The following is a 72,089-nucleotide window of genomic DNA, read 5'->3' on the forward strand; positions in this document are numbered from 1 at the left end:
TGGAGGCATTTGACTTTAAAAGCCCCCCTGTGTGTCACAATTGTTTGTGCAGCCACTGTGGCCTCGTCCACAAGTAATGCTGATAGGCCTGTGCCAAGTCTAACTTAGCAAACACGGTACCCCCTTGCAGCGACGCCAAGATGTGGCTAACGACTGGCACCGGGTATGCGTGATGATTTGTATCTCACTTTCTTGTATTACCTTTTCTTAAAAATTCTACATAATGCTACCCAAGAGAAAAGATGCTAGGCGGCCCAGAAATTGATGAATCTCTCTCCATTTCTGCTTTAAGTAATTTTTTTGCTTTCAAGTTTCCACTTTCATTTACCTCATTTCCATATCATTTTGAGATTGTTTTGATTGTACGATATTTCTTTTTATGTGCCTGTCTCTTTACTCATGTACATTAGAGAATTTTTACAATGCATTATTGACTTTTATGTACATTTTTGCATTTTTATGTTGTTTCAGTAATATATTCATAGAGGGTTACTTTTCTCTAGGATCTGCAACTTCCTACATATTATTTTGATTGAAAAAGTACACTACAAAGTTCAGAGAAAGGTACAATGAAGGAAAAAAATTGTGTCTCGGTCCATATAGTTAAATGTGAAGGATTAGGTCTGATTGTCTAAAAATTTGAACTCAACATATTTAACATCAAGTCAAAATTGGCATTATCACAGCTTGGAGATTTGGGGAAATACAAGGAATTTGCTTTGATTAAGTGATATTTCTAGAGATTCTCTTTCTGCCTCAAATAACTGTAACAAGAATAATCTCTTCTCTCAAAGGGTTCCATGTAAATATTGAGGCAAAATGAGAAGAAGTGGCAACTTGGTAAAATAGAACGTGTCCTTTTACAAAATGGCTGCCACTATAGGCATGACCAGTCACAAGTCTTTGGCCAAAGGACTAGGGCTAGGGTTGAATATTGGCTAGGGAGAACTGGGGAATGCAAAGGTAGACACTGAACTGAAAGAGCTGGATTCTCCTGCTGCCAAACCAGAAGGACTCCGAAGGATGGGGGAGAGAGTGGCTATACCAACCCCAACCTAAAATAGCCAATAGGAACAGAGGAGATCCCAATCACTAGGAGTTAAGTGACTGCATACCCCAACAAAAAATCCAAAGAAGCATATCAGATTTATTGGATTAAGACAGAAAAGAATATTGTTAAACCAGGACAGCTAAAGATAACTATATTGTTGTTACTTGCAAAGTTGTGTCCGACCCATTGCAACCCCATGGACAACGTTCCTCCAGGCCTTCCTATCCTCTACCATCTTCTGAGGTCCATTTAAGCTCATGCCTACTGCTTCAGTGACTCCATCCAGCCACCTCATTCTCTGTCGTCCCCTTCTTCTATTGCCCTCAACCTTTCCCACCATTAGGCTCTTCTCCAGTGAGTCCTTCATTCTCATTAGGTGGCCAAAGTATTTGAGTTTCAACTTCAGGATCTGGCCTTCTAAAGAGCAGTCAGGGTTGATCTCCTCTAGGACTGACTGGTTTGAATACCTCACAAGAGTCTTCTCCAGCACCATAGTTTAAAGGCTTCAATTCTTTGGCGCTCAGCCTTTCTTATTGGTCCAACTTTCACAGCCATACATTGAAACTGGGAAGACCATAGCCTTGAATATATGCACTTTTGTTGGCAGGGTGATGTCTCTGCTTTGTAGATTTGCCATGGCTTTCCTCCCCAGGAGCAAGCGTCTTTTAATTTCTTGGCTACAGTCCCCGTCTGCGGTGATCTTGGAGCCCAGTAAAATAAAATCTGTCACTACCTCCATTTCTTCCCCATCTATTTGCCAGGAATTGAGAGGGCTGGATGCCATGAACTTGGTTTTCTTAATGTTGAGTTTCAAGCCCATTTTTGCACCCTCCTTCTTCACCCACATCAAGAGGCTCTTTAGTTCCTCTGCATATCTTAGGTTGTTAATATTTCTCCCGGCAATCTTAATTCCAACCTTTGATTCATCTAGCCCTGCCTTTCTCATGATGTGTTCTGCATATAAGTTAAATAGGCAGGGCGACAGTATACAGCCTTGCCAAACTCCTTTCCCAACTTTGAACCAATCAGTGGTTCCCTGTCCAGTTCTCACTGTTGCTTCTTGACCCGCATATAGGTTTCTTAAGAGACAAATAAGATGGTCTGGTACTCCCATCTCTTTAAGAACTTGCCACAATTTGTTGTGATCCACACAATCAAAGGCTTTAGCATAGTCAATGAAAGGTAACTTAAGTCTTCCTTTGACATATACAGAGAACCAGGTGAAAATCAGAAGGTGCAAAAAAAGAAGAAGTTGGTGGAGCATGTTTCAAGTTTCAAGTTTCAAGTTTTATTTAATTTGTATACCGCCCTTCTCCTTGGTAGGGACTCAGGGCAGTTCACAGGGCATATATAAAAAAGACAATACAAAAATTAAAAAAGATTAAACCCATGCCCAGTTAAAAACAGTAATACAAATCTAAAACAACAAATTAAAACCCATAATCCCCCGTCAGGCCAGACCAGCTATTTCAAATAGGTGGGTCTTCAGGCCACGACGGAAAGTTTGGAGGTCTGATGCCGTCCGGAGCTCCACCGGCAGTTGGTTCCATAATGCCGGAGCGCCCACAGAGAAGGCCCTCCCCCTGGGGGCCACCAGTTGGCATTCCCTGACTGGCGGCACCCTGAGGAGGCCCTCTCTGTGGGAACGCACAGGGCGGAGGGGAGTTGATGCTGGCAGCAGGTGGTCCCTGAGATATCCCGGACCCATGCCATGTAAGGACTTAAAGATCGTAACTAAAACCTTGAACCTCACCCGAAAGACAACTGGTAACCAATGCAGCTCGCGGAGCAAAGGTGTAACATGGGAGTACCGGGAAACTCCCAAGACAACTCTCGCGGCCGCATTCTGTACCAGTTGGAGCCTCCGAGTGGTCTTCAAGGGAAGCCCCATACAGTATAGAGAGCATTACAGTAGTCAAGGCGAGAGGTCACGAGCGCATGAGTGACCGTACACAGGGCATCCCGGTTCAGATAGGGCCACAACTGGCGCACCAGGCGAACCTGGGCGAAAGCCCCCCTAGTCATGGCCACTATATGATCTTCCAGGGTAAGCCGTGAATCTAGGAGGACTCCCAAGTTGCGAGCCCTATCCACGGGGGGTAAGAGCTCACCCCCCATAGAAAGAGATGGAACATTTTGAATGTCCCGGGATGCCGGAATGGACAGCCACTCAGTCTTGTCAGGGTTGAGTTGAAGTCTGTTCCTCCCCATCCAGACCCGAACCGCCTCCAGGCAACGGGACATCACAGCGAGGGCATCACTGGGGTGGTTTGGGGTCGAAAAGAAAAGTTGGGTATCATCGGCATATTGATGATACCCAACTCCAAAACCACGAATGATCTCACCCAGCGGTTTCATGTAGATGTTGAACAGGAGAGGCGAGAGAACCGACCCCTGAGGAACTCCACAAACGAGAGACCTAGGGGCCGATCTCTGCCCCCCTGCCAACACCGACTGCGAGCGTCCCAGGAGATATGAGGAGAACCACTGAAGAACTGTGCCTCCCACTCCCAATCCCCTGAGACGCCGCAGCAAGATACCATGGTCGATGGTATCGAAAGCCGCCGAGAGGTCTAATAGGACTAGGACAGAGGAATATCCCCTATCCCAAGCCCTCCAGAGATCATTTACCAGAGCGACCAATGCCGTCTCCGTGCTGTACCCGGGCCTGAAACCCGATTGGTAGGGGTCCAGGTAATCCGCTTCATCCAGGACCAGAGGGAGCTGATGCGCCACCACACTCTCGACAACCTTCGCAAGAAAGCGAAGGTTGGAGACTGGACGAAAGTTGTTCAAAACAGGTGGGTCCAAGGCAGGCTTCTTGAGGAGAGGTCTCACCACCGCCTCCTTCAAGACGGTGGGGAAATAACCCTCACTCAAAGAAGCAGATATAACCGCCTGGAGCCAGCCTCGTGTCCTCTCCCTAGCTGCATAAACCAGCCAGGAAGGGCACGGGTCCAACAAACATGTGGAGGAGCTCAGCCTCCCCATAATCCTGTCCACTTCATCAGGGGTCACAGAATCAAACTCTTCCCAGGTAACATTGACAAGACCGCCCGTGTCCTGATCGCCTGACTCTGCCCAGCTGGAGTCCAAACCGGTCCGAATCCGAGCGATTTTATCCGACAGATGTTGACTAAATTCCTCGGCACAACCCTGCAAGGGATCCTCCCTCACCTCCTGATTAAGAAGTGAGCGAGTCACCCTAAACAAGGCGGCCGGGCAATTATCTGCGGACGCGATGAGGGTGGAGAAGTAATTGCACCTCGCCACCCTCATCGCTGCGAGATAAGACCTAATATAGGTTCTTAACCCCAACCGGTCGGGTTCGGATCGGCTAGACCTCCAGCAGCTCTCTAGGCCCCGTTTCCGACGCTTCATCTCCCGGAGCTCCGCGGAAAACCATGGAGCTCGCTGGGATCTGCGCTGGGTCAGGGGCCGCAAGGGTACAACCCGGTCAAGTGCCTCAGTGGCTGCCCTTTCCCAGGCTTCCACTAAGGCATCCGCCGAGCTGTGAGCAGTGGAGGCAGGTGGGGACCCCAGCGCCGCTTGGAATCTATCAGGATCCATTAAGCGTCTGGGGCGGTACCATCTAATTGGCTCCGTGCCCCCACGGCGGGGGGTGGCAAAACGGAAGACCAGCCGCAGGAGATGATCGGTCCATGACAGGGGCATAATAAATGGAGAGCCCCCACCTAGATCATCCAACCACCGTCTAGATAAAAGAATCAGGTCAAGGGTGTGGCCTCCCTCATGAGTTGGCTCTGAAATTACTTGCGTCAGGTCCATGGCCGCCATGGAAGCCATGAACTCCCAAGCTAGCTCAGATGAACCTCCCAGGGATGGTAGATTGAAGTCTCCCAAAACTATAAGTTTGGGAAACTCAACCACCAAACCCGAGAGGATATCGAGCAGCTCGGGCAGGGCTGCCGCTGTGCGACTAGGCGAAATGTACATCAGCAGCAAGCCCAACTGCGCCCCAGGACCAAATCTCATAAAGAGAGACTCACACCCGACTATCTGAGAAACGGTGGTCTCCCACGGACATAAGGTCTCCCTAATGGTAACTGCCACTCCCCCACCCCTACCATGAGCTCGTGGCCGGTGTAGCACCCGGAAGCCTGGTGGGCAGAGGTCAACCAAAGGGACCCCACCCTCTGGGCCCAACCAAGTCTCCGTGATGCAAGCCAGGTCCGCATGCTCACCCTCAACTAAATCCCTAACGAGGGGAGCTTTATTAACCACGGACCTGGCATTCAGGTACACCAGCCGGAGCTCAGGAGGCTGCACATCCTCGCTCCCGGGATCTCGGGGAAGAAGCAGAGGGTCGGAGCGCCTCACCGCTTGCAAATAGCGGGGACGGCCCTCCCGGTAGCGATACGGCCCCCTGTCTATCCGCCTGCTGCCATTCCCCGTCGTGGGAATTGATAATCCCACGACCCGCTCATGAGCCCCGGCGACAACGCCACCCCGTTCTCCCCCCGTGCTATCAGACCCAAGGCTGGTCTGAACCATGGTAGATCGGCCACCCCCCATAGCCAAACAACCTCTATCTCCCACCCCGCTCCCTAGCCCAATAAAAAATTTGGATAAAAAAATAATCAGAGGCTTTCTAGATTTACATTGACAGCCCCTGCCCCTGCCCAGCCATCTCTCAGAGACCCAAAACTCGGGCCCGTCATCAAGGTTATAAACGTTTAAGGAGGCGGGTCGCACCCAGGAGAGGGGGGCACCCCTGAGGGCGTACAAACGCGTGCTCGTATATTGCCGCATAAGTATAAAAAAGTCCAAACAGTCCAGGATAGGCATCCCATTAGTTGTCCATGGGAGGATTGAACATGACAGAAGTCTGGATCCCCACCCAACTTCACTGCCACTCAGTTGGGTGGCCCCCAAGACAGGCCGCAGCCCGTTCTCTCACAACGGGTTGAGACTCCGTTCCTGGGGGTGGACCAGGTATCCTCTGGGTAGGCAAACCCCATAGAGCTCCCACCTCTATGAGGTTGCAAATGGAGAAGTCCAGCCACTCTCCCACCGTGGCCGATACCCAGGTATGTCGAAAGTCCAAAGGGAGAGGGGAGAGGGTAGGCAGGCAGATGGTAAAAAAGTGTGTCCAAGGCAAGGAGGGTAGGCAGGCCAGAATAAAAATAGTCTGAATCACCGGCGTCACTGCAAGAGCAGTCCAAAGATGATACACGATGCAAGAGCCCCCTGTCGTCCTTGCTCCGGTAAGATAACTCCCGGTCGTCCTCTTCGCCACCCAAGCGGTCCGAAGACGCCGTCGCCATAAGAGGCGGCCTGAAGCAAGGGTATAGGTCAACCATCGTCGCCAAGGTGAGTAATAATAGTCGCCCTCTCCACCGCCAAAACGGCCCGAGGGTGACACCACCGCCAAAGCGGGCCAAGGCGGCTTGGGGCCACATGGAAGTCCTGCCGCCGGTGAAAAGATCAAAAGCCCAAAGGCACCAGAGTCAGCAGCCGGCCCCCGCAAACGGGGCAGCAGACTCAGAAACGCCGGCACAAACAAAAATGGCCCTAAAGCCAGCTGGTGGATTCCCAAGCGTCCGGAGCATATCGTCGTCACCGTCGCTGCCAAACCTGGGCCGCCGCCGCCATCGCCGTCACCGCCGAGCGTGGCCCAAAAAATCGTCGCGCAGGCTGCTACCCGCGCCAAGGCCGACGCCCACGCTGTCGCCGCCATCATCACCGCCGCCGACCGGACAGCCCAACGGGCCTCACGGGCACACTCCTCACCGACGGGCGTCCTCATCAGCCCGAGCCGGCCCGAGAACAACCAAAGTGGCCCGGACGGCCCGAAAGCAGCAGGGAGCGCCACTCCAGGTATGAGCAGCCCAAACGCTCCGGAGAGAGTAAAAAAACGGCGGGAGGAAGCAGCCGGAAGGTAGCAGGGCCAGCAGCCAGCAGCCGGTCGCTCAAACAACACAAATCCAAATAGACCGCTGCCGGCTTCGTCAGCCTCCGTGTTGCCACACTGCCCCTCAGCAAAACCCCAATCCCATCTCAGCAAGCCATAAGGCTTGTGAGGGGCTCCCAGGGGACGCCTATCAGCTGGAGCTCGCGGAGCTCAGCCGAGCGCGTCCTCCATCTTGGGCATGCGTGTTAGTCTCTGTTGATGCTATGAAAAGATGCAAGAAAAATTCTAAGGTGTGGGTCTCCTCTGCTACATACAATTGGCCTTCAGTTATCAGTTTATCACTGCCACAGCTCTCAAATCTTCTTCAAGTCAAACCCAACTCCACTGCAGGGTTGTAGAAATTCTGCAGCATTGCTACAATGCTACCACAACCTTTTCAACAAGCCAACAAGCTGCTTCCCCCAACTTTTCTGGTACATTCATATTATCACTTGATATTCTCATTTGACTACAGAAGTGCTGAAGGACTCTGCCAGCTGAAATTTCTGAACTTTGAAGTTTGCTTTCAAGTTAATGAATTTTAATAGCACATGGGGGAGGGGGGCTAGAAGTGCAATTAAGATTAGGGAGATAGGTAGCAAATTAGTGCTGATGAATAATAAAGGACCATACTTTATTCTGAGAAGTCTCTTTGCAAGATTCCCTTTGATAAGGATTAGTAATCTGGAGAGACTTTGCTCCATTTATCAATGATTTGCTTCCACTGAAATTCTTTGCTGACACAGGCTCTCCATGTTATATTGTAGAAAGTGAGGCAGAAATGTCATTTGGGAGCAATATACTATTGGAAACTTAGAAAGGCAATGGACTGGATATTAGCAGAACTTTTCCTAGATTAAAGGTCGACATTTCAGCAGGATGCCCTGAGTTGCTGAACAATCTGTGGCCCCAGAACTACCCATTAGGGATGACTGCAATGTCACACAGTCAATGCTACCTATATTTTTAAAAGGGAGGGGAGGCTTTAATCCATTTCTGTGAACGCCATGCTCTCATAGTCTAGTGGGCCCTTTTTCATGGCTTCCAGAGCCCATTTAAGTTCTGCCAAAAGTTAATGGTGAGCCCTGCCCACTCCAAAGTATTTGTGTGCAGTCCCTAGACCACAGGTCTGCAACCCGTGGCTCCAGAGCCGCATGCGGCTCTTTCAGCCATCTCCTGCGGCTCCCAGTCCTCTGCCATGCGCAGTCCAAAAAAAAAAGGTGGGACTAAAAAAGTTCAACCAATCAATTCAAATATGCAGGGTAGGTGTATATCTCGCCTTGGCTCCACTCTTCAGTCAAACCCTGTTCTGTGCATGCGCACATGTGCAGACATTTTTTGTGGCTCCCAGTTTTTCCTTTTGTGAGGGAACCGGTTCCGAGTGGCTCTTTCACTGTTTCAGGTTGCTGACCCCTGCCCTAGACCCCCAAAAGGCCCTTTCCCTCCTTTCCAGATGCCTAATATCAATCTTCACTAACTCTCTGTAACAACCCTGGCATGCTTATCTGGTGCCTATTTTATTGCCATAGTCAATCCCTAAATTTTTACACATTGTTGTGCAAAATGTACGTAGTCCTTGACCACAGTTGAACCCAAAATTTATGTTGCTAAGCTTGCCCTATTTTACAACCTTTCTTGCTACTGCTATTAAATGAATCACTGCAGTTTTTTAAGTTAATAACACCATTGTTAAGTGAATCTGGCTTCCCCATTGACTTTGCTTGTCAGAAAGCCACAAAATGTGATCACGTGACCCCGGAAAACTGCAACCACCATAAATACATGCCAGTTGTGAAGCATCTGAATTTTGATCACATGACCCTGGGGATGCTGAAACAGTCATAAGTGTGAAAAACGGTCATAGGTCACTTTTTCCAATGCCATTATAACTTTGAACAGTCACTAAATGAATGGTTGCAAGTCAAGGAGGACCTATAATTAGGGAGAGCTGGAACAGTAACAATTTAATTATTAAAGACATGAGGAGACCTTGAAACTTTCATCATCTCAGCCTAGCCTAGCTAACAAAGCAAGCATATGCCATACCAAAACCATTCCCTCTTTTCCAACATACAGTTCTCTCAAACAGAATGTTTTCCAGGATTTAAAAAAAACAAGTGTAAAGAAAGAAGTTCTAGTTTTCTTTTAGTAATGATTAGTTTAATTTTAAAGAATAGGCATTTCCTCTATTTATTTATTTTTTTACTATTTTCCTGGCTCCTAAATGTAGTCTTTTGAGTGGATATAAACTATTTTTGCAAAATTTGAAACTCTGCAAAGAGACCAGTGCATGCTATGATTACAATGTCATTATTTTGAAATAAGCTATTCATTGATCATAAACAATCTGAGAAGGTTGAATGAGAAATAGAAAGGTTTGGCATTTAGACATGCTGGCACCAAACTATCCTTCTTATCAGGAAAAAGATGAGAAGGCCGAACCTTTTGGGATAACTTAGTCATCTCTATTCTCTTTCTCTTCCAGTGCTGACCTCGCATCTAGCAAATACTGCTGCCTGGGAACGATTAAGATCAGGCAAATTATAAAATAGTCAGTCATATGATATGCCATGATTTAACCACAGTTATGAGATATGCCATGATTTAAAACCCGAAACTACCTAGGATGCCAGTAAACAGAATGATTAAAATAGCATTTGCATAGGATAACAACATAATAATCCATTAAAAATTCAGAAGAATGAAAATTGGCAAGCTTGTCTTAATGAAGGTGCAGAGGTGCAGAGGAGGAGTTAAGGTGTCAGAGCGCTGCATTCTTTCTATTCTAAAGTTCAGGAACGTTGCTAAAGAAAATGGTATGTTCCCGTCCAAGGCTGGCAATAGTTCTGGGCTGCCTTGGGGCCTGCTTGGTAGGCCAATAATATCCTGGACCAGGGACTTTCTGTACAGAATAAGAATCAAACAAGATCATTAAGAAATAAACGAAGGTAGGTTTCTATAACAAAACAACAATGCTAGTATTTACAGCTCAAATCCTGTTTAAATCACTCTGTGGTTTGTTTATTTTTTATAATTACTTGCTACCAAAAGGAAAAAAACCAACCACCCTGAAAAGCACTTTTGAACTGCTACAGCTTGAATCTATCTATCTGGAATCAGTCTGAATTGAAGAAGATCATCTAGGATTATCCTGTTAATTTCACCATTGTTCCAAAACATTGAAATAAGGAGTGTAAGACCTGGTTCCTAACTATTCTGAGTCCCCTATTATTTTGGCCCTCCCTGTCTAAAGCAACGTTTCTCAACCTCAGCAATTTTAAGATGCTTGGACTTCAACCCCACAGAATTCTCCAAGCAGCAACACTGGTTTACAGCATCGTAGGCTTGTCTAGGTAAGGGACGCGGTGGCTCAGTGTGTTAGGACGCTGAGCTTGTCGATCAGAAGGTTGGCAGTTTGGCAGGTCGAATCCCGAGTGCCGCTTAACAGAGTGAGCGCCTGTTACTCATCCCAGCTTCTGCCAACCTAGCGTTTCGAAAGCACGTAAAAATGCAAGTAGAAAAATAGGGACCCCTACGGTGGGAAGGTAACAGCGTTTTGTGCGCCTTTGGCATCTAGTCATGCCTGCCACATGACCACGGAGACGTCCTCGGACAAGCGCTGGCTCTTCGGCTTTAAAACGGAGATGAGCCCCTAGAGTTGGAAATGACTAGCACGCATGTGAGGGGGAACCTTTACCTTTACCTTTTAGGCTTGTCTAAGATTGTCCTTAGCTACCATAATCAAATTCAGGTTGATTAGAACTACAGTCCTTGAATCATAGACTTGGAAACAAGCCACTCAAGCTATCAGGTCCAACTCTTTTCTCAGTGCAAGAATTCAAATTAAATTATACTAACATTATGGTATGACTCATATGATTAAAGATAATGGATTGTATTCATCTACCAAACTAAAATATAATATTACAAAAATCACAGACGTGTGCCTAATTTTCCCAGTGGCTTTATATTTGCTGCCAATGAATATTAGAAAGCAGGATGAATGAGCTTGCTACTGCAGGATGAATACTTCTAAATGAAACATTATACTGGTAGTCCTACATTTACAACCGCAACTGAGACCAAAATTTATGTTGCCAAGTGAGATATTTATTAAGCGAGCTTTACCTCATTTTACAACCTTTCTTGCTACAGTTGTTAAGTCAATCACCGGGTAACATGATTATGAAGTGAATCTGGCTTCCCATTGACTTTGCTTGTCAGAAGGTCACAAAAGGTGAACACATGATGCCAGGACACTGCAACCATCATAAGCACCCGAATTTTGATCACATGACCACAGAGATGTTGCAACAGTTGTAAGTGTGAAACACGGTCATAAGTCACTTCTTCAGTGCCATTGTAACTTTGAACGTTCACTAAACAAATGGTTGTAAGTCAGGGATGACCTGAAATGGACTAGAATGCCCCTATGTTTGAGCTTCTTCTTGATCTTTCAAGACTGAGCACACTTCCTTATTCCAGGTTGCCCAACTTCAGAAAAGATCTCAGATATATTGTCTGCATTTCCTTCATGAAGGACTCTTGGCAAAGGATGGACTGCACCTCACGAAAACAGAAAAAATGTACTCGGAAAAAGACTGGCCCAACTCATCAGGAGGACTTTAAACTAAAATTGAGGGGGAAGAGTGACCAATCTTCAGAATCTCTAGAACCCAAAACCAATCAAAAATCCCAAGAAAACAAATCAAACAATGAGGTGGGCAGAGATGAAAAAAAATAAAAACTCAAACAACATTCAGGAGGTGCCCGAAACATAACCATGCACAGGCACAAAAGCTTAAATGCTTATATACAAATGCTGAAAGCTTGGGGAACAAACTTGGCGAACTAGAAGCAATAGTACACGAGGGAGAGTATGACATAGTTGGTATTACAGAAACCTGGTGGGATGAAACTCATGAATAGAATGGACTGATGGATGGATACAAATTGTTCAAAAGAAATAGGTCTACAAAAAGAGGAGGGGGAGTTGCACTATATGTAAGAGAACACTACATATCTACAGACATGCACATGATCAAAGATAAAATCTCTCCAGAATGCATATGGGTCAATATAAAAGAGGGGGAAAAGTGACATCACCATAGGTGTATATTACAGACTGCCCAACCAATCAGAAGAAATAGATCAGTGGTGGGATTCAAATATGTGAACAACCGGTTCTCTGGGTGGATGCAGCTTCTGGCATCCTGGGCCTGGGCAACAAAAAATTAGCTACCGGTTCTGCCAAACTGGTGTGAACTGGCTGAATCTCACCACTGAAATAGATGAACTCTTTGCCAACAAATGTATGTAGGAAGCAAACCACAATAGTAATGGGAGACTTCAACTATCCAGATATCAACTGGGAGACAAACTCTGCAGTGAGCAGGAAATCAAACAGATTCCTAACCAACTTAACCAACAACTTTGTCATCCAAAAGGTGAAAGAGGGAACTAGACGTAAAGCCATAATAGACTTCATTCTAACTAATAGAGAAGAAGTGATAGAGGGAGTTGAAGTTGCTGGAACCTTGGGCGGAAGTGACCATGTCATACTGGAATTTAATATAACACAAACACTAGCAACAGAAAACAATCCAACCAGTGTCTTGAACTTCAAAAGAACTGACTTTAACAAACTCAGAGAGAACCTAGGAAAGTTCCCATGGATGAAAACCCTAAAGTGGAAAACAACCAAAGAAGCATGGGAAACTCAAAAATGCAATCATAAAAGCTCAGACCAGCACAATACCACTGAAAAAGAAAAACAAGAAATTCAAGAAGAAACCATCATGGCTGCACAAAGATCTCTCTGACAAACTGAAAGACAAAAAGGACAAATAAAAAAATGGGAAAAGGGGCATATAATTAAGGCCAATTATCAGCAGACAGCCAGAACATGTAAAGATGAAGTCAGGAAAGCAAAGGCTCAGAATGAACAAAGACTTGCAACAAAAATCATGGATAATAATAATAATAAAAAGTTTCTTCCAATATATTAACAAGAAAAAAGTCAAGGAAACTTTAGGTCCACTAAAGAGAGAAGATGGAAAGGAAATAACAGGCAACAGGGAGAAAACAGAGCTGCTTAACTCATACTTTACATCAGTCTTCACACAAAAAGAAACCATAGCCCAACATACTGCAAAAGACAAATTAGAAACAAAAATTAAAATAAGCAAGAAAATGGTAAGAGAAGACCTATCTGATCTTGACAAATACAAATCACCAGGGCCTGACAAATTACATCTCAGAATTCTGAAGGAGCTGGCAGATGTTATCTCAGAAGCACTGCACCACATCTTTCAAAAAACCTGGAGCACAGGGGAAGTACCTGAGGATTGGAACTGAGGACTGATGTGGTTCCCATCTTCAAGAAAGGGGAAAAACAGACCCAGGAAACTACAGACCAATCACTTTAACATCAATACCTGGGAAGACCCTAGAAAAGATAATCAATAAACAGATCTGCAAACAACTTGTTGTTAGTTGCGAAGTCGTGTCTGACCCATCGCGACCCTATGGACAATGTTCCTCCAGGCCTTCCTGTCCTCTACCATCTTCTGGAGTCCATTTAAGCTCACGCCTACTGCTTCAGTGACTCCATCCAGCCACCTCATTCTCTGTCGTCCCCTTTTTCTATTGCCCTCAATCTTTCAAACAACTAGAAGCAAACAAAGTTATAACTAGTAGCCAGCACGGGTTTGTTAAAAACAAATCATGCCAAACCAATCTTATTCTTCAACAAACTAAACTAATAGATCAGTGAAATACTGTGGACGTAGTATACTTAGACTTCAGTAAGGCATTTGATAAAGTAGACCACAACCTACTCCTTGGTAAGCTAGAAAAAGGTGGAATGGACAACATCACCACTAGATGGATCTGTAGCTGGCTGGCAAATTGTACTCGAGTAGTCCTCAATGGCACTACATCCACATGGAGAAAAGTAAGCAGTGGAGTACCGTGAGGTTCTGTCCTAGGCCCAGTACTCTTCAATATCTTCATCAATGACTTAGATGAGGGAATTGAAGCGGGACTCTTCAAATTTGCAGGTGACACCAAACTGGCAGGAGTAGCTAACACTCCAGAAGACTAACTAAGGATCCAAAAAGATCTTGACAAACTTGAACAATGGGCCCTGTCCAACAAAATGAGTTTCAGTGTGGAGAAAAGCAAAGTTTTACATTTAGGCAGGAAAAATCAAAGGTACAAGTACAGATTAGATGAGACCTGGCTTAAAAACAGTAACTGTGAGAGGGACCTTGGAGTCCTAGTGGAAGATCACTTGATTATGAGCCACCAATGTGCAGCAGCAGCCAAAAAAATTAATACAATCCTGGGTTGTATAATCAAGATCACATGAGATATTAGTACCGCTTTATAAAACCCTAGTAAGACCTCATCCCCTTTCATGGATTACTGCCTTGTCGTGGCGAAAGGGCTTGCGTTGACAGAAGCTATGAGCTATGCCATGTAGGGCCATCCAAGATGGACAGGTCATAGCAGAGAGTTCTGACAAAACGTGATCCACTGGAGAAGGAAATGGCAACCCACTCCAGTATCTTTGCCATGAAAACCCTATGGACAGTACCAAAAGGCAAAACAATATGACGATGGAAGATGAGCCCCTCAGGTCAGAAGGTGTCCAATATGCTACTGGGGAAGAGCAGAGGGCTAGTACTAGTAGCACCAGAAAGAATGAAGCGACTGGGCCAAAGCCGAAAGGACGCTCAGCTGTGGATGTGTCTGGTGGTGAAAGGAAAGTCTGATGCTGTAAAGATTTTTTTCTCCATAGGAACCTGGAATGTAAGATCCATGAATCAAGGCAAGCTGGATGTGGTCAAACAAGAGATGACAAGACTGAACATTGACATCTTAGGTATCAGCGAACTAAAATGGACAGGAATGGATGAATTTAATTCAGATGACCATCAGGTATACTAATGCGGGCAAGAATCCCTCAGAAGAAATGGAGTAGCCTTCATAGTCAATAAAAGAGTAGGAAAAGCAATACTGGGATACAATCCCACAAATGACAGAATGATCTCAGTTCGAATCCAAGGCAAACCATTCAATGTCACAGTAGTCCAAGTCTATGCCCCAACCACTGGTGCTGAAGAGGATGAAATTGACCAGTTTTATGAAGCCCTACAGCACCTTATAGAACTAACACCAAAAAATGATGTCCTTATCATCATGGGGGATGGGAATGCTAAAGTAGGAAGCCAAAAGATAACCGGAATAACAGGCAAGTTTGGTCTTGGAGTACAAAATGAAGCAGGGCACAGGCTGACAGAATTTTGTCAAGAGAATACGATGGTCATAGCAAACACTCTTTTCCAACAACCCAAGAGACGGCTCTACACATGAACATCACCAGACGGTCAACACAGAAATCAAATCGACTATGTGCTCTGCAGCCAAAGATGGAGAAGCTGTATACAGTCAGTAAAAACTTGCAAAGTTTAGGCTTAAACTGAAGAAAGTAGGGAAAAGCACTAGGCCACTCAGGTATGAATTAAATCATATCCCTGTTGAATATACAGTAGAGGTGATAAATAGATTTAAGGAATTAGATCTGATAGACAGAGTGCCTGAAGAACTATGGACGGAGGTTCGCAACATTGTACAAGAGGTAGCAACTAAAATCATCCCAAAGAAAAAGAAATGCAAGAAAGCAAAATGGCTGTCTGAGGAAGCTTTGCAAATAGCTGAGGAAAGGAGGGAAGTGAAAGGCAAGGGAGAAAACGAAAGATATGCCCAATTGAATGCAGAATTCCAGAGAATAGCTAGAAGAGATAAGAATGCCTTCTTAAATGAACAGTGCAAAGAAATAGAAGAAAACAATAGAATAGGGAGGACCAGAGATCTCTTCAAGAAAATTGGAGAGATGAAGGGAACGTTTCATGCAAAAATGGGCATGATAAAACAGGGCTTTTCAACTTTTTCACCCATTGTACCACTTTTAGGATATGGCAACATCCGAATACCACCAGTCGCCTAGCAAGGTGTCAAAAACTTGATGACCAAAAAAAAGGGGGGGGGGAAGTGATGAAGTACAGGTAGTCCTCAACTTACAACAGTTCACTTAGTGACTGTTCGAAGTTACAATGGCCCTGAAAAAAGTGCCCCAAGCCACAGCTAAGCAAGATACCTGCCTGCCCGCCTGGCGGCACTCTTCCTCCTGTCCGAGGTTTTCATTGTTGTGAGCATTTCTGTTGAGAATTGGCAGCAGGGGTGGGGTGGGGGGTGTTTGGTTTTCATTCCCCCCCCATCTGCTGGGTGGTTGCAGCAGGTTTTGGTCACTTCACATGACCCTGGGACACTGTGACCATCATAAATATGAATCAGTTGCCAAGCATCTGAATGTAAATCACAAGACCCTGGAGATGCTGCAACATTCCAGCTGATCGGCGCTTCTTCTGGGCTCAGCAGAAGCGGCAGGATCAGCGCCATGCTCCAGCTGGATCCTGGCGCTGATTCTGGCATTTCCACTGAGCCCTGACAGCCCTGCAGCTCCAACTGTCTCTTGCTCAGGCTTGTGCTTTGCTGCCATCCGTTCAGCTCATTCCCCTTCTCTGCTACCACTTTTCTAGGATGGTCATGTACCACCTGGCAAGTATTTATTTATTGATTTATTTACTTATTTATTTATTTATTTATTGGGACTGATATGCCGCCCTATCTCCCGAAGGACTCAGGGCAGCTAACAACAATAAAAAATACAATAATACAAAAGTTAAAAAAGAATTAAACTAGCAGCCCCAATAATAAAATTAAAAATTTTAAAAAATCCCTGTCATCAGTCCAGGTCAGCCTGATGGAAAAGGAATGTTTTAAGGCCGCGGCAAAAGGACCGGAAATCCGGGACCATCCGGAGCTCAAGGGGAAGTTGATTCCACAGGGCTGGCGCTCCCACAGAGAAGGCCCTCCCCCTGGGGGTCGCCAGCCGACATTGTCTAGCCAACAGCACCCTGAGGAGGCCCTCCTTGTGTGAGCGCACTGGGCGATGGGAAGTCGTTCCCGGCAGCAGACGGTCCTGCAAATATCCCGGGCCTAGGCCATATAGGGCTTTAAAGGTAAGTACCAGCACCTTAAATCTCTGCACCAGCTGGAACCTCCGGGTGGCCTTTAAGGGCAGCCCCATGTAGAGAGCATTGCAGTAATCTATACCGGAGGTAATGAGTGCATGAGTGACCGTACGTAGGGCATCTCAGTCCAGATAGGGGCGCAATTAGCGCACCAGGCAAACCTGGGCAAATGCCCCCCTGGCCACAACTCCTATATGATCTTCAAAACTGAGTCGTGTATCCAGGAGGACACCTAAGTTGCGCGCCCTATCAACGGGAGGTAACACCTCTCTTCCCATAACCAAAGATGGAACCTCTTGGACTAAATGAGATGCCGGTACATAAAGCCACTCAGTCTTGGCCAGGTTGAGCTGGAGCCTGTTCTTCCCCATCCAGATCCATACCGCTTCCAGGCAACGGGACATCACGTCGAGGGCATCACTGGGTTGGTTCGGGGTGGAGATGAAAAGCTGGGTATCATCAGCATATTGATGATACCTCACCCCGAAACCATGGAAGATCTCACCCAGCGGCTTCATATAGATGTTGAACAGGAGGGGTGAGAGGACTGACCCCTGAGGGTCAGTCTAACTAAGGGGCCTCGGGTTTGACCTCTGCCCTCCTGCCAACACCGTCTGCAAATGGCCCGAGAGGTAGGAGGAGAACCACCGTAAAACGGTGCCTCCCACTCCCAACTCCTCAAGACGTCACAGCAAGATACCATGGTCGATGGTATCAAAAGCCGCTGAGAGATTTAATAGGACCAGGACAGAGGAATAACCCCTATCTCGGGCCTGCCAGAGATCATCCACCAGCGCGACCAATGTCATCTCCATGCTGTACCTAGGCCTGAAACCCGATTGGTATGGGTCCAGATACTCAGTTTCTTCCAGGACCAAAGGGAGCTGCCGTGCCACCACGCTCTCAACAACCTTCTCATGGAAGCGAAGGTTGGAGAAAGGATGAAAGTTATTTAAAATAGCTGGATCCAAGGCAGGTTTCTTGAGGAGGGGCCTCACCACCGCCTCCTTCAAGGTGGCAGGGAAGCACCCCTCACTCAAGGAAGCATTAATAACTGCCAGGAGCCAGCCTCGTGTAACCTCCCGAGCCACATAAACCAGCCAGGAGGGACACAGGTCCAACAAACATGTGGCGGCACTTAATTTCCCCATGATCCTGTCCACTTCATCCGGATTCACAGGATCAAACTCCTCCCAAATGTTATCAGCCAAACCCATCGCTTCCCCCTCGTCAGATACTGCCCAGTCGGAGTCCAGACCAGCCCGAATTTGAGCGATTTTATCCACCAGATACTGACTAAACTCCTTGGCCCATCCCTGCAAGGGGCCCTCCCCTGTCCCCTGATTTAAAAGGGAACTGGTCACCCTAAACAGGGCGGCCGGGCAGTTATCTGCGGACGCAATGAGGATGGCAAAGTGAGCACGCTTCACCACCTCCATTGCCACAAGGTAAGATCTAGAAAAGGATCTTAACTGTGTTCAGTCAGACTCGGACCGACTGGACCTCCAAATGCTCTCTAGGCCCCTCCTCTGGCGCTTCATCTCCTGCAGGTCCATGGAAAACCAAGGGGCCAACTGAGATCTGTGCTGGGTCAGAGGCCGCAAAGGTAGAACGCGGTGGAGAGCCTCCGAAGCAGCCCGTTGCCAGGCATCAACTAAGGTCTCAACCGGGCTGTGGGAAAGGGAGGCAGGAATCAGCCCGAGCGCCGTCTGGAACCTATTCGGGTCCATCAGGTGCCTGGGGCAGAACCACCTGGTCGGTTCTGCCTCCCAGCAGCGGGGGGTGGCATGACAGAGGCCCAGCCGCAGGAGATAATGGTCTGTCCATGAAAGGGATTGTGAGGTTGGAGTGACCCCACCCAGACCATTAAGCCACTGCCCAGAGATAAAAATAAGGTCAGGTGTCTTTCCCCCCTCATGAGTCAGACCCTGAATAATCTGGGTCAGGACCATGGCCATCATGGAAGCCATGAACTCTCGGGCCACCCCTGATGCACCACCCAGGGAAGGCAGGTTAAAATCCCCCAGAACCATGAGTCTGGGAAACTCAATCGCCAGCCCCAAGAGAGCGTTGAGTAGCCCGTGCAGGGCCATTGCCATGCAGCTGGGAGAAAGGTACGTGAGCAACAGGCCCAACTGACCCCCAGGGCCCCATCTCAGGAGGAGGGACTCACATCCGCCTATCTGAGGGGCAGTGGCCTCCCGCAGACAAAGGGCCTCCTTAATAACAACTGCTGCCCCCCCACCCCTACCCTGAGCCCGAGGCTGGTGAAGCACACGGAAACTTGGTGGGCATAACTCAATCAAAGGGGCTCCTCCCTCCAGGCCAATGTACCACAGGTGGTACCTGTACCACTGGTTGAAAAGCCCTGTGATAAAGGACCAAAATGGCAGAGACCTAACAGAGGCAGAAGAGATTAAGAAGAGGTGGCAAAATTACACAGAAGAACTATACAAGAACGAGCTTAATATCCCTGATAACCACGATGAGGTGGTCACTGACCTCGAGCCAGACATCCTAGAATGTGAAGTGAAATGGGCCTTAGGAAAGTTGAGCAACAACAAAGCTAATGGAGGTGGCAGTATTCCAGCTGAGCTATTCAAAATCTTAAAATATGATGCAGTAAAAGTGCTACACACAATTTGCAAGCAAATTTGGAAAACTCAGCAGTGGCCACAGGATTAGAAAAGATCAGTTTACATTCCAATTCCAAAGAAAGGCAGTGCCAAAGAATGTTCAAACTATCGCACCATTGCACTCATTTCCCATGCTAGTAAAGTTATGCTTAAAATCCTACAAGCTAGACTCCAGCAGTATGTGGATCGAGAACTACCAGAAGTACAGGCAGGATTTCGAAGAGGCAGAGGAACTAGAGATCAAATTGCCCTATCAACAAAAGTGCGTATAGTCAAAGCTATGGTCTTCCCAGTTTCAATGTATGGCAGTGAAAGTTGGACCATAAGAAAGGCTGAGTGCCAAAGAATTGAGGCCTTTGAACTATGGTGCTGGAGAAGACTCCTGCGAGTCCCTTGGACTGCAAGGCGATCAAACCGGTCAGTCCTAGAGGAGATCAACCCTGACTGCTCTTTAGAAGGCCAGATCCTGAAGCTGAAACTCAAATACTTTGGCCACCTAATGAGAAGGAAGGACTCACTGGAGAAGAGCCTAATGGTGGGAAAGGTTGAGGGCAATAGAAGAAGGGGACGACAGAGAATGAGATGGCTGGATGGAGTCACTAAAGCAGTAGGCGTGAGCTTAAATGGACTCCAGAAGATGGTAGAGGACAAGAAGGCCTGGAGGAACGTTGTCCATGGGGTTGCGATGGGTCAGACATGATTTCGTAGCTAACAACAACAGCAACAACAAAGACCACATCTGGAATACTGCAGCCAATTTTGGTCACTGTATCACAAAAAAAGATGTTGACAGTTTAGCAAAAATTCAGAGAAGAGCAACTAAGATGAACAAAGGCCTGGAGACTAAAACATACAAAGAACGGCTGCAGGACTTGGGTTTGGCTAGTCTAAAGAAAAGAAGAAATAAAGGAGACACGATAGCAGCATTCCAGTATTTGAGGGACTGCCACAAAGAAGAGAGGGCATCAGAGGGCAGGACAAGAAATAATGGTTGGAAACTGATCAAAGAGAGAAGAAACCTGGAATTAAGGAGAAACTTCCTGACAGTGAGGACAATTAACCAGTGGAACAGCTTGCCTCCAGAAATCGTGGGTGCTCCATCACTGGAGACTTTTAAGAAGAGGTGTCAAACTCAATTTCATTGAGGGCCGCATCAGCATTGCGGTTGCCCTCAAGGGGCCGGGTGGGTATGGCCAGGGTGGGTGTGGCCTACTGGGTGGGCGTGGCTAGAGTGCGTATGGCCTACTGGGTGGGCGTGGCCAGCTCTACATCGTTCGCATCGAGGGTGCCTATGGGGGCCTGGGCAGGAGTGGGACAGATCTGAGGGTCTCTGGCAGAAGGAGGGTCTCTGGGCCAGGGCCAAGGCAGTGGGGGCCGTTCCCTCACTGTTTCCAGGATGGCTTCGCGGGCCACATGAAACCACTTCGCGGGCCGGATCCGGCCCCCGGGCCTTGTGTTTGACATGTCTGAGCTAGACAGTCACTTGTCTGAGATGGTATAGGTTCTCCAGCTTGAGCAGGGGACTGGACTAGAAGATCTCCAAGGTTCCTTCCAATTCTATTCTATTCTATTCTATTCTATTCTATTCTATTCTATTCTATTCTATTCTATTCTATTCTATTCTATTCTATTCTATTCTATTCTATTCTATTCTATTACATCATCCAAGCAGCCCGGTCTTCTCTGTAACCGGGTTTTATTTCCATGGATGCAATTTAATAATACCCAAATCTAAGTAATATTTACTGTCTCCATGTTTTCCTTTATATCCTGAAAATATTAGGTTCCCCCCTCCCTCCACCCAAAAAAGAAAGCTGCAAATCCAAAGGCTGAATATGGAATGTCTCCAAGAAAGGCAGGAACCCCAAGTCAGCCCTATAGCTGCAAGCACAGTTTGAGCCATTTTCAATATTATACTCACAGTGTGGGCTGGCAATATTCGTGGTACTTTTGATATGAAGGACGATCGTATTGGAACTGGCTGGACATCCTTTATTTCATACTCACCTGGGCCCGGACCTTGTTTCTACAATGTAATAAAATGCTCCTTTTTTAAAAGTTCCATATGCAAAAATACTTCCATAACACTGTTATTCTTAGCATGCTGTAGTCTTAAAGACATTACTCTGCTAACATAATCAACAGTTTTACTCAGTGCAAGACAGCTGCTCAATACTTGAAATACATGCAGCAAATTTGATAGCATGGATAGCATTTGCAACATCTCAGTGGGTTATTTTATTTTTACTATTGGAGAATTATGCCAAATAAGATTAATAATCATGAAACTAATACATATCCCCCACCAATGAACAGCTTCTGAAAATCTAATATAGAAACTGAAAATCTAACTTAAGATGCCTAGTACTGATATCCATCCATCAATTATCTAAATATCTAATTCTGTGGTTCTCTAGTCATCCTCCAATATATGTACTTTATTTCAACCACATGATGACCACAAAAGTTAATGTAGAAAGGAAACATTTGGATTTATGAATTTATGATTTTTACAGGACCAACATCAGGGACTAATCAGGTTGGACTCAACAGTTTGCACTTTGCCTATGATCAGTGTATGCTATTCACATAGATTCAAGAACTACATTGTTTTATTTTATTTATATTTATTTTAAATATTTACAGACACATACACACTAAGTATATACATTTCAAATTAAGAAAGAAAAGGAAAAGGACAAACAAACACTTAACAAACATGCATATAAACTAACTAGGGATTGAGATCCCCTGTGCAGTTATACATAATTACATCCCGGTAAATCTTAAATCTTATTTAACGTTGTCTATTTCGACTATTAAATATTATCATAAAGATTACTATGAAGTGTCATATTAACTATTCTAGGTTTGTTCTATTTTTTAACCAATCATACCATCGTTCCCAGTTGGTGTAATACATAGATTCTTGTTTCTGTTTTAACATATAGATATGTTTTGGTCGACATCTGAGATTAAAGAGACCATTATAGAGGTAGAGATAAACACCAATGTATGGGCAGACCACCACCCCTTAATAGTCAAATGGGCAGGACCCCCCCCCCAAAAAAGGACGAGGTGGTCTATGAGACCAGATTTAATGAGAGATGAGGAATTTCTCAAAAGTACAAAAAAGGAGTTAGAAATTTTTTTTATAGAAAACAAAAGAGAGGACACCTCTCTGCAAACTATTTGGGACACAGCTAAGGCAGTAGTGAGAGGGCTCGCTATAAAACATTCGGCCTATAGTTGGAAACAAGAAAGATTAAAAAGAGTTGAGTTATTTTCAAAATTATCAAAAATAGAGGAGGCGCTGCAATTAGATCCCCAAAATTCCCAGCATAAAGAAAAAAAAGATTTGATCAAACATGAGATTCTTTTGATTGATCAAAAAGAGCTGGCAGATAAAATTAAGAGGAGCAGGCAGAGGTACTTTGAACACGCTAATAAACCGGGGAAATGGTTAAGTTACAGATTAAGAAAGGAACAAAAAGCAAAAAGGATAGACTATCTACAAGACCAGGATGGTAACCTGGTGATTAATAAGGAACAAAAACTAAAAATTGCACAAGAATTTTATAGACTACTTTACAGTGAGGAAGAATGTCCACAAGAACTACATTGTTTTATTGCCCAAGATTTGTTTGTTATTAAACTCCTATAACAACTGAATCTGTGTGTATCTAGAAAAATATTGGAACTCTGGAAAATATTGGAACATATGTTCACATAAAGTGAACATTACATGTCTGTTTATCCTGAACTGTCCATTTAAATTGGCACCTCCTTTGCAGGAACTTAGATGGAGATCTTTCTTACTATATGACCCATTCTTAACTGGAGATGCCAAGAACAGAACCTGAGATCATGTATTGTTTATTAGTCTTTTGTACAACAGATAGTTTAGGAAGAGTTGCGAAGCAGCAGTTTTGGGGAATGAAAGATTTAGCTACAACTATATCTTCTCTGTACATGTCTGCTTATTTGCCCCAATATTTGACTGTATGGCTGCCTATGGACAAGGAAACATCAAGGGTGACAATGCCCAGCACCTTACTTTGAGACCTTCTTAGAGCAACGTTTCTCAACTTTGGCAAGTCTAAGATGTGTGGACTTCAGCTCCCTAAATGTCTCAGCCAGCCATTCTGGGGGTTAAATCCACACTTCTTAGAGTTGCCAAGTTTGGATAACACTGCCTTAGAGTAATGCATGTTGATCCCAGATTGTGGGAGAAGCTTCAGAGTCTGTACTCTTGAAGATGGTAGGACAAGAAAAAATATCCATTGGTGCCTTCTCTCATTCCATGTGGAGTTCTGCACAACAGTCTCTCCAGCAAAACACAGTGATGCCAAAATGATAACAGGTACAATTGTGTAATCATGAAAATGGCACAACTATGTATTTGCATCAGGACATCTAATCAACTACATAAGTCATGGCTTTTGCATCATCACTCACATATTGTCATTTCCCCCTTCACCCCACTGCACTGAGAACTGGAATGGTCCAGTTAATTCATGCCTGTTGCCTTCCTGGGCATAGGAAACCCAGAGGAAAAGAGCTGTTTTGTTTAGGAAAAGTAGAAAGAGCTAAAAGCTAAGTAACACTGATTTTGACAGGTTTGCAAGCCCCTGGAGTAATTACAGGATATCAGCTTTTGGTTTGCAAAAAGAAATAATCATATTTTAAATGTAGAAACAACCAACACAGATCTTTTGCTGACTCATTTGCTAACAAAGGCATTTGCACTAATCAATCTATTCTCAACTACCTAGAGACAAAAATGACACCAACTAGTAAAGCAATAATTTATTTATTGTTATAAGACAAGAAAATAAATCTGTCTACAGTTTGGAGATAGGTTAGTAGTTGTCTGTTGCTATTTCTGTGTTCCTATGTTAGCATCTGTCATGTTCCTTTGAGCATAACACTCCTGCTTTTGTACATATTTGAAATAATCTCATCTTCTGTGCAGGTGTGTTCATACCTTTTTCCAATGGGGCAACTCAGTTTTATTTTTTTTATTCGAGATAAAAAACTGGGAGGATTTTCCATGCAAATATTTCTGAAATTTTCAAACAGGCATAACATAGTAGCATTTTTTTTAAAAAAAGTAGCCAATGGGAAGTGAATCATAAGGAATTGTCAAGGATTGTAACCACAGATAATTTAAGAGCTTTTGATAAGCATATAAGTTGCATTTTAGGTAAAAAAAATCACGTAGCTATAATAAAAAGACAAAAGACAAAATAAAATTTTTCAGGACTATAATATTATAATAAAATATGAATAGGCCCATCAAAATATAATACAGATTACCCTCAGTTAACAACAACAATTGGGGTCATAATTTCCAGCACTAAGTGACAAGTCAAAAAGTGCAATGCCGTGTGACTGCATCACTTCGTAACACCAATTCTAGCACTTTCCAGTTGCTCTCATTAAGTGAAGAAAGTCATCAAGCAAGGACATCATGTGGTCACTATTTGTGACCTCCTGCCAGCTTCCTCATTGATTTTGCTTATAGGAAGCTGGCCAAGAAAGTCACAAATGGCAACAGCATGACCATGGAACACTCTGATGGCTGGAATTTTGAAAATTAGTTGTAAGTACCATTCAATTCAGTGCCTTCACAAGTTTGAACAGATGCGAACAAGTAATATTTAAGTAAGGACCACCTACATGTCCGCATAATGCATACATATACAATGTACAACTTTTATTTTTATTCTTCTATCAGTTGTAGAAATATACAGTTTTTGATAATCAACTTTTCCAAAATGGTGGCCCCCAGATGATTTTGACATAAAAGTCTACCACACAATGATTTTAGCATACCTAAAATCTCAAATTTAAAATTAGAAGGAATATGCATTGGCAGAAAGAGCTGAAATACTTCCTGGGGTATATCTGCCAGAGTTTTCCCCTCACTATACAAAATATCTTCACCTACCAGGTATACCTAAAGAAGACCCAAAGCATGTAAAGCCAAAGGATGAGAAAGACTGTTAAAACAGTACTTTGGCTCAAAGAAAAGAGAGACCCACAGATATTCTCTTTATTGTTTTATGTTCTTATATTAATAAATCTAGTGATTCTTTGGATTTTTCCAGTCCACATATAGTGATCCCAACATTCCTGTATTTAAAAAAATACTTTTTTAAAAAGCGCCATTTTGTTTTTCTTCAGAGTCCACCTTGGAACATGTTTCAGGAGAAAAGAATGGGAAATAGTGACTCAATAGAACCTCAGTAAACTTGTATAAATTTCATCTCTAAAAATAAAATAAAATTTAAAAACAGTGGTTAAATGTTGGTTTCCTTTGCATCCTAAACTATCTTCCTGCTATACCTGAGAAAGAAACTACAAACTGAAGTTCATTGCAACGCTGTCTCTTTATGCAGAATCTCCATCCTGTCCATGCCTATCTATCCCAAAACAATGGTCATTTATTTCCAATACAGTGAACAACACACGCAAAATCATCCTTTGAGCATCAATAGCTGAGCAGCCTTAGTTTTCATCTGCAACGAATACCCAGGCTGCAGCTGTTCCAAGACAGGCAAACACTAAGACGTCAGTTCCAGTTCGTTTGTTGCAAAATATTGGATAGCAGCTGTATCAATAACTCATTTAAATAGTAGTTGTTTACATGGAACGGCTCTTCTGTCACAAGAGGCCACCTGGAACAAGGTCATTAATGAGATCCTCAAGGATTTTCAAATGAAAGGTTAACATCTATTTAAAAGCCAAAAAAAATCCTCAGACAATTCATATTATACCTAGTTTGCTGCTGCTCTTACAGAGTAAATTCTGATGAGCTACTGTAAAAAAAAAGATCCTTTAAAAATGTTAACCTGATTTGGAAAAATAGAAGAATTAGGCTCTTGAAGTTAAATTTGCCCTCTTATTTTTCCAAGGCTTATGACCTGGCTGATATCTCAGAATTAGCCATGTATTTGAAAAAATAGAGGCATTTAAATCCTAATCCAAACAACAACAAAAATAGTGCTATGTTGCATTTTTTTAAAAAATATCATACAACCAAGCATAACATTCTTAAAAGGAAAAAAGTGAATAACATCTCTCAGGGAAGAGGCCTACACTATAAAGCCAATGAAAAATCCAATATGCTTCTCCCCAATTGCACCCTTTTGCCTTGATTCACAAATTCAAAATGATATAGGTTTTCTAGCTTGAGCAGGGGGCTGGACTAGAAGGCCTCCAAGGTCCCTTCCAACTCTATTCTATTCTAAAAATAGGGTAATTTCAACCTGACAGTGATCGTTTAGAACTCAGTTGATTTGTGGTATAGTTGATGTAGATGAAGAAGTCGGAGAATGGGTTGAAAAACAACCTGCTTTTCTTACACCTTCTCTCTTGCTGTTGTTTCAGGGTAAAAGAGTATTATGTTCTGCAACCACACAAAGCTGTACCAAACCTATTTATAGGATACAAAATTCGAGGTGGTTTTGCACAAAAGCAGCAACTGACTTTCTAACTTCTTTAATGCAAGCCAGAAAAATTTTGTGATTCCAAACAATCAGATAAATCCAGCTATGAAACTTGGAATTGAAAGCATAAAAGATGCTGTTGTGACACGATGAAGGGGAAAAATTATACACATTTTCCTCAGTTTTCAACGAACAAAAGTTTACAAGTCCTTTAGAAGTACATAGTTTCACTCAATATTGTACAGACGTATTGCCTCACCTCAAGGAGGTGGGTGTTCATGAGAAGGTATTCATGCGTGTTTAAATATGTAGACAGAGCTCATACCCCAAGGAAGTATCCTGATTAAGCAGTAGGATCTTCTCTTGCATCTGACCCCCTACATATATATTTGTGCGTGTGGAGAAGTCCTTCCAATCAAATCTAATAGATATGTCAGAGAAGGGAGGGAAGAGGCATAGGTCCACTGGAGTTGGGAAGCTATAACAAATTTGAATAGCAATAGCACTTAGCACTTAGAGTTATATACCACTTCATAGTGTTTTACAGCCTTCTCTAAGTGGTTTTCAAACTCAGCATATTGCCTCCAATTCTTTTACCGACCTTGGAAGGATGGAAGGCTAAGTCAACCTTGAGCCAGTCAGAATCAAACTCCTGGCAGTGAGCAGTGAGTTAGCCAGCAATGTTGCATTCTAACCACTGCACCATCATGGCTCATAAATAAATAAGTGATAGCCCCTGTGCCCCTGAGTGGGATGGTGAAAAGTGAGGAAAGCGCAATTCCCATCAACAGACTCTAAAGTGAGGCTGTATCTTGTTTATTTACCAAATCCAGGTTTAGTATAAAAGTAGAATTTTTCAAATTTTTGAGGGGGAAAAATGAAAGTTATCAGTTTATATTACACTATAATGGGTATGTTTTGTGGTCCATACCTCTCAGAGATCCTTTACAGCCTAATGGCTCAACTGGTAAAAGATTCTGATTTGGTGGGCTGCCAAAATGAAGATCATAAGTTTAGCTAGGTAGTTTCTCATTTTGCTAAATCAGGGCTGCATAAGCTGTTTATGTGGCACATATGGTAGGTTTTAGATGGTGTGAAATGTATGAATAAAAGGTAAAGGTAAAGGTTCCCCCGCACGTGCGTGCTAGTCGTTTCTGACTCTAGGGGCCGGTGCTCATCTCCGTTTCAAAGCCAAAGAGCCAGCGCTTGTCCGAGGATGTCTCCGTGGTCATGTGGCTGGCATGACTAGACGCCAAAGGCGCACGGAACGCTGTTACCTTCCCACCGTCGTGGTCCCTATTTTTCTACTTGCATTTTTACGTGCTTTCGAACTGCTAGGTTGGCAGAAGCTGGGACGAGTAACAGGTGCTCACTCTGCTACGCGGCACTCGGGATTTGACCCGCCAAACTGCCGATCTTCTGATCGACAACCTCAGTGTCCTAACCCACTGAGCCACATGTGGTATAAAAATCAAACAAACTTCAAGAGTTAGAAAAAGACAAGGATTACACCGGAGGGCACCATGAAACTTTTGAAAGCCTCTTTAAGTTATTGATCATCCCCCCAAATCTCAATATAATATAGTTCCTGTTGGCATATAAAAGATGCAAGCCCTCCTTCCAGTACCATCATTCCAGATACATATTTTTTAAAAAAACAGAAAATCACAAGTGACCTCAAAAATAGCATACCTTAGATAATAAATGCACCCCTGGAGAATTGTGATTCATGAAAGCATAATATTATTAATTATGGACCAGCAGGGGCCAAAATTAATAACAAAGAGGAAGAAAACAATATCATCTGACATTTCCACCCAAAGAAGCTCATTTTCTACATTCCAACAGCCTGTCTGGATTCCTACTCAATAGCTCAGCTCTTCCTTTCCATAGTGCAGATTTGATGGCTAATTTCAGCAAAATATGCCTTTTTTCAGCTCGGCTGTAAAAGGCACGTGGGAATCACTGTCAGAAACTGTCATTTCTGCGCATGAACATGTGTTACGAGCGACGGAACTGTCACATTCTCCCCCCCACCCCCCGTCCTTTGTGGTACAACGCTTTCACTTGATAACACATTTTCACAGAAAAATATGAAGCGGGGAAATACAACATTGCTTTGTAATAGAGGGAAAAAAATCAGACAAATTTAATTACAAAACTGCCTCAGAACAACAGAGATAACATTCTTGCTAGGCATCATAACCAATACTTACAGTAATGTGTTTTTATAAACCTCTTCTCTAAATCCACTCTCACTGATTTGACAATTTGGCCATTAAATCATTAAAATGTCACAATGCATTAAATCAATGGACAATCTAGTCCAGGCTCCTATTATTTGATTCCGGACATCCCCGGGCATATAGGAAACCATCACGAGTACCAAGTGTTGTTTCACAGATGCTTCACAGTATTTTGGAGCAGAAAAAGCCAGCTAGATACAGAACAGGTACTTTTGATTAAATGCCCATCAATCCCAACATATAGCCAAACCTGGGAATTGTAAATGGGTCAGCTTGTCCATCATTGAATTGTAAGCTTCAAGAGGCACCTTGATTCAGAGCTGTTGGCAACACCCATGAATACTGCCTTTCTCATTCTACTCTTTAAGTCAGAGAACCACCGTCATCGTGCTACTTAAAAGCAGCAAGTTCCACAAAGAAATTAAGATCTGGGTGAAGGAAAGGAGTGTTTCTTTTCCAGCAATGAAGGACCTATTTCCTAACGTTCCTACTCTTGTAACAGAAAACAATTGCCCAAGTCTTCACATTAGAAATCAATTGAAGTTTCTTCTGCTCACTTTGAAGTTTTTGGAATTTCAATTATATTGTTACTTTATTAAATTCTATCTATTACCATTATTATTACCCTGATTATTTTTTCTTCTTTTTACGATCCTTTAATCCCTTTATTTGGAGTGGACTTGGAGCAACTGAATGAAGCTGAGTGTTTACTGGCCGGATCCTGTTGCCTGCATGGAGTTCACAGCAGATATTTTCTCTTTGCACCCTGATAAACATCTGCTGTTGCCTAGATTAGAACTCTCAACCTTCTGAGTGGGAGGTGAGCGTCTTCACCTCTAGGCCACCATACTGCTCTGCTCCTTGTTATTAATTTCTCTATAATATCATCGCCTACGCTGATTTTTATGTTGTTTTTCATATCTTTTTTTTCTGATTCATGCACCAACAAAGAACACATTATCAATCTCTGCCCCCACTTCCTACCTAGCACAGCCTAATCACTATGCTCAGGTTATTTGATATTTTTGTGAAGCTACCCTTGTGTAGTGTGTTTCCTCCTAGTAGGTCTGGAAGCTGCAGATGATGCAGAATGCTAAGTGGAGTGCTTAGCCATGCGCATATTTGAACTGAGCTGACATAATTAACCCAGCTGCCAACTGGCTATTGACAGTTGAAGATCCATCAGATCCACTTTTCTATTTCTCTGGGATTTTCAGAGATCTTGCTAGCTACGGTATGCTGCATTTCAAACATGGTTGGTATTCCGGGATTACTCAAGAATAAGGTGCCCCTTGGCCTCCAGAATGCTGTTATGTATGAATATTTGCTTTTTACCTCCACTTTTCTAATATGGGTCTTCTATTAAATGTAACCATTTTCTGAATACTTTCATTGCTGTATTTTTTAAAACAATTCTAAGCACATGGATTACATTCAGATGTTTTTAAACATTAGGTTATGAAGCAAAAAGATGTGGGGAAAAAAACAGCATCTTTCTAAATTCATTTACCACAGAATTTGGAAACTGAAGTGAACTTTGATCAGATTACAAAATGTAAAACACCATTAAGCACATTTTTCTTCCTATCATAAATACCGGGAAGAAGGCTTGAGAGACTCATTCAGCCACCACAGTTATGTAGTTCAAGGTCTTCTATGTAATTCTGACTGTGCTAAATTGACAGCTTTTCAAGAATATTATTGATAGGTCTTTTGAAGAGATTCATATGGTCTATGCTCCTATCTGTTCCTTCAGGATCAAGTCATTTATCAAGATTATGGTAGGGTGACTCATAGGCTCTCCATCTGATACACTTACTTAATATTGATGACAAGTTCTCACTACTTCCTCATTGCTTTGGCTCCTGAATCTGAGTATTATTAACTGGGGAACAGATGCATCAATAACGTCAGCTTGCTTGTTCCTCCAATCCATATTTGGACAATTGCAATCAACACATCTGTCAAGTATGAAAGACATGATCCTAGATACCTTATAATGAAAATGTTCAAGCTCTCATGAAGGCTGGAGTTTCCTACATGGATTCTCCTGCTCAAGAACTTATATTACTCAGTCGGAAATATGTGCTTTTGTAATATGGTGACTGGTCCATGGAAACACTGGCTGTCCAGTGCAAGGACCGAGATGATTTTATACAGATGTCAGTTGGAAGCGCAGTAAGACTTACCAGGGAAGGTGAAAACCCTGGCTTTATAACTTCTTACATGCATAATAGATTTTTACTATTATCTTGCAAAATAAAACTTTTGGATTGGCCAGGATTTGCATAAACATAGTGCTACCAATCTGATTAGTAAACTAGTAGTGATGGTACAGTGTTAGAACACTTATGAGTTTAATGGTTTCAATATGACTTTAGCATATAAGTTTAGCATATATTTAACATGGATGATGTTACCTAGTTTGGTAATAAAACATCTGCAAGAAAACAACCAAGCTCAGAGAGCATCAAAGTTCAACCCTGAGCTATAAAAAATTCTCTTCTATGCATATATGGACTAAAAAAATCCAGATGATCATTAGATGGCAACTAAGAAATACAAAAAATACAAGTTTCCTGCCATCTAATAGTTGTTAACAATTTTGCAGCCCCAACATGTTGACTATAGCATAAATAGTAACTTTTTGACAAGAGCACAACTTATTTCTAGATAAAGACAAAATCATGTTTTTGGAGCAATTACTTCAATTGAAAAGAGTAATCCATACAGTCAAAAAGGAAAATGTTCTTATTTCTTTATTTTGTTATTTAAGAAAGTAGAATTCTACTGGGCAAGTGTAGCAATTACAATATTCCATCACTTATTTTTCAAGTGGAGAAGTGGCTACTGGGTTATCACTTAGAAATCTCTGCATGTAGACATGTAGATATGATTACAATGAATAATTTGAATAAGTGAGCAGGTTACTGGGTCCATGGACCAAATCCATGCCTGTGTGGAGCCTCTGTGCACATGGAAGTCATAGAATGCCAGGGTTTACTGAGCAGCTCTGGAAAATGAAGTGACACAAGAGCTTCCTAGAGCACCTTGGACTGCAAGGCGATCAAACCAGTCAGTCCTAGAGGAGATCAACCCTGACTGCTCTTTAGAAGGCCAGATCCTGAAGCTAAAACTCAAATACTCTGGCCACCTAATGAGAAGGAAGGACTTACTGGAGAAGAGCCTAATGCTGGGAATGATTGAGGGCAATAGAAGAAGGGGACGACAGAGAATGAGGTGGCTGGATGGAGTCACTGAAACGATAGGCGTGAGCTTAAATGGACTCCAGAAGATGGTAGAAGACAGGAAGGCCTGGAGGAATGTTGTCCATAGGGTCGCGATGGGTCGGACATGACTTCGCAGCTAACAACAACAACAACAGAGCACCACTGGAGGAAGACAAAGAGCAAGGCCAACCAATATAAGAGCCTATATTAGAACTTACTTTGTGTTGATAAGTGTGGCGAAGCATATTTGCTTCTCTGCCCTTATTGCATCTTCAAATATCTATTCAGTAACTTTCTTTCAGATGACCAGATCCCTATTGGGTAAGGAGGAGCCAGAGAACACCCTACCCATGTGCATTCTAATGCATTATGATGGCTGACATTTTGATTTTTTGGCTTATGTAAAAAAAAGGGTAAGGCATCAACTGCATGGTTATGGACAGCCTCTTGGCTTTTTAGGCACCTCCCTGCAGCTGGCAAAAATGGTTGAAACTGACTGACCTGGATAACATGCTATTGGCATGTAGAAATATGTCAGAGGGGTTAGCCATGTCATGCTAACATGGCCACTGTATGATATTCATTCATTTGTTCTATAACCCTCTTAGTAAATTTCCATTCTTCTTTCTATCAGTGTGCTGCTCTTCCACTTTCTTTGCATAAAAGGTATAACAATCGTTTTCCAGGAGAGTCCCTGACTGGAAGAGAATTGCTGGAAGGCAGCAACACCTGATTCAGTCCTTTGTGACTGCACTGGCCAAAAAGAAAGAGGAAGAGAAGAGGATGCATCAAGAAGAGAAAGAGGAGGTATCTTTGTGAAGCTGATGCAATTGTCACACAGGTCAATTCTCCAACGTACTATTTGGAAGGGGTGGGGAGGAGTGAGTACATTTTTCTGACGTGTCTCAAGAAAAAGATTTTTTTTTAGAAAAAATGAATTTCTGGCCTTTATTTACATTTTTATAACATCAACCCTCAGTGGGCCCTGTAATTAAACTGGGATCCATTGGATGGGGGGAAGGATGGTAACAAAACTCAAGGTGGCACCACAAGAGTGGGTGCAATGTTTACAGCTGTGGGGCTAGTCCTGAAAAATCTAACTATTCCCAAAAAAAGCTAAGTGTTAAAGAGTTGGGAAGGGAAAGTATTAATCATTTATTTTGAAGAAAAGAAATATTTAAGAGTGGATTTTTTTTCTTCTTTGCATGAAACCCCAACATTTTATAGTCATTAATCAATAGACCTTACCAGTGGAAAAATGGGGTGTCTTTGAACTGCAGATCGAAACATAGAGCTCCTACATAGAATAAGGAGAGAAAATAAAATTATTTTAGCATTTAGGTTCTTTTGAAATAACAGTAGTTTCAGTAAAATTGGGTATTTTAGTTTTATCTCATTCAGTGGCATCCTTCAGTCTCGAGAGACTATGGTATCGTGCTCTGGAAAGAGGTCCTAAAGCAGCATCTGGTGTGGCTAAAAAGGCCAATTCGAGAGTGGCGGTCCCTTCCACACTGAGGGCAGATACAATCTGTCCCCCGTTCAGCCCCCAGATTTCACTGGTTCCGGGACTGCCTCTTTGCCTCAGCCTGCCGCACAAGTGTCTCTTCGAATTGGAGAAGGCCATGCTGCGTCTTTAGCCTCCAGGCTGAACAATCAGAGGTCAAGTTTTCCCAGCTGTTAATGTCCATTCCCAAGGCCTTTAGATCCCTCTTGCAGCTATCCTTATATCACAGCTCTGGTCTCCCTCTGGGGCGCTTTCCCTGCACTAGTTCTCTATACAGGAGATCTTTCAGAATCTGACCATCAGCCATTCTCACGACATGCCCAAGCATCTCAATGAACACAAACAAGGCTTCCTCTTTGTTAATGTACAGAACATAGGCTCCTATGCCCATGAATACAATCCAGCCTATGCAAAAGAACCCTGGAATGGCCTGCACCAACCTCATTACCAATTCAGTCTTCTTCAAAACCCTTTTCTGGAAGGTCTGCTTTGCACTGTTAGTGGTCCTCTCCCAAAAGGCTAAAACTGAGAGCTGCTAAAGTTACTTTGACGTCATCATTTAACCCACCAGCATATTTCAAGGCTATTCACCTGTAACTCTTTTCTCACCATCCAACTGAAGTCAAGTGGAGGGAATGAATGACTAAGGCCTTCCTAGAATAATACTGAGAATCAAAGGAAGGTTCAAGCCTACAGTCCAAGAAACTTAAGTTTAACTGATTTTTGCAAGCTACATACTGTAGATACACTATAATTTAATAAAATTATATACAATTGACATATGTGCAGGTCATTTTTTAAAAAAAATCACACACATTAAACTTCATTCCTTGATCTTTCATCCACAAAAGAGTCTGGCCTTAATAATATGCCAAAATAGTTGGAAATCCAAGGCACAGCATTGCTGCAGAAATGTCAGTGATTATTCTAGGACCAACCCTTCCTTCTGGTAGTGAATCTACAATCCAATTTTATTTCAAACATGCCTTTGAAAAATCTGAATATTTCCCACGGATTTATATAGCGATGCAATGTATTTGTCCAACTCATCACAGCAAGGTGAACAGAGTAAGACAAAGATAAACAACCAATTGCATGTGAAATGTTTAGATGACACTTTCCATAATTCAACCACTAGCCCTTCTGGATGGACTTATGAGAATTACAGTCTCAGAAACCTAAAAGGCAACACATTGCCTTGACCTGTAACTGACCAGCCTGGCGAGATGAACAGTTGTTTGACTACTTCTTTGTTGTCTTGCCACTCTTTTAGGACCTCTATCTCCTGCTGACTTTTTGCATCACCCTCACAGAAAATGGAAGGTATCTCTACAGTAAGGAAGGATCTCAAAAAAGGCTAATTGTTCATGGAAATCAGCAAGAATCTATTTTGGTCTCTGGCCACAATGCTCTGGCTTCAGGCAAGGGCTATTTTACTGCTTGGAAATGTAGCCAAATTCAAAAATATTAAGATTTTACATGCCAAAATAATCTGTTTAAAAAGAAAACAAGATTAGAAATTATACTTACTTAGTAGGAAAAGTAGGAACTGGACGAGGGAAAAGATCATATTGTCCAGGATCAGTGTTTATATTCTATGGGGAATAAAAAACATAGTGTATAAGAATTTAGGCTTTGTTTTGTAGCCTAATTTATTGATCAACTTTTCCAAGAGATCAAATCTGCCTTGTCCTGCCTTGTCTTGGCATGACTGAAATAAACTAATGGGCTGCTGTACTTGATTGCAGATGTGAGGTTACTTTTCCCTTTATCTTTAAACCCTCTTTGCAAATTGGAAACTAAGAAGCCAGTCTACGACCAGATTTTTTTTCCCCTCTAAGTTCCTAATTTTCTATTTGCAAATAGGTTTTACACTTTTACTCACACATCTTTAGGTAACGTTTACTTACTTTTAGTTACTACCATACTGAGTAGAGTGAAGTATTCACCATATGCAATCAGAAATGCTACAATTCATTCTACCATATGAATATTTTACATTTCTGTTTTTGGTGCCTTGAACCTCTTAAGATGCCACAAGATTCTTCATTACTTTGACACTTCGAATGTTGACTAGGAATGAACAAGCTTGCTGTATAGAATCTTATTATGTATTTTATAAACTGCACTGGTTACCAGTTTGCTTCCAATTATCAATTATAAACTGTTTTGCTGTTTTGCTGTTTGGGTGGTTTCCTTTCTGCTCTGGTAATCAAAGCTTGTTTTCAGCTAGATGCTGTTGGACTACATCAGCTACCTCACCAATTAGCAATTTGAAAGTTGTTGTTAAGCAGTTTTGGACTGTAGTTGCCTGATGCTGCTCCTTTTGTGGGATCTTTCATTATCAGATGTTAACCAATCTACAATTTCACCTTCTTGGAGCATGTTGTTAAACAGCTTGGCAACAAGCGGGTGTAAGATCAGTCAAAATATTTCTACCAAAAAATATGCAGTTCATCTTCATGCAATGCTGAACAATTGTTGATCTTCTTTTCCCTTTTCTTCACTGTTGTTATTACAATTTCTTTCATTTCAGCTTCTTTTTTATTCTTATCCACCTCCTTTATCCAAACTGCATTCTTGTTTATTTCTTTGGGTTGTCCCATATCTGTGCCCAGAACTAAACCGTTTCTTGTCAGGTACTGATTGGCTCACTGCAGTCTCTCCAGTGATGGATTGATAGAAATATTTCTGATTTGACTGAAATCAGAGATTCTGTTTAAACTTCGTATCTGCTGATTTCCTGTGTTTCCTTACTCTTCCTTCTTTCTAGGTGGTATTTCTTGATCAGGTTTCTTTTTCTTTTTGTCTTCTTGTTCTTTATCTTTCTTTCAGCTGTTGTAGCTTGCTTGCATCTGATCTTAGCTTGCTGATCTTATTTTCCAGCCTGGCCTTCTATTTTGTTAGTGCACTGTTTGGCTTTTTTGTTTATTTTGTTATTTGTTGATTTTGCAGCCCAAATATTCAGTTATAACTGCACCTGTATTATACATTAGTTAGTTTGGTTCTTATAGTGAGTAATTGCTCATATTTGATATTACAGTATTGGCATCATTTAAAACTTGTGCTAATTATTTCTTTGTAATAAACTTCAATGCAGGCAACCTTATTATGTTGTGTCAATTATTCTTTGTTCCAGTTCCTCTTGCTTTTTAGTTAGAGGACTTTGTCTTTCTGAGGAGAAGGCAGATGAGAGGATGCCTGGTTTGGGGATGAAAACAACTCAATAGCTATGCTGGCTCCTCTACTGCCAACTTTACCTGGTTTCCCTCTACCATTTAACTACTTCTGGCAAGGCTTTGATTTCTTTGCCCTGGATAGAACTTTGTAGTTCTTCCGATTCTACTTCTGTACTTTAGTTTGTATTATAAATAGACATTGATCCACTAGCCTTTGTTCTATTTTTTCTGAAACCTTGTTGACCTGGACAATGACTCATCTGCTGTAAGTTTCTGTAAATTATGTCTCAGTATATTTTTTTTATCTTCTGCCAACCTAGCAGTTCGAAAGCACGTAAAAATGCAAGTAGAAAAATAGGGACCACTACGGTGGGAAGGTAACAGCGTTCCATGCGCCTTTGGTGTCTAGTCATGCTGGCCACATGACCACGGAGATGTCCTCGGACAAGCGCTGGCTCTTCGGCTTTGAAACGGAGATGAGCACCGGCCCCTAGAGTCGGAAACGACTAGCACGCATGTGCGGGGGAACCTTTACCTTTACCTATATTTTTTTATGGGAAAAACATTCTTTGTCTGGCCCTCTGATGAGAAGAGAACTTTCGGCATAGCTCTCATTCTCCTCAGAACACACAAGCTCCACAACCATATCAAGGCAATGCCTCAGTGGACATTATTATTGTTATTATTTGTTTGTTGTATTGTCAGCCAGATTTTGATTGGACTATTATTATTATTTATTTATTCTAAGATGATGGTGATAACCTCTTTTGAGATTCTCCATTCCATTTCTAACTCTCTCTGATTTTCCATTCCCTGCTCCTCATTCATTGGCCATTGAGCCCACTTGGAAGGACTTGCCATTGGGATATAAGACAGGATCAGGATATTAATGATAGACCCTGAGATATCCAAAACCATATTTTGGCCATGTACCTTTTCCTTTAAAATAGCAATTATTGTTACAGAAGCCCATTTCTAACTTAATTTTACCTTATCTCTGTTGACTGGATAGTTGCTTTGCCTTGAAGTACTCTTAAAGGAATAAGTAGCAGGTCTTTTCTCTGCCAGTTCGACAAATGAAGGAGGATAGTACATGAAAGCATTTGGCAAGGTCAGATCAGGTAATTGCTCATAGATGGATGCTCTCTTTCTCCCTTCACCTTTAAAATTATAGGTTTCTTTCACTGGTTTCAACTGAGCTTCTTCAAGAAAACCTCGTATAGGATAAAACCCTGGAATTGGAGTTGGCTAGTAGAGAGAAACAAAGCAAGTATAACGTGTTTTGCATATCTGAAGATATAAATATGGATTTCAGCAGTGTCTTTAAACAGATCATTATGTATCCTTTTTTGGCTGAAATAGATCAAATGTGTGAACATTAACTCCCAAAATTCCTCAGCATATCTTGCTGAGATTGTGAAACACTAGGCTAGATGACCAATCTTGGTGCCCCATGGAAATTAACATAACCTACGTGTAGGTAATGGTCCTCTTGCAGCTAATAATAGCAAATCTTCCAAAGAACAGTTTAGCTGGGGACATATTTCACTTATGGGCTAATAAGTCATTTGGGTAGCCCATCACCTCTTATTTCATTGCATTTCTTTTAATAATTCAAGGACTTAATACAGAGAAATCCAGTGTCTAAACATTAATGTTAAATATTCAGACGTCCTACAGTATTTGTGGCTCAATTCAAATATATGACTTAGAAGACAAGGGAAATATTTTTATTCAGTTATTTTCAGAAAGGTCAGATCAGTCGTCACCCAGGTCAACAAGGAATCAGAAATAACAGAACAGAGGCTAGTAGATCAATGTTGATTTATAATGTAAAATAAGGTATTCACAGAAGTAGAACTGGAATCACTGCAAAGATCTATCCAGACCAAAAAAATCAAAAGCTTGCGGGAAGTAGCTCAGTCCTTAGAGGGAAACCTGGGGAAGCTTATTCTAACATTAATTCTTATATACGGTATGGATAGATAGATAGATAGAGAGAGAGAGAGAGAGAGAGAGATGATAGAGATATAGATATAGATATAGATATATAGATATATAGATATAGATATAGATAGATAGATAGATAGATAGATATAGATATAGATATAGATATAGATATAGATATAGATATAGATATAGATATAGATATAGATATAGATATAGATATAGATATAGATGATATAGATATAGATATAGATATAGATATAGATATAGATATGAATTAATGTTAGATATATAGATAGGTAGATAGATATATAGATATATGTTAGATATATATATATAGATATAGATATATATAATGTTAGATATATATATATAGATATAAACTACCCAATCCCTAGTCAAGGGATTGGTAATGACCTATAAAGCTCTAAATGGCTTGGGTCCGGATTATCTAAGGGAACACCTGCTGCCGGCATCAACTTCCCATCATCCTGTGCACTCCCACAGGGAAGGCCTTCTAAGGGTACCGCCAGTTAAGGAATGCCGGCGGGTTATTCCCAGGGGAAGGGCATTCTCTGTGGGCGTGCCGGCCCTATGGAACCAACTTCCCACGGAACTTAAGACTGCCCCCGACCTTCGCTCATTTCGCCGGGACTTGAAAACCTGGTTTTTCGAGCTGGGTTTTAGTTTAATTGGGTTTTAGTTTAACTTCAGGGACTGTAATTTAATCATAGTTTTAACTGATTTTAATTTTGTATGTTATGTATTTTAATTTTCCCTGTAAACCGCCCTGAGTCCTACGGGAATAGGGCGGTATATAAATTTAAATAATAAATAAATAAATAAATAAATAAATAAATAAATAAATAAATAAATAAATAATACAGAAATCTCTGTGAAAAGTGTTCTGCAAAGGGTGGGATAAAGCAAGTCCATTATTTTCAATGATTCATAGGAGCATATAGATTATAAGAGGAGCCATACTAGTGCATCTCAAGGACTAATTAGTACAACATTCTGTGCTCATAGAACTAGATACCTCGGGGAATATGACTGCAATAGCATTTATGAGTATAATAGCATTTTCAACAGGCTAAGAATATTCTCAGTTGGCTTGTCTTAATCTCATGCCTTCCAGGTATATTAGGCTACAATTATCAAAATTTCAAACTAATGTGACCAGTTTTGGAAATTGTAGGATGTCAGGTTGGAGAAGGCTGTTCTAAAGTATCACATGATATCCCTAAATTCTACTTTATTTAAGAATGAGAATGCAAAGCTATTAAATAATTTCACTTGTCTTAATTGCACTAATTCCCAAATTGGAATATAATACAATAACATGCAATATTTGGTAACTATACAAATTTAATAAATTTTATGCTTGTAAATGAAGAACACAAGAATAAATAGATATCACATTATGTACCCTTAGTGATTCTCTCCACCATGTATCTCTTCTTTGATATGGTATTTTTTCATGTTCTCCTGCCTAGAAAAAAAATCAGGATGGTTAAAGAACGACTTTAAGTGTAAGAGAGCCTTAATATTTATACAGAAAAAAATTAAAATGGTTTCATATTTAGAATAGCAGTAGATTTAGTACCTAACCTAATAGGGCTGATCACTGAAGCAAGGTGACAATCTGATCAGAACTTAAATGGAGATCAACCAGGAAGTCAAGGCCTGTAGCACTAAAGAACTTGAAAAACAGCCTGAAAAAGAACATGGCAGAATGCTTCCATACAGCTGCCAAGAAAAGTATAAGGATGTCTCCAGGAAGACACTAGGAGTCTCACCTGAGGAAATATTTAGTTTTACCATACATTTAAAATGTTTAATCTTACAAGAGAAAATATAATGAGAGCTGCAATTGAAATAAGATAGCTGTAGAACATTTACTGTGGAATGTTTGTTTGATTTACTGCCCAAGATGCTGTCAACCATGCTCTCCCTCTGGGGTTTTTAAGCAGATTATTGCATCAGATCAGCAATAGTTGTCTATGACATCACAATCCACATGCTAAGGATTTGAGCATTCTTACTTAGAAGAAGATACAAGCATCTGGGAACAAAACATAGCAGATAAAGAATTGATACAAGATTTTAAGAATGGGTTTCTGCTTTCAGACTGAGAAATATGTATTTGTTTGTAAACTCTTCTAAAAGGAGTTTGTGCAGGGTCTTTTTTTCCATAAACCTGTGAAAAATGTCGATCAGAAGCAACAAATGAATAAAAAAAATATCTTTCTGTTCACTAGGACAAACAGATTATCCCTCCCCAATGACCTTCTAAAATGAGACAAATTGAATATATTTAAACCCTGTTCTGTCTAGTCCTAAGGCACCCTGTTCTGTTCTGTTATTTTAGCAAGTTGGTTGGCTTGCAAGCTCTGTTTTCACATAACTTGGTATTAAGATATGTAGATAAATACACTGATGCCACAGCATGCTTAGTCCAATCAGAGTTTAGCCCGTTCACACCTGCACACCTTTCTGGCACCATGTCAACACACTAAGGAGATCAGAATCACCAACTGGAAAACACGGAGGTCCCACTCTTTCTTCAAAAGGTTTCTGTTATTCCACAATCCTTTCTCAGAAGATTACTGAGGTTTTATGACATCTCTAAACCATTTCCCATTTGCCAGAAACAGGGCAACTTCAGCTAGGTCTGTAAAATATTAGATGTCCATGGTATGGCAGCAGAATTTTTTAGTGTATCTCTTTGCTACCACCTTGTGATTGTTGGAGTGTTTACAAAGCACTTTGGGAACTGCAGCAAATGTGTATTTTAGAGGTATGCTATGTGCTCTTAGGACTGACAATGATTTTGATAATAGAAAAGTTCACTTTTTTGAGCACTATTTTCCTCATGGAGGGAAATGTTGTAAAATATGTAGACATGTGAAAGATTTGGATGAATTTTATAGGGCATGATGACAATTTTTTTTAAAAGATAATGACAACGGGAGATTTCACTTTGCCAAGAGTCAGAGATCTCCCAAATGTTATCATCTCTTGGCAAAGTCATTTGTTAGAAGCACAAAGAAGGAACAAGGAGGAGTCTGCTATACCACACATAAACTTTACCAACAGAAGGAATTACTTGAAGAAATGAAGCTGATCAGAAATGTGAGAAAATGTCCTTGTTATCCTTGAATTTATGCTATCAAAGATAGAGAGAACACTCGCATACTTGATTTTAGAAAAGTGGATTCTGGTGAATTCATCCAGTGGCTTAACATTCTGAAGGAGAAAACTTTCTGTGAAGGGTGCGAAATTCTGAAAAATGGGCTATTGAAGGTGTAATTGCAAACAGTGGAAATTAAAATGGGAGAGATCTAGACACCAGCATAGATAAACACAGGGTTTCCAAAATGCTGAAAAGAAAAAATACAAAATAGCAGGGATGTATAACCAAAGAAGGAAACAAGAAGTTGGCAGAAACTAAAACACAGAATGAGTAGAGACTTAACATACCATTACATAATCATGCAAATACCCAATTATATGCTTGGGTCAGAACATTTGACACCTGTATGTAAATTCCAGCATTTGTGTGTTTATGTAATTATACAAGGCATCATTCGCTTTGCCCATCCCTTCAGATGTAATGGGAGAATGACCTTGGGAGGCAAGGAAGGAGCTGTAAATGGGACAACTGGCATGTAAAAGATGTCTCCGGTTTTCTGAAGAATAAAAGGCAGGAGAAATCCAAGATTCTGTTTAATGTAACCTTACAATATAGTGGTAGTACTCTCCTGGTTGTACTTATGGTCTGGACTACCTTGCAAGGCTTATAGATGCCCATGCCAGCTGGGGCTTGTCACAAATAAGTCACACTAACCATGTCTTCTTTTTTGACAGTTACCAGGAAAACACAATGGACATAGAATATTTTGACCTCTGCAAACCTTTTGGGTTAGTCATTATCTCTCTTAACTCTCGCTACAGGGCAATAGGAAATCATTTCTGAAGCTATTGGAAGAAAACTGCATAGTCTTGTCCATGTACTAACCATGAATCAAGATTAACTCTGATACACCAAAAAAAGAGAGGATTAGATGATATAATTGTATTGGCTAAATGACTGCACCCAGAGCGTACTCATAAATTGCTCCATATCACTTCAAAAGTTCTATCAAATAGAGCATCACAAGACAAAATTCTGGAACTTGTGTTGTTTAACATTTCTATTGATGACCTGGATGAAGAGACTGATGAAATTATTATCAAAATAGCAAGATAAGATTCATACAGATCTAGACAGATTTCAGCAGTGGGCTAAAATGAATGATATTTAACAGGGATAATATAAAGCTCTACATCTGGGGGGCGGGGAATGAAAGGCACAAGTATATGAGAGAGACCTGGGGGAAAACATGGGGAAAGAATCTAGGCACTGTAATAAATAACAAGTTGAATTGGATGAAAAGTGTGAGCAACGAGTCCACATCATAATTGTCTCATTTGGTTCTGCCTTGGAATAGTGTTTGGAATAGTGTTCCTAGTTCTTGGCACCACAGTTCTCAATAGTGAAAAAACCAAAACAAAAATTGGACTTTAAAGGACAATGCCAAAATATCGAGGAGACCAAAAAGTAAGTCCTATGAAGAACAGTTAGAGGAACTAGAAATATTGGTCTGAAGAAAAGATTGAGAAGAGATGCAATAGCAATCTTCAGGTATCCAGATGTCTGTCAAAAGGAGAGAAGGCATAATCAGACAGGAGCAGAACCAGTGAGCTGAAACAACAGGGAAGTAGATTTCATGTTAAATAGAATAATTTTCTTGCTGGTAATAACTGTCAATCAATGGAATAATTTAGCAACTACAAATTGCCATTTGTCCAAAATGCTTTAAGTGGTCCTGCACTGAGCAGGGAATTTCACTGGATGATTTAAATTCTTTCTAATTCTTGATTCTATGAGTAGACATATTGGTGCCTATGCTAGGTGCTCCCAAGATATTAATCTATGGAGTAATACTATATTAATCCTGTTTGTGACTGGATCTGCTGGAGTTACATTTAACTACTGGGGAGAGGGGAAGTTAAATGATTGGAGCATGTTACCTGTTTTGGTACTTCCCCGATTAATTCAGTTAAGTGGATTGCAAGATCATGGTCATACAGCCACACATCAGTTTTGCACACACAGACACAGTGTTATGTATTCTCGGTCAAAAACCTTGTAATATACCAGGTTTGAATGATTCCTTCCATTTTTGATTTGTATTAGCATACATCTTTCCATTAACAATAGTCTCTCATTTACACAGATAGTTTACTGGCTGATGCTATTAATCCCCTTTTCCACATCCAAAACCTGATGAAATGGATCAAGGAAAGTGACTCCACACACTTATAATGAATTAAGGTCACTGCATTTTTAATTATCGTGCTACATACTGTATAGCCAAATAAAAAACACTGGTATGCCAAAAGACCAGTTTCAGTATTTTCCACTCCCCATCCTTTGTAAACTTTTTTAATGGGCAGGAAGGTTATGTTACATTGAAACCAGCTTTATTTTTAAGAACACCTTTGGAACCATGTCAGGACCAGAGATATTAGAAGCAACAGCAGTGAAAATTGTACTAAAGTTTAGATAAATGGCAAATTGTGACTTATTTGGAATAGAATCTATTTTTGTTTAAAAGCAAATGGGGCAGGGATTGTTGGATCTGTAGTATTACTGCAGTTCTGAAATCACTGATTCACCACGTGTGAACCATGCCATGTATGTCAAAAATGATTTCAATACTTTTTTGATAAGTGAAATTGAAGATCCATTCATGGAAGATACATAGAAGACATTTTTGTATACAACTTGTTTTATTCTTCTAATACAGGGGTCTTCAAACTTGGCCCTTTTATGACTTGTGGACTTCAACTTCCAGAATTCCTCAGCCAGGAACACTGGTTGAGGAATTCTGGGAGTTGAAGTCCACAAGTCATAAAAGGGCCAAGTATGAAGACCCCTGTAAATAGAACCAAGGTCCCCAGTGTTTGTCATGAGACTGATGTTCCTGTTTCTTTTGCTCCATCTTACAGCTAAAACTTTAAAAACAAAAATGTCACATAAATCAAAAGAGGTACATTGTTGCTCAGAAAGGAGCAGGTAATGCTGTGTGAGTTGATGCTTCCTAAATTGTTGCATTTTCCGTGAGTAGGCATTTTGCTTAAGTGCTCATTAGTTCTTACAATTCTATTTCAACAAATATTCTTAAGCCTTTTTGACCTGGTAAGATAAAGAAACATCTGTTCCTGATACGGTTCCAAAGGCATTCTTAAAAATTAAAATACTAGCATCAACTAACCTTTTAATTTACCTTCCTCACCATTAAAAAAGTTTAGAGGATGGGGTAGAAAGTACTGCAGCCAGTGTGTTTGGCTTACCTGTGCTTTGTACTTAGCAATATAACTATTTTCTGAGACATACAGTATAACAAATTTAGGAGAAACCATGTGCCCGTTGATCCAGAAAATTTTAGAGAAATTTCCTTTGAAACACAGTCCATGTGAAAACAAAATGCATCACTCACACTCAGTCTTTCCAGAGAACCTGTAGTTATTGGTTCAACCTTTCCACTTGAGAAGCGGCCGCCAATCATTTTTACTTCTTGGTCTTAGCGTATGGTGGTCTAGAAGCAGATTTTTTGTGTTTTGCGGAAGAATAATATCCGCTCCCAACCTGGTGGTGTGCCTAATTGATGTGCTGGTCCATCTTGTAAGGAAAGGGGTACACAAGTGCCCTTGACTCATCTTCAAGCTACTAGACAATATCACAATCACAACTGTGATGCTATGTATTCACTTCCTATCAGTAAAGGCAGCTTTAATGACTAACCCATATCAGTTGGTTTTCATTACACAACTATGCATCAAGAATACAGAATTTGCTTGGCTCTCACCCTCCTGACCTCCCTCAAGAGCCTGAAGACCTGGTTCTATCAGTTGGCCTGGGGCCCCAATGGAGGAATATCACACAGGATCATCTAACACAGGGGTAGGCAACCTCGGCTCTTTTATGACTCATGGACTTCAACTCCCAGAATTCCTGAGTCAGCTATGCTGAGTCAGGAATTCTGGGAGTTGAAGTCCATGAGTCATAAAAGAGCCCAGGTTGCCTACCCCTGATCTAACAGAAGTTGCCACCTCCCCCTGTATATTTTCCTTTTAATATTGTAAACCACCCAATCACCTTGTGGCGAGATGGACAGCAAACAAATTTAATAAATGCATGTATATATTTCTCATTTAATTACACCAGGTCCAATTTTAGACAAAGTTTTTAGGCAATGAGTTAGGCAGTTGTACAAAAATGCTGCATATGAAGGATGCTTTCAGAAATAGAAGTGTTAATGGTTTATTGTTATCAATTAACAAAATGGAAAGCAAACAGAAGAGAAATCCAAATCAAATCAATATTTGGTGTGACCACCCTTTACCTTCAGAACAGCATCAATTCTTCTAGGTACATTTGCAGCTTTTGAAGCAATTCAGCAAGGTTCCTTCAAGAACCACAAATCTTCTGTGGATGTAGGCTGCCTCAAATCCTTGTCCTCATGTAATCTCAGACTCAATAATCAGGGCTCTGTAGGGCCAAACCATCACTTCCAGATGTGTTCATTACGCTGTAGTTCTTAATGACATTGGCTGTTATGTTTGGGGCTGTTGTCCTGCTGCAGAATAAACTGGGTGCCAATCACACCTCCCTGATGGTATGGCATGATGGGTAAGTATCTGCCTGTATTTCTCAGCATTGAGAATACCATTGATCCTGACCAAATCTACAACTCATTTGCAGAAATACAGGAACCTCCACCGTGCTTCGCTGTTGCCTACACTCATTATCGTACCGGTCTCCAGCTCTTCAATGAACAAAGTGCCTCCTGCTACAGTCAGATCTTTCAAATTTTGACTCATCAATCCAGAGCATTTTTCTGCACCCCAGTTCCCGTTTTCATAGTTGAGTCTTTTAGTCTCATTTACTTATTGGAGGTATGGCTTTTTGGCAGCAATTCTTCCATGAAAGCCAATTCTGGCCAGACTTCTCCAGACAGTAGATGGTCGTACCTGGATCCCACTAGTTTCCACAGTTCTGTGCTGATGGCCCTGCTAGAAATCTTCCGATGTCCAAGGGAAGTAAGCATGATGTGTCATCTGCTGCATTAAGTTTCCTTTGCGGACCACTACGTCTACGGCCCTCAACGTTATCCAATTCTTCGTACTTTTTCAAGACCTTGAACAGCTCATCTTGAAAACTCAAGTCTGCTTTGCAATTTTTGCCTGGCAGATACCTTGCTAATACATTATAAGTACCTTCTGTCGTGTTCCCGTGCTCAGTTTTGCTAAGGTATATGACCTGTGAAATGAAAACTGCCTTCTATTAGCAGTTTGGCTGTTCCTCCCCAGTTTTAAGCCTCCTACACAGCTGTTTGTGTTAATGACTGTTTCAACCTAACCTATGGAATTGATGATCATTAGCATCTGCTTGGTACAATTGGTTAATCCGCTAATCCTCCAAAATCTCTGACTTTCTACAAGTGAAGAACTGATGAGCCAAAAGGTAGTCACCCCAAATATTGATTTTAGATTTTTCATTTACTCTTTGCATTTTATAAATTGATAAAAATAAAACTATTAGAGTATGTATTTTGAAAGCATTCCTTACTTTACAGTATTTTTGCACAATTGCCTAAAATCTTTGCACAGTACTGTTGATATTATCTGTAATCACTGTACAGATTTCTAGATTTGAAAGGGAAAAGGCGATTCAGGGGCGCTTATGCTATACCTGCCAGAAATTCCTTAAACTGGACCTTTTGCTGGCATTTGTTGCATTTAAGGGAATAACAGTTGCAACATGCACGCTCATGCACTTCAAATGACCTTTCACCTTCAAACCTCATTCCTGCACAGTCCATGTCTCCCATGTTTTGTTTTGTAACCCTTGCCATGCCTTGCTATATATGCCATGCTAGATAGAACTTAGCCAAGTTCATGCCTAGAAGGCTCTTTTGCTATGCCTAAACACAGCCTTCATTCAGTCTCTAAAAGGTACAAGGATTAATTTTAGAAGTAGACACATTCAAAACAATGTACAAGCATTCAAAAAAGATTTAGGCAACATGAGTTAATTATTTTTTATTGGAAAACAAATATACAACTTGGAATGGATTTGAGGCAAGTTGTGCCATAAGCGGATTCTTTTTAAAATAAGTGGCTGAACAAAAGTTTTTCAAAGCATAGTAACTATAGAAGAAAAATGTCTTCTGGTACATGACCAGGAGTACAAAAAATAGTGTACGAGTACCTGGATAATACACCCGTTTTGCAATAGTGCAAACTTTTTAAAGTTCCATATTGTTGACTGTCCATAGTCCACAGAGTTAAGACTACATTTCAACAACATGCTAAATTTCCTAAAATAACTAATTTCAACAGGCATAACCTAGATGATCCCTCATTTAACCAACACCATCTAACTTTAGAAGTGTGGAAGGGCTTAAATATCCAGAGTAAGCCACATGCAAACATTTGTTACTTTGATCATTTTCCCAAAATATCAGGATGACAGATAAAGGGGAAAACATGGAGGAATGAGTTTGTTACTATACATGCATCTCTCTTAACAGAAGGGGAAAACCTTTTACAGATAAATTACAAACAGAGAAAAAGGCAAATAAACAATTTGTACAAGAAATTTAACACGTTCTGTGCAGTGTCTTCACTTTGCTGTCATCATTTGTACAAACTCTGTAGAAGAAAAAAGATGGTGTTATTCAAATGTCTGTGGGAAATATTCAAATAAAAAGCAGGCAATCTGCCATATTAGCCAAGAAATTTATGTCAGTCTTAGACTACCATCTTGTTTTCTGTATATTGGTGCAGTGCTTCTCACCATTTATGAATTTCAAGAGTTGGTTGGCTTTAGTAAGCTATTATTTCTAAATAATTATTTTTAATCTTTTTTTCTTTAGAATTTCATTCCTTTATAGTAGTAATTCTTTCTAATACACAAAGAATTTACACAAAATCAGTTGTTCGGACATTCAGCTCTGTCTCTTAAGATACCTAACTAAAATACTTAGCCTTGTTGTGTCCAAAATTTGCTGGTACTCAATGCTTTATCTTTTAAGTGTCACACTAAGATACTTTTTCCACATTCAATTGGTAAGGTTTCTATTTAAGTCATTTAAAAACTACTACACTACAAATGTTTTTATTTAAAGTATTAATATTAAATGACCCTCCTTCATGTTTTTGCTCAATTTTCTATAGATCCATAACCAATTTATCAAAAACTGCTATCCAATGAAAATTTTTGCTTAAGCAGAGACCTAAACACAGCTCAGCCCCTCAATATAAAACCTATTATTAACCTCAAACGTCTTTGTTCAAGGATAACTGTGTGCAGAGGAAGAAACCAATCTCTTTAATGGTGTTTAATAACTGACTGTCAGAATCTTGCTGATATACTGCAAGCCCCATTGGTGTATCTTCTGTCTCATATCAAATAAAAACTAATAATTTTGATCAAATCTAAGTTGTAATGTTATTTCTGGCTAGATAAACAGACACTAACTGTTCTAGTATAGGAATACAGTAACTTTTTATTCAGTGATGGGATTCAAATACCTGAACAACCAGTTCTGTGCGTGGATGCCGCTTCTGGAAGTCTGTTCTGGGCCGGGTTTCTGAGGCCCAGAACGGACTTCCGGAAGTGCCATCCATGCACTTCCGGTGGGCCATTCTGGGCCTTGTGAAAAAAAGGCTAGGGCTTCAGTCAGTTCATCGAAGTCAACAAAAAAATAGCTACCAGTTCTGCCAAACCAGTGCGAACCGGCTGAATCCCACCACTGCTTTTATTATCTCAACTTCTATTATCTTAAGCATTATGGAAGCTACCTTAATTGGAATATAATCACTCTGACATTGTCAGGTGTGAACTGGAAGCTATCTAAAGCTTCACTTCAATATTTACAACAAAACAAAATCTTTTTGAAAGATCGTAAGTAATTAAGAACCACAAAGCCTGCACATAGCACTTTTCTATCTTAGTTCCAGTTAAAACTTTACGTTGACACTTTATAGATATATTTGGCACAAAGTAATACTTTACTCCAACTATTGCTGCTATTAATGCTGTTTCTAAAGAGGAAATAAAATGCCAATCTTATGAGATCACATTAGGGGGCATGAGAATACTGACATCTTTATTTCAGTCAGAATAGAGCTGGAAGAGACCTTGGAGGTTTTCTAATCCAATCCCCTGCTCAAGGAGGAGACCCTATACCAGGGGTCGGCAACCTCGGCTCTTTTATGACTCGTGGACTTCAACTCCCAGAATTCCTGAGCCAGCATAGCTGGCTCAGGAATTCTGGGAGTTGAAGTCCACGAGTCATAAAAGAGCCGAGGTTGCCGACCCCTGCCCTATACCATCTCAGACAAGTTGACTGTCCAGTCTCTTGTTAAAAACCTCCAAGTGATGAAGCACCCACAACTTCTGACAGTAAGCTGTTCCACTGGTTGTCCTCAATGTTAGGAAGTTTCTCCTAATTAGCTAGATGCTAGGAAGACTATTTACCTGATTGGCAACTTATTTATTGCTACTCTGAAATTATGTGTTATGAAAAAAGTTAGTTGGATTCTAACAGTGCTGTTCCTATTTATTACCCCTCCATTTTTAATGCAAGCTCTCAAAAGGAGGAAGTGCACATTGCAAATAGTTTCCCTGGGTTTTTCAGCTTTGACTGCCAAATATATATATATATTAAAAATGCACATTCTCAAGTCAACAAGGAAAAGGTGGAAGAGTCAGGATCAGAAAAAGGAAAGAAGGCGAGGTTGTCAGAATACAAGCTAACTTGAGGGCTAATCCACATGGAGCCCCATTTCCATCTGTCCTGTTTGCCATCGTTCACTCCCTAGAGACTAAAATGGACAATGTGAAATTTGAGTGGGCCCCGAACAAGGAGTATATATCAGAGGTGGTGACCCTTTGAGAGCTGTATGCAACGAAATTTCATTTTGATGTATGCCGAATGGTGTACATTCAAAGTGACAATAAAGTTATCATTAACAAAAAAGAGGGGTTTTTTTTTACTGTTTTTAAAGAAAAGCCATTTTATCACTTTTTTGGCCTTAATTATGCAGGTGTATTAAGGCCAGTGGGTTTGACTGTTTGCTAACAGGTTCAAGACAACTTATGTAAGCAAAAACTATTTATAACTTTTACCTTCATAGTTTACTTGACCATCACCATCAATATCTGCTTCTCTAATCATCTCATCAACTTCTTCATCTGTTAGCTTCTCTCCAAGATTTGTCATCACATGGCGAAGTTCTGCAGCACTAATATAACCGTTACCATCCTGGAAAATATTTGATGGTCACTTTGATTATATTAAATTGTTTTAAGCTCATATTTTAACAATCAGAAATAACTTGCTTCTACTAAAAAGGTTAAAAATTAGGCAGGACAATTAGCATTGCAAAGAACAGTCAAGGAAAGAGATAATTATTGTTCCATGTATTTTGAATTCTTATATATGCACACCTGGGAAAGTTTTGTTTTTATTACAGACCAAACTATTTAACTGACATTATTTGACATTAGTTACATATTTTGATTGGGTTGGCAGGAATGAAAAAGATACATTATTGGTAGCATCAACTCTTCTAAAAAATTTTAGAACAGACTGCCTACAAGTTAGGAAAGCTTGCATTAAAATTCCCTAAAAACTGTACATCATGGCTCACTGGCATAGACAATGAGTATAGAATTTGTTCTTATCAAAGTGGAAATTCCCCTTGGTTTAAGGCATACAGGACTTTGCAAGCTTATTAAAATATTTGAAATACCTTATCAAATACACGGAATGCTTCTCTAATTTCTTCCTCACTGTCTGTGTCCTTCATTTTTCTTGCCATCATTGTCAAAAATTCTGGGAAGTCAATTGTGCCATTACCTGGAAAATAATTTATATATTAATAAAATTCCTTTCGGTTATATTCAGGTATTAATGGTGATTTAATTACTGAATTGTTTTAAATAAAATTTACCATCAGCATCTACTTCATTGATCATGTCCTGTAATTCTGCTTCTGTGGGATTCTGTCCAAGTGACCTCATCACTGTCCCCAATTCTTTTGTTGTTATTGTGCCATCTCCATCTTTGTCAAATAGTGAAAAAGCTTCCTTGAATTCTGTAATACAAAACAGCAAACCATTTATATTTTCCAAACCATTCAACTTATTTTTATTTAAATTTTAATTCAATTGCTCAAAAGCAAACATAAAGGATAAGACAATGAGTAAAATGAATGAAATCCAAGCACATTACATCACAGTAAAACACATACTGCTTTCAATAGGATACTGTGTGCCCAATATTTTCAAAACTTATGTAATTAATTTCCATAACAAAACATTGTGATGAGTTAATTAACTAAGGTTTTTTTTTAATTAGGAAGTAACTAGCCAACCTTGGCTAAACTTGAAAATATAAACAGGATTAACCCTGGTTAGTATGTAAACAGACACAAGCAGTATCAAATTGAAATTAAGTACAACAGCAAAATAATCAAGACATTATTCTGGTACTCTTGCCAAGAATAATGCCTAAAGCCCACAAAACCATCATAAGATGAGCACGATTCTAAAAATTCTTTTGCTTTTTTCATAAAAAAATGCTTCCATGATAGGTTTTTTTCCAACTTTTCTAGAACAAATTTAGTTGCAGCAGAAAAGGGATATAAAACACGCACCAGTTTCAAAGGAAAGTACTTTTCTTTTGGAAACATGAAGTTACTAACATAAATTTATTACTATCGGATGAAAAAAGCTTTCTGTCATCTTATGCTCAGATAGCTACCTCCACAATGGAGATTAGTATATCACTTCTCTTTCTTTTCAAGTTCCCAGATATCATTTATACTCTTATTAACCTCCCATGTTCCCTACATTTGGACCTTCTTGTTTTGGGGCCCTGAAAAAAGATATCCAATGCCAAAATATCATCTGCTGTAGAATCACTTATATGTGACTACACTGTATGTGTGAGCAGGCAGGTGTATAAATTTGTTTAATATTACTTAAATAAATACATAAAATCTTCTAAACCTCACAACACCCACCACAAAAAAATTCAAGCAGTAGTGTTTTCTCAATATCAGCAACTTTTAAGATGTCTGGACAAACTCCTAGAATTCCAGACAGCATGGCTGGCTGGAGAATTTACATTGCTGAAATCCAGAAAATTTAAAAGTTGCCAAGGCTAAAGAACACTGGCTTATTTTAATAAAGTTTCAGCTCGCTTCAAAGAAACTCTCTTCATCATGGAAGATGGAAGCAACAAAATAAAATATTTTGCAATTATTTATGGTCTTTTAGTAATTGAATTCTTGAGTCAATTCAAACTTCAACCATCACTTTCACATGTTTTTTTACCTCCATCCTGACTATCCCTTTTTATTTATAGTTTTAAATTCTGATTTAGGAAATCTCTTGAATAACTTCATTTTTTTCCACTCAAAGTATTGTGATTACTGTTCAAGCATTTTACAAACATTTCTATCTCTCACTAGTTGGACAAACATGTTCTAAGATTAATCCAATTAATACACCTCTTATTGGATCAATTACATTTAAGCCTTATTTAGCTTTAGAACATATTATAATACCTAGACAAAATAAAGTACAGTGAACTATTGTCTGATTGGTTTTAAGTTACTACTAATACCAGTAGAAAGACAATTTGCCTGCCACACTATTGTCAAGAGCAGTGGGCTAATGCCTCCTTAAGTAACACCAGCTGCCTGCAATTAGTGCAGGTTCACATCACACCAGGCTCAAGGTTGACTCAGCCTTCCATCCTTCCGAGGTAGGTAAATTGAGGACCCAGATTGTTGGGGGCAATAAGCTGACTTTGTAAAAATGCCGCTTGGGAGGGGGCGAAAGCCCTAATAAGCAGGCATATACATAGAATGAAGGCTATTGCTAAGCACATTGATTTGTGCTTCTTAGATTGTAAGCCGCCCTGAGTCTTCGGAGAAGGGCGGGATATAAATGGGATTAAAAAAAACAATATATAACCAAAGTTGATTTTTGGGGTTAAATTTATCTATATACAGAATCATAGTTCCTCCTTCTCTGAATGTGAGATTTACTTCATTGATTGTCACTGTTTTACATACTCCCACTATTTTTATATTTCTAAACACTATACAATTTATCATGGAATGGAAGCTTCAACTCTTGATATTTGAAGTAGTACAACTATCTCTCCAGAACATAAAATGTCCCCATTTTGAATAAGAATCACATAAAACTAGTATCACTTATGCAGGGATAGCCTGTTTCAATATTTAAAACTACAGAATGTCCCAACAATATGATTAAAGGAAGGACAAAAGCTGTGGGACAAACTATTTTTTTTAAAAAATGTTTTATTGGTTTTTAACAATTACAATCTTTAGTGCTTAGTAAACATGTTGTCTGTGTTTATAAACTTAACATAATTTCTTCAGTATAGCTCTATTCAATACCGCACAATCCAGTGTTTTTCCCTGATTCTCTTTTCTTCCCCAATTTGTTTTCATTTTCCCCACATTACACAATTACAATTCTTACTACTGTTGGTGCATACAAAGTTAAATATAAACATTATATTGTTCTAATATGATACAAATAACAATAATATCAATTTATAACATCTTTCCTAGCCAATTTTATTGCAATTGTTTGCAATTAAAATCTTGTTAAATCAATATCCTGTTTTTCACGCTCTTATTTAATTTCCCATCAATATTCAAAATCTTTCATCAGTTATGATTTTCTCAAGATTACATTTATATAGCTAAAAATTTTATTCATACCAGCCATCCTCTTATTTTCATATTTCTCACATCAAAAAAGAAAAAAGTGCTATTCTAATTCTAAATCGTATCTTTTATTATAAAAGTCTAATTATATCTAAGGGTTATCTGTTCTTTTAATCATATTCAGATATTTAATCATATTATGCCCCCTCTGGTAGGCCAAATCTTTTGTAACTCTTGCTTTCTTTCTTTGCCAAATAGCTTTTCCACGCCAAGGTAATTAAATTGCCCAAAAACATTCCTTCTATTTTTGTGAAAGTTGCTTGGAATGAGGAAGACAATTTGGGTGGGATATTTTTGAGGGGAAATTCCGCTCACTTATATTCCTTAAGCAATTCATTTTTCTTCTCCCTCAACCTCTTTTCAATTTTTGTCTCCCAAGTTCTGACAAACTATTTTGAATAACAAAGTTCCAGGAAGCCAGTGAAATGTATGAATATGGAAAAAAAACTTTTCATGAACATGAAAAAGTCATTGTTATATTTACTGATTTTGAGATGAAGATTTAGTTAAGAGAAGATTTAAAACTATGATGAGGAAAATATATTGGACCAGACGTTGAACACTGGTGAATCCACTAAGAATAATATACTGTATGATACAAATGGTTATGTACAAAAGCAAGCTGCTATCCAATTTATTCCTTGATAAAAGACAGCTGACTACAGGTAGTCCTCGACTTATAACCGTTTTAGCTGTAACCGTATGAAGTTACAGTGGCACTGACAAAAGTGACTTATGACACTTTTTCACTTACAACCGTTGCAGCATCCCCACAGTCATGTGATTAAAATTTGGGTGCTCGGCAACTGACATGTATTTATGACCATTGCAGTGTCCCAGGACCTTCTGATCACCTTTTCCAACATTCTGACAAGTCAATGGGGAGCCCAGATTCACTTAACAACCAACCATGTTACTAATTTAACAACTCGTGATTCACTTAACAACTGTTGCTAGCAATGGAAATTTTGGCTCAACTGTCGTAAGTTGAGAACTACTGTACATTCCTGTAAAATGAACACAGTGGGAATATGAAATGTGCTCTAGAGGTTGAAAAAGAAACATAAGGTCCTCTAGATATAAACAACCAACAGATGGGAAAGTTTGTTCATGATTTATCTAGTGAATGTAACTCTGTCTGGATAGCACAAAGCCCAAGAAGAGATTCAAAACTTTCAAATAGACTTTCTCTTGAAGAATTCACTAATAAAAGAGGACTGGGTTACTAAGACCTTATACTCTTAATTCTTGCCTTAAAACGTATTAAATTTACCTAACGGTTGCTTCTACAATTATGCCCTGCTGTATAGAACTTGACAAGGTACTGTTTAAACAACAAGAAATAGGGTCAATACATATTGAATGAATGTACATGAAGTACAAAACTGAAAAAAATTAAGTATTCGTATGAAATGAATAAACAACAAATTGCAAAACAAATATATGAAGAGTAAATGTTTTGACAGGAAGGGTTGGTTAGAGATGTGTCCTCTAAAAGGGGGGGAATAAAGATGAAGTAGAAAACAGTCTATCAGTATTGTGAAAGCAAAAATAGAAAGGCAGAAATATAATGATCAGGAATAGAATTAATTAGATCTGTGATTTTTTTTCCTTTTATTACGCCTTTCATTACTTTGGCTTTCTATTGGGCTTTGCATAACGTTACTCTGAAAGGCAATAATACAATATTATAACAAACATGTATGTATGTAGGCAATTTCCCAGAATTGGGCATCAAGGAATACAAACACAAAAACTAGAACTACATTTAGACAGGGGAATATGTCAGAGTAATTTAAGTCTTTAAGTTGAATCAATGATAAATGGTTTCTATAACATCAACATTGTTTAACTCCCCAAAATATCATAGAGCAGGGGTGTCAAACTGCCGGCAGACGGGCCGGACGCATCACACAGAAAGTGCGCCCACCCCATTACCGGCAATGGCAAAACAGTTCCAATATGTCGCGCGACGTCACATGACATCGCAAGTTTGACATGTCTGCCATATAGTCTAGACGTGGATATAACTGCAAAATGTGCCGAATAAATCAGTTTTGGTCTGATATATTACTATAATCTCAAGTTTTAAAGAAAACTTTACATTTACATTAAAAAAAACTATATAGAAAGAACAGGGCTTAATAAAGAAAAAAATAGCTGAAAAAAGATGATTTTCAAGGAAGGAACTGTTAACAACTAATAAAGTACCTTTAAATATATCCTTTAAAAATACTAGAAATAATTTTACATCCCTTCATCAATCTCCCTCTAAAGCAGGGGTATCAAACTGCCGGCCCATGGGCTGGATGCGTCGTGGTGAAACCGCACCCACCCCAATGCCAACAATGGAAAAAAAGTCGTGATACATCGCATGATGTTGCAAGTTCGACACCTCTGCTCTAAAGGATGCATCATTTTAAATTGTTTTAGGATAGATATTCTGACCTCTTAAAAATGCATGTAATCAGGCACGTAAACGTCAAAAGACTATGCCCCAATGTCAACTGCACAAATTCATACCACCTTTTTATATTACATTTGCATATTTTATTGATTAAAAATTCAGGAATTCTATTACAGAATACTAAAAACATTTTTCTCACATTATTTTTTCACAAGAAAACTCCATCTCCTTGTACATGCCTTTCATTAAAGTACATATTTTGACAAATTATCATGCATAATTGACAATATGCACAAGATTGCTTTACCAGCTTAATATTACTTCTCCAACTTACCCTGGCTTTCTTGTGTACATTATTGCTATGTGGTTACTTATTACTGCATGATCCTATAATCCTATGTCTACAGGTAATCCCTGACTTACCATTTTAGTGCCTGTTGAACAAAGTGACTTACAACCGGTTTTCACATTCATGACTAATGCATCATCATTTCCATGGTCATGTGATCAAAATTTGGGTGCTTGGCAAATGGCATGTATTTATGACAGATGCACCGTCCGAGGTGATGTGATTACCATTTGTAACCTTCCCAGCTGGCTTCTAACAAAGTCAATGGGGAAAGCCAGATTCACTTAATTATTACATGAGTCACTTAACAACTGTGGCAAAAGGTTCATAAAATGGGGCCAAACTCACTTAATAAATGCCTTGCCTAGCAATGGAAATTTTGAGCTCTCTTGTGGCTGTAAGTCGAAGATTACCTGTATTCAAGATTGTCACTTCAAATCCTCAAGCAGAAATATGTAACCTAATATCCGAGTTAATAAAAACTATTCCTGTATCATGTTATGTGTGTATAAAAGCTTTCACAAGACTAGCTTTCAAAAGCTTTTAAATCCTAGCAAAATGAAAAGAGCACCATCACACTTGCTTCTATGTGCTGTTGTGCCATCTGAAGCATAGAACTAGAGAGTATGATGAGAATTACAGAATGCAGGCTATTCTGGGATGTTGCATCCTCTTGCCTTGAGATCTGACTGAGAATGCTGGGTATAGATAAAAGATGATATTAGCAGTTACTCCTAAGTTTTTTTTTAATCATCATCATCATCATCATCACAGGCTATTTTCAAATATGTTGGACAGTGCTTCTTTCTTGAGACAAAAAAAAGGCTTTTTGTGGGACTGGAACTTTTACCAGGTAATCTTTAATTATTGGCTAAGAATTAAACAGATGTCAGAATTACACCTTTGTAAGACATACCTACAAAAACTACAGGTTTTTGAAAAGACTAATAGAAAAGTTATATTGCTGCGGGAGAAATTTGATTTTCTAATACTTATTCTGCACACATAGGCAGGATGTCATATGTGAACATAAATCTCAGATACTAATGATCTTTTTATGCCAAATAATCTTCCCTGTTCAAAAAAACATTTACCATAATATAGCCTCCTTAAGGAAGTAGGCACATTTCATCTGGAGAGAGAAATTAGCTTAATAGTTTCACTCAGCATTTTATAAACTTTATTTAATGCACAACTGGGTACAGTTTTTTGATATTTAAATATTATGCACAATTTTAATAAGTCTAGTTTAGGTTTGGACAATCTTGGGGTATTTGTAATGTTTTAAGATTTAAAGAAATGTTAACATGATAATTTACTGATTTTAATGCCTTAACTCTGGGTATGGTCTAGCTCAGGGGTAGATAACCTTGGCTCTTTTATGACTTGTGGACTTCAACTCCCAGAATTCCTGAGTCAGCATGGCTGGTCCACAAGTCAATAAAAGAGCCAAGGTTGCCTACCCCTGGTCCAGCTATCTATCAAATACATTAGACCAGGGGTGTCAAATTGCCGGCCCACGGGCCGGACGCTCGTCAGGAAGCCACGCCCACCCCATTGCTGGCAATGGCGAAAAAGCTCCCATATGTTGCGCGACATCACGAGTTTGATATGTCTGCATTAGACTTTCCATATTGAAGTTAATAAATTTCTGCCAGCCCTAGGTAAATGAGCTCAATCTACTAAATAAAGGTTATAGTAACAGAATCTTGCAAGTCTGAAGGTACAATGTTCCTGCCACCATTTTTAACCTTTTGATCAATTAGGGCAGGTCTAATTTTCTCTCTTTAATGCTAATTCTATTTAAGCTACATTAGAGCACCAGAGTAACTATTTACCTGGATTGCAATAAATTAATGTTATCCCTTTGGTTCATTAAACATTCTAACAGAATATATAACATTCTTTTGAAAGCACACTATTATATTTTATTATTTTAGCAATTCCTTTAAAATGTTAAATTAAGGAACAAATATAAAATGGCTTCTGTTAACTTAAGAAATTTTTCCTTCAAATTTTTCTGAGGTGTAAATATGGAATTACACTAACTGTGATCCAAAAATATATTTCTGGATCAACCTTCTGAGATTTACAAGCAGGAAGTGGATCTTATTTCTGCCTATTCCTCTTCTCTCTAAAGCTGGCATGTCAAACTGCAGACCTGCAGGCCGGATGCGTCATGCCGAAACTGCGCCCATCCCATTGCCGGAAATTGAAAAAAAGTCAAAATACATTGCGACACGTCACATGACGTTGAGTGTTTGACACCCCTGCTCTAAAGTACCCAACATCCACATCAAAATTTGCTTAAGATTTATGGTCACTATAGACAAATGGAATATGAGTCTATAAAAATGGCATTTGCAAATACCATCTTTCTACATAAGGAATATAACCCAAAATATATACATCCAAACACACTTTTATGTACCTCATTTAACTGAAAGTAATGAAGAATGTCAGAAATTCTGGGTAGAGTGCAGGCATATACACTTATAATATAAAAAAATATAATTCATGCAGTTCAAAATGTATGTACGTAGGTAATACAACACTTATTTCAGGTTTAAGCATTTTCTGTAAATTATAGCTATATGGTAGAGTTAAAGACACAGTAATTGAAGTTGCCAGTTATGAATAAAAATTATCCAATTAGACAAAATGTTCACATTCTAGCATTATAGATACTTTTGATGAAATCTATGCAAATTACACCTTAGCACCATAAGTAATATAAATCTGGCATCTCACCTGCAATCTGCTCTTCTGTCAGTTGATCAGCCTAGAATATATAAACATAATGATGTTAATATATTTTGGCAAACTAGTTTTATATTTACCATTCTTACTTTTTTTAGAATATTCACAAGGTTCTACATTCAGGATTATAATTCTGAAAACAAAGCAAACAATCTAAGAGGGAATGAAGATAAAGGAACTTTGAGAATACAGAGCCAGAATGATACTATGAATATACATTTAAATGGAGCTGTGTTTGATCTATACTGTTCCTTGAAAGGAGGGACTAGGCAATAAGCTCTACATCTTTTTCAGCACAATATTGAAAACCAACTGAAAACCACTGAAGAGTACTGTAGTGCTATTTTCTGCTGATTTAGATGCTAAATATGACAAGTAAATGTCTTAGGGACACTTCACCATGACAAAAAGCTGCAGCTTCAAGCCACAAAGACAGCCCAGCACCTTTGATGGAGAAAAGGAAACAAGTTCTATACAGCCAGCAGTCCTCAGATCAACAGTAAGTAGAGCCTTACCAACTACTTTCATTACCTTTCCTATTAAATAGCACCCTTAACTTATAAAGGCAAATTCAATGGATATTAGTCAAACTTCACTTTATTCATATCAGTGGACTCTAAACAGACCCACCTCAGATTTCCAAAAGATTACACAATTTGGCAAAATGCATATGAGCCGTAATAAAGTTATAAGAAATAAGAAAAAATAATTTTTCAGGTAGTCTATATGTGAAATAATAAATTGCTCACTTTCACTCTCTATGGACAAGAAATAAGCAAGCTGGTTAAATAAGGTAACTTTAATTACCAGATAGCACTCTGCTGCATATTAGAAAACTTCAATTGCATGAATAATTTTGCACAAAAAATGTAATTGTGTTTGGAAAACATACTGGACACTTTGCCAAAATATTAATTTGCACCTGAGGAACAGGATGCTAACAATGCTTAAGATACTGTAACTTAGACCAGATTTACCTCATAGAAAATACAGAATATAACATATACAAAACTAATCTCGAGCACATAACAATCCAGGAAATCTGTTGTTATAGATAAAGAACAATGGTTACTCTAAGCATAATGTAATTTCCTATGAAATGCTCTCCACAAGTAAAAAGGTCTGGGACAGTTTCCTGAAGCATGAAACATTAGCCAACGTATATTCAATTTTAGACAATTCCATATTTAACTTTACCTTATATGTAACTTTACCTTAACATTTTTAGAGATGATCAACTTACTTGACAAGTATTGCCTAAACTTTTCAGTATACTAAAATAAAACCCTGCAGCAAATTTGTCAGCTCAAGTTAAAAAAAAATTAAACATTCAGTTTGGAGCTTCTTTGTGAAACTAATGGTTGACAACCAAGTCTGGCTGTTAATTTTTCTCTATGTTCAGTATATTCAAATCCTACGTAAAATGACCCGTAACATTCCTAATATACAAGACATGCATTATGTCTTAATTCACTGCATCATATAGAGACTGAAATGTAGATTCCAAATGTTCTCTAATGGGCAAATCAATGTGGAAAGTTTAAAACATTAAGGCCTGGAAAAGCAAGTAGAAAATGAGTGTTAGGATTCTCAGAATGTTGTCTGTATTGCAGAGATGGAAAACAATCAAGTGGGGCTGGAACATCAATGAAATTGTGTTTTAGTCATATCTACTTGAACTGAAGATCAATCTTATCTTTAAGAACTATAAACTTATCTTTCTTTTTTGCAAACTTCAACTGAAGTTGAATAACTTTAATTTACATGTTCATTCTGTCTTGATAACACAGTACAAAAATATCTCCTAAAAGCCCATATTTTGAGTCTTCCAACAAATAAAAATTTATGGAAACTGAACAGGGTTTTACTTTATTGAAAGACTTTAGAAAAAGATCTTATGCGTTATAGGATGTGTAGAACAAAAGAAAATATAGTCAGAACAAGGAAGGGAAAATGATGCACAGAGAGCAGCAATAATTTTCATGAATTAAAAGCATTGTACCACTATACCGACTCCAACACCTCTACCAACATGTCTTCTAAATAAAGCTGTATTTATCAATCAATATTTATTGTTTATATTATATTTTACCTACAACTTATTTTTATTTTATGTAATCTCAATTATTGTGATTAAGCACTAAATTAATAGTCACATCCTTTTGGATTTAATAGTTAGGTATTCTAGTGACATAAAATAAAAGCAGCTTTTTCAAATCTTGGAGCACTATATATAGCTGACTACACTGGTCATTTTATCCACGCCCTGGTACAGCTCAAGTCAGAGCTGAAATTATGGCAAAGTTGGGCAATTAGATATACTTCTAATGTTTTACAGTACATCTCCCATAAATATGCAATTATTATGCATATTAAGGCTTAAAAACTCCAATATAAATCATTGTTTATTAAGTAAAGTTATACAAAGATTGTGAAAAGGGCTCTTCCTCAAAATGGGTAAAACTATTCTCCAGAAGGCTCAAATACCTTTAAGGGCTTTATCTAATCTCCACATACATGTGCACACACTGCAACTCTGTCAGAAGTACAAGTAGAAACTCTGAACAAGGATGAATGCAGACTCACTTTAAGTTGGGGAAGCCTTTAAAGCAGCTACTCAGAAGCTTCAGAAAGATGGAGCTGCTGCTGCAACCCTTCAAAAAGTTTTCTACAGCCATGTCAGATATCAAACTACCCAGTTTGGCGGGTCGAATCCCGAGTGCCGCGTAACAGAGTGAGCGCCTGTTACTCGTCCCAGCTTCTGCCAACCTAGCAGTTCGAAAGCATGTAAAAATGCAAGTAGAAAAATAGGGACCACTCCGGTGGGAAGGTAACAGCGTTCCGTGCGCCTTTGGCGTCTAGTCATGCCGGCCACATGACCACGGAGACGTCCTCGGACAAGCGCTGGCTCTTTGGCTTTGAAACGGAGATGAGCACCGGCCCCTAGAGTCGGAAACGACTAGCACGCATGTGCGGGGGAACCTTTACCTTTTACCTTATTGAATTAAAGGGAGCAGACAAGAGAAGGATGTTATGCTAGTAAGTAAAACAGCTGGAGAACTCTTTAGTGCTATACAGTATATCACCACCACTATCACCTCACTTAACATAGCTTCAGTAGGGCATCTCCTGAAGGCCCATAAAGTTGCTAAGAAAGAAAAATAAAATCCTGCTGTAATTTAAAATCTGCTGTCCTGCATTTATACAATGGGAAGCTTCCTTTCAAGCAACTACAACTTGTCAATGGTCAATAATTAAAACTTGCTTCCCTTCCCTAAATATTTTCTCATCTACCAGTTCTTGGATTCTAGAAAACTGAAAATTCTACATGCACAGAATTAGAATGTCTCTTCTGACTCTCTTCTCATCCTTTCCATTTTTAAAAAAGGATTATAATCGAGCAATAGGAGGAAGGGATATTAGATATGTTTACTGCCTTGAGTTACACCTAAAAGTAAAGGTGGGATAAAAATAAAGCTTTATTAATTAAAACTAAGCTATCTAAATGCAGTATGTAAGCATAACACAACTGCATTGTATCAAATATCACAGGAATGTAAAAATGTTTAACTGAAAAATATGAATGCTGACAGTGGGGTTCTTCAACAAAGTTGTATAATTGCTATTGTAAGGACTGAGCACATGAAAAAGAATACAAATACTAAAGCTGATGTTAGAAAAATAACCCATTTTCAAGAGCAGCTCTATCAATACATAACAAATAAAAAACTGTTTTAACAGACATTAGAAGTGAATTATTCAGCTATTGCTATTAATTACTCAAATCTGCCTTTTACACCATGTATCTTATTTTTCATTGCGGAATCACTTGTGACCTTCTACAGAGGTCTATGCACTATGGCCTACAAATACATTTACATGACAAATTCTATTCCCAGGTGAAACTGTTGAGATCTTGATGTCTTTCTAGAAAACAAAGCAACAATCTGAAATTTCATCCCAAAAAATTCACAAGGCTGAGAGCAACAGAATTAATTCTATAACAGAAAACACTCAAATATTTCAGCAATTCTAAGGTCAAAAAAGACTAAAGCCTCTTAAATTCAAAGTCCCATGAGGGAAGAACAGAACATGTCTTATAGTTGTCATGGAAGATAAAATAAAGTATTCCTGTAATATAATTTTTATGATTTTAAAAAATCCTTGTATCCATGATAAAATGTGCACATATGATATATATATTATATAATATTAAAATATCTCTTAGTCAATACTTCTATCTTGAATGCATATTGTTTATTCACTCCATTTTAAGAATTCTTCAATATGGATTCTTCAACTGGCCACTTATCCCATATTTAAAATGATTCAATGTGTCATAAATATGGAATCAGTACAGAATGGCTTTAATATTTCTAATATCTAGAAATAAACTCTGCTACAGGTAAGGAAGTTAAGTTCCTACAGGTTAGCATATGTTTTTTAAATCTATGTGATCTGGTATCTGGGATTTTTCCAAACTCCAGAGAAAATATTTATATTCTAAGCATTGCTTTAAAGCAATTTATCAGTTTATGGGGACATTCTGAAGAGCAGTTATCACTGAGATCATGTAGCAAAACTAGAAATCTGTATATAGGTTACTTGCACAAACCCTTCCAAGTTGGTTAGAAAATCATCAGCATTCCTGAGATTCTTCAGTTTCATCATACTCATTATTTCAATGAAAAAAATATGCAGCACATTTACAAAGATTTACATTCAGAGAACAAAAGGTTGTTTTAAATTCATAAATATTTCGAACAATCAAAATGTTCTGCAGAGAAACAGAAAATGAAATGATTGGCCCTGTCTAGCTGCTGAGGATGTAGAAATTAGAATCCCGATACTGATGTTAAGAACATCTAAATTTATCCTGTGCTCTGAGGTTCTATACTTTTTATGGCCACTGAGAAGTTTGTTGTCCTGGATAAACTTTCGTTCAGCTTTAGTATCAAAACAAATAATTTAGTATCATTAATAAAAAAGACGAAAAAATTAGTCATCTAAACAATTTCCTCTCAAGAAAATTCACTCTGAGAGGTGGTCTGAGCACAAAATCCACATTTATTTCAACATCCAGCAGAATCCTAATTTAGCACCAGGACTTTCTTGCTCATTTCCAAGTCTTCAAATTTCTAACATTTCTTTATAAAAATATATTACCCATTCAACCTGTTAAAAATATAGTAAGTATAACCAAATCTTTTTAAAACAGAGGGAATGCTACAATAGCAGCAACACAGCACTAATATTTTAAGAGTATCCCTTAAATTACCTCATTTTTTTTCCTGATAAAAGTGCCTACCGTATATCCAATTCATACAACCTTTTGGTGATTATTTCTCAGCATACTTCTTCATAATATTCCTCAACGTTTCTTAATATGGCTTCACTTAACCTAGAAACCCAGAGCATAACGCATCCTACTCAACTCCCTATTTCCCCCCCCCCAAAAATGTCCGCACACAGAAATGTACAAGAAAACTTTTTTTCAGTATTTATTGAGATTCCGATTTTAGCTTCTTGCAATTCCTGGAGTAGGAAAAATATGTTCTCTCTCTCCACACAAAAAATATTCCAACGTAACTCCACGCTTTAACCCATTAGACTTTATTTTTCCCCCATGGCGCGACTGTACCTTTTTAAGTTAACTCTTTTTACTTTTCAGGGAAAGCATAAACTTTGCACTTCTTTAAAAAAAAATAAAAATAAACGCAAAGCGGTTTAACCTTCAAGTGTGATCTTTGCAAAGCTGATCCCCGCTTACTTGCTGCCCAAATATCTTCCACAAGCACAAACTGCTCCCAATTTCCACCCTGCGCCGCCAAAAACAAAGCGGGGAGCCGCCACATTTCTGAGAACTCCCGCCTCCCACCCGCGACGCCTCAAACGTTGTGCACGAGCAGCGGCGGCAACTCGGTTGCTACGGCAACGGAATTATACCCGGCCCCCCCGACCGCTCCCTACTGCGAACGGTGTTCTCAGGACACCCCCTTCCTTAAACGAATCTATAACAAGGGAAGTTACCACTTCGACAGACCTTCTGGTTCTTCTACCTCCACCCCCACCCCCAGCATGGCGCCAAGAAAAACAGTTGACTGCGTCCGTTTGAATTCTGAAGTCGACGGAGGACGCCGACACGAGCGCGCGAGAAAGTCGGACTTCAGCGCGCTCTTTCTCAACTGGTCTCAAATGTATCTGCTGTCCCACAGGATCGACCCCAACACATATAGCATGCCTCCCGGGTCCCCCCATCGCCCCACTAAAGTTTTAAAAAAGCGAAATGTAAGCAATTCATTCCGCGTTCTGCTACCAACTGCCGCGATCACCCCCGCCCCACAAATCGACCCACTTCCCCCGACCGATCTCGCCCTCCCTGACCATTGCTAACCATTTTGGCTTTTGCCGGGCCTGGCGGCGATTACTGCAGGCTAAAGATCACGACCGGTGCCGCCTCGTTCGGCACAAGAAGACGGGAGTGACGCGCCGTCTACTTCTTCGGCTCCTAAAAACCAAACGCCTCGACGATTCACCTCACACTGAACGAAGCACGCCTGCCGGCAGCGCCTCATAAACCACCTCACTGCTTTCTCAGATCCATCCGCGCCCTCCCTCCTCCCCACCATAGCGAAAATGAAAAGCGCGAATAAAGGAGATCCGGTTCCGCAACTAGCGTATCAACCGTCGCTCCCGTTATGTATCCCGTTCCTTCTCCGGGAATTTCATTTTTCTGCCTCAGACATACGAATTTCCCTAAAGATAATAAAATGGAATGATAAAAGAGTAGCTATACCCTCTTAAAGTAAGATTGTCGAGTAGGGTTTATTTATTTATTAACAAGGAACTTTTTAGCTCGGCGAAAGAAGATGGACGAAGGAAAACGTGTGAGTGAGTGAACAACTAACAGGCTCCTCTGATTGGTGGCTTCGTACCTGCAATGCGTCACTCGGGCATGCACAGTCTGGCTCGGGAGCCGTGCGCCCTCTATTGAGGAGTCCGCGCGGGCGCGGGCGGGGGCGGGTGGGAGTGTTAGTGGTAGGCGATTGAGGCCGCTTTGAGTCTTGGGGAAAACCAGCGCTGGCGCAGTACGCGCACCGCGACTGGAGGGATTCTCGCGGTGAATGGAAAGTTCTCGAGCTGAAGCTTTGGCTGAGGGAAGAGGAGTGAGCCTTTCCGGGAAAAGGGGATATGCCGGATGGAAGATTGTGAGTGGCAATAAAGTCCTGGAGGACGACATGCAAAGCAGACCGTTTACGAGCCTCCGTTTTTTGAGGATCGGGCTGGAGGTGGAGCCGAAATGCGTAGTGCGCCGTATCATCCTGCGCTCGCCAACGTTGCAAAGCCGTGCAACCTGAAACACGCTTTCAGGAGAATCCAGCCCTATAAGCAAAATGGGAGTTACTCAACATGCAGAGCCAGCTGCTACTGCGCCACTCTAGGCGGCTTAACAATGCAACCAACATTCAACGGGCTTCTTTTTAATAAACCAACAACTGTGTCAGCCCAACCACCTAAATGTTGGTTACAGGCATCCCTTGGGTCGAAAATAAACTTCGGAAGAGGCGAATAAATTTCCTGAGGACTTAGGTCGTCGGAACAAATACCGGTCGCCTCAGTTCTTGGGAGGGATCATAAGAGGGTGGAGGGTCCCATTAAAAAACGACCGAATAAGAGATACAAGAAAGACCTTGACGGAGCCACGAGGTTCGATTAATAGAAAGTAAGGGCGCTGCGTTCTCCTGTAACAGCTCTCCTTCAAAGCGGGGGATCAGAAGGGTTTCAGTGGAGACCACATGCTCTTTCCCCTGTCCCTTTCATGTCAAAAGTTTGACTACACGTACCTGCTGTTACTGCAGTATGTAGAAGACGTGTGCGATGTGGGAAATGTGGTGGCTCACGTGCTTTTGTGCAATGCGAAGAGAGCGAGCAAGTTGGATGCAGTAGTAATAAACGGTAGTAAAATATCGCCTAAACTACGGTTTTCTAGTGGAAAACGAGGCTGAAAAGGGGGCAAAGGCTGAGGAGAATCAAGGGGTCGTCCACGGTTTCCTGTAAGAAGGGAAAAACAATAATATGTACAAAAGACTTGAAGAATTTTACACATTCTTTCCCTGGCATATACACACTTGAATATTAGCTTCAGAGGCAGTTTGTAAAGTAGGTGTTGGCCAATCTTTCTTTAAATATGATTGATTAAACGTAGAAATTGTAAGGGAATAATAGAAAAAAAGGACTGAATGTTGCACGGTTGTATGCATCTTTAGTAGTATGTGGACAAGAGTTGACTATTAGTTGTCAGTTAAATCGTTGTCTATTTGGGAATCATGGATGGTAAAAGTTGTTTTTTAAATTATCAGATGTTGCACCCAATAAAGGGTGTATGTGTGTGTGTGTGTGTGTATATATATATATATGTATGTGTGTGTGTGTGTATGTAATACACACACAAAAATAGCTGTGTAATGTATCATACAATCAGTTCTTTGATATTCCATATTTATAGACTTGTAATTTGGTATGTTAAAATGGTGAAGGTAAATAGAAATTTTGAAATCAGGATTAAGTTGCAGATGTTTGAATAGATTTGATTCCCCCATTCCTTCAACACTGTTTTTTGTCAATGCCCTATTAGCATCATGGATTGTTGCCTCTGGAGCCAGTGAAATTTTGGCTGTGTGTTGTAGATAGCACAAAATGGCTGCAGAGGAAGAGCTGCTTCATTCACAAATAAATACTGGGACAGAAATCAAAGCACATTTCCCAGAATGTAAACATGAAGTAATATAATCAAATTTTAAGTATAAAGCTGAGATGGAAATCTGAGGCCTAATCCAGTAAAATGCTCCCAATCTTACTTTTTACCTCTGTTCCACAGAAAGCAAATGAGCCTTATATATAGTGCTGGTCTGAGCTCCTGGTGCCAAATCATACAACATAGCAGAATACCTCTGCCCAGAAGACATATGCATAATATTCTAAGGAACCTACAACCCCAAGAAGAAGGAAAGGAATATATCAGTAGAAAAATAAAATGTCAAGTATGCCAAAATAAACCAGTTAATATAGAGTAACATGCCAAAGTATTCGATCGAAACTATTTTTAATTTTTAGAAAGATTTTGGGACCCTTGGGGAACCCAGAATTATTCTTAGAAATGAAGATGTTTCTGAAATTGTGCACTTCAGCAAATGTAGTAGCCACAGTGACGCTTACTGATGTCATGTTGAAGACCTCATGGTTTCAACAATGTAATTCTTGTGAAGCATTTTAAATATGACAGCATTTGACAATTTAGCTTATTTCTCATGCAATCACACAACATGAATATATTTCTTATGGGAAGATGGGTTTTTAATGTGATGTTCCCAAAATCTACAAAAATATTTTTATTTTTAAAACTAAAAGATGTTTAAAAGTTAGAAGTGGGGATTAAGTTAATCTCTTTCAATTAAAAATTTTATTTCATTGTTAGATAATATTAATTACATTAATATTAATTAGATAATAGATATTAGAAATATTAGGAATTAAAGTTGAAAAGTATTCCAGATAACACCATATATAGATTTCATTAGAAACTCTATTTAAATATATGTTGTTATGATCCAGAGGAACAAGAGTGCTTTTTAAAGGATGAGGGAGATGTAAACATAAAGCAGCTTAGCAAGTTTGCTGAAAAATTCTATATACTATACCATTTACATTTCAAACAGATACACACCTACCCTAGAATGCTATTAAGTTTAGCTACAGAGTTTGTGTAGCAAATATTTAAAAGAACCATAAAATAATGATAGATACAGATTTTCTATTTAAAATTTCTGAACAATCTCCAGGCATTTCAAATCATCATCATTATAGTTGGAAGGGACCTTGGAGGTCTTCCCCTGCTAAAGCAGGAGACACTATACCATCACCCAGGCCCCCCAAAAGACCCCCCCCAAAAAAAAAGACCCAAGCACCTCTCCACCAGTAGTCAGCATCCAGATCAGCATAGATTAACTCCAAGGTTAACATCAGACCAACAATCAAGTAAATAATACCCCAATCAAGAAACTACCAAAGAAGCCAACAGCAAACAGCCCAATCAAAGAACCACAAAGACCACCCCAAACAACACTGACAGGGAAAGCTACCAGAATATAAAGCTGACAACAAACAGCACTCCTTATTAGCACTGAAGATGTTACCTAGTTTAGTAATGAAACGTCTGCAAGAAAACAAGCTCAGAGAGCACCAAGGATCCCTCATACCAACCCTGAGCTCCAAATATTCTCCTTTATTAATAATACTATCCCATTTCAGACAAATGGCTGTCCAATCACTTCTTAAAAACTTACAGGGTTGGAGCATTTGTAACTTCTAGAGGCAAGTCGTTCCACTGATTAATTGTCTTCACTGATAGGAAGTTTCTCCTTGATTAGTTTCCATCCAGTGTTTCTTGTCTTGCCTTCTGGAATCTCTCCCCGCACATCAGCTCGGCCTCTCATTGCTGCCCTGCAGCTCCCTGCAAAGGGACCCGGCGGGGAAAGGGGTCACCCTAGTCCCCAAAGGAAACCCCCCCCAGGCAGATTCAGGGAGGGCGAAACCCCTCCAACTGACAACAGGCCAGCAATTGAATCTTCCAGTTAATTCTAATGAAGCATTCATAAGTGATAAAGGGCTATTCTGCTACCATGAATATAATATATCTCATAATTTATTTTATGTATTAAATCAACCTCTTTATTATTTAATGCATATTTTGAATATTTTAAATGTGATTTGAAGTGCTCCAAGATACAGACAAACCGCAAAAAAGGCAGAACAATTATAAACAAAAATTATAAAAAAATAACATGTTTGTAAGGCTTTAAATATGTCTTTAACTATATTTAAATCTTATGAATTTAAAAGTCCCAAATATTCCAAAGTACCAAAACATCCAGTAAACTTCCATAGTTGAGGTGGGCTTGAATCCAAGCTTCCGCAGTAACTACCTAACACTTTAACCATTATACCACGCTGCTCTAAGTTGCAAAACAAATGTACAAATAACAGTACTGTTACGATGGTCCATCTGGCCTCCTGGAAAGAATTGGTCTATTTTTAAAAAATAATAATAAATCTCTCAGAGAGAGCATTCAGTTCAGCTTACTTTCAACACTCTCTGCTCCTTTTATCTGTTACAAAATTGTTCCCCAAGTAATTTATGTTTGTTTTGAAATATGCTGTTCTCCTTACATATAAATCCTTGCAGAGCAATAAAAGCACTGCGTGGGTCTACGTTTATTGTTAATGCATTTTTGCAGAAATGACATTTCTATTTGCAAAGTATCCACAAATTCTATTGCTGCAGTTATAAGTACCTTATTAGGTGTCAGTCACTTGGCTGGATTTCTGCTATGTGTAAATGCATCCATAATAGGTTGACAA

At 39.9% G+C, this 72,089-nt stretch overlaps 2 protein-coding genes across 3 annotated transcripts; both read right to left on the minus strand.

Moving 5' to 3' along the window:
• Nucleotides 1–9,431: 9,431 nt before the first annotated feature.
• On the minus strand, nt 9,432–45,732 carry STPG4 (sperm-tail PG-rich repeat containing 4; the record flags this gene model as incomplete). The annotated part of the gene is made up of 7 exons (XM_083350226.1): nt 9,432–9,867; nt 21,623–21,727; nt 33,880–33,928; nt 35,666–35,730; nt 38,305–38,562; nt 40,691–40,753; nt 45,664–45,732. 7 exons carry the CDS (start codon nt 45,730–45,732, stop codon nt 9,751–9,753), a joined length of 726 nt encoding a protein of 241 aa, XP_083206352.1. The 3' UTR covers nt 9,432–9,750.
• A 2,666-nt stretch (nt 45,733–48,398) lies between these two features.
• On the minus strand, nt 48,399–67,257 carry CALM2 (calmodulin 2). Of its 2 annotated transcripts, none has more exons than XM_083379853.1 (6): nt 67,066–67,257; nt 60,663–60,693; nt 52,336–52,479; nt 52,135–52,241; nt 51,509–51,644; nt 48,399–49,026 (listed from the first exon to the last, which is right to left on the minus strand). In XM_083379853.1, the coding sequence occupies exons 1-6, from the start codon at nt 67,066–67,068 to the stop codon at nt 48,998–49,000; spliced, it is 450 nt and encodes a 149-aa protein (XP_083235979.1). In that variant the 5' UTR covers nt 67,069–67,257; the 3' UTR covers nt 48,399–48,997. The 2 variants fall into 2 exon arrangements, with proteins under 2 accessions (XP_083235979.1, XP_083235980.1); XM_083379854.1 differs by lacking the exon at nt 67,066–67,257 and adding an exon at nt 63,258–63,360.
• Between the last annotated feature and the right edge of the window lie 4,832 nt (nt 67,258–72,089).

This window comes from Vipera ursinii (genome assembly GCF_947247035.1).
Source record: "Vipera ursinii genome assembly, chromosome: 1".
Classification (NCBI taxonomy): Eukaryota; Metazoa; Chordata; class Lepidosauria; order Squamata; family Viperidae; genus Vipera; species Vipera ursinii.

Coding starts and splice junctions, on each gene's coding strand:
- CALM2 (XM_083379853.1), bottom strand. Junction 52,480..60,662: donor GACAGAAGAGCAGATTGCAG/GTGAGATGCCAG, acceptor TTTGTATTACAG/AATTCAAGGAAGCTTTTTCA. Junction 52,242..52,335: donor CAATGAAGTAGATGCTGATG/GTAAATTTTATT, acceptor ATTATTTTCCAG/GTAATGGCACAATTGACTTC.